General features: G+C 43.9%; 3 protein-coding genes across 3 annotated transcripts; 1 reads left to right on the top strand and 2 right to left on the bottom strand.

Annotated features, from left to right (window-relative positions):
• The first annotated feature begins 25883 nt into the window (after positions 1-25883).
• LOC147526414 (E3 ubiquitin-protein ligase Topors-like) lies at positions 25884-26963 on the top strand. Its single transcript, XM_086629946.1, has one exon. It carries the CDS (start codon positions 25884-25886, stop codon positions 26961-26963), a length of 1080 nt encoding a protein of 359 aa, XP_086486072.1.
• A 10290-nt stretch (positions 26964-37253) lies between these two features.
• On the bottom strand, positions 37254-64299 carry FBN2 (fibrillin 2). Its single transcript, XM_086629873.1, is given in 20 exon segments — positions 37254-37328; positions 37467-37626; positions 38319-38550; positions 39315-39434; positions 40926-41054; positions 41563-41649; positions 41652-41672; positions 41823-41919; positions 41922-41947; positions 42503-42628; positions 43325-43531; positions 45826-45951; positions 46275-46397; positions 53582-53707; positions 54847-54995; positions 55633-55681; positions 56188-56370; positions 61410-61532; positions 61915-62037; positions 64254-64299. Coding segments are annotated over 20 exon segments (2328 nt in total).
• Positions 64300-64348: 49 nt separating this feature from the next.
• LOC147526412 (uncharacterized) lies at positions 64349-65197 on the bottom strand. Its single transcript, XM_086629872.1, has one exon. The coding sequence runs from the start codon at positions 65195-65197 to the stop codon at positions 64349-64351; it is 849 nt and encodes a 282-aa protein (XP_086485998.1).
• Between the last annotated feature and the right edge of the window lie 6565 nt (positions 65198-71762).

The following is a 71762-nucleotide window of genomic DNA, read 5'->3' as shown; positions in this document are numbered from 1 at the left end:
CAACAGGCACAAGTGCCAACTCCTCTCCAGAGGCTTATAGAAATATTACCTCCTGCTAAGCTTCATTGGAGTTACCGCTATGAAATTCCCACAGTAACTGAGCTTATATTCTTTTTTCGGTGGAGTCCTTTTTAAGTTCATCGGATGGTTAGCTTAGTTTCTCTTGGTTCAGATGTTATTTTCCACTTCTTCACTGGACCTTTCACTCGCAACGTGTGTGTCCATCCTTTTTCAGCAGTTCTTGCAGCTATCTCTGTAGTTAACAAAACAAGAAAAGGTCCTTCCCTGAGGGGAGATAAGGTTTCTTCCTTCCATGTTTTTATCAAAACTTTATCTCCCGGTTTTATTTGGTGAATTGCAAACCCTAAAGGTGTTTGAGCTATCATTCCAATTTCTCTTAGCTCTTTCAATCTTTTTCCAATAGTGATTATTATTTTGGATATTATGATCTTCAATTACATTATTTCCCAAGGGGACTCCTCGGGAATAAGGCATACCGTATAACATTTCATATGGTGATAATCCAGTCTCATCGTGTGGTTTTGTTCTTATATTTAAAAGTGCCAAAGGTAAGCACTTTGTCCAAGGCATTTGAGTTTCAATCATTAATTTAGCCAATTGTTGTTTTAGATTCATCCTTTCCACTTTTCCCGAACTTTGTGGATGCCACAGAGTGTGGTACTCCCATTGAATACCTAACAATTGGCATAACAGTTTTGTTATTTTAGGAGTGAAGTGTGTGCCCTGATCAGAATTGATGTACTGGATTATCCCATATCAAGTGTTCTAACAAAATTTTTTACCGCCATCTGTGCTGTAGCTCGTGCTACAGGGTGAGCTTCTACCCACCGTGTTAAATGATCTACTATTACTAACCAATATTTTGTTCTTCCCACCTTGGGCAATTCAGTGAGATCAATCTGCATTCTCTCGAAAGGTCTGTAAGCCATTTTTCTTCCTCCCGAAGCCACTTGCCAAAACACTTTCTTGTTTATCTTTTTGCAAGTTACGCAGATTTGTGTAATTTGCTTTGTTATTTCGTAAATCCCACTACAGTCGAATTGTTGAAGGCAGCAATTGCTTAATGCCTTCGCTCCCCAATGTGTTTCACAGCTTCAGGGCTCGGCGTCCCTCTGGCGCCGGCCTGGGCCGAGCCGAAAGGGCCCGGACCCGCTCCGCCCGCGCACGGGAGGCGCGGCCGCCCCAAAGCCGCCCCGCCCCGTCCCGCCGCCAGCGGCAATGGGGGCCCGGGGCGGGCCGAGCGCGGCCGCGCCAGGCAGGGCCAGCCCGCCGAGGGGCCACGGCCGCCGGCAGCCCGGCCCGGGGGTCCGTGCGCCGCGCCGGGCCCCGCCGCCACCTCCGCGAGCAGCCGCGGGCAGCCGGGCTCCCGCTCCAAGGGAAAATAATTTCTGGATCTTTCATCCCGAGAACAGGCCCCAAAGGCATCTCTCAAATTTATTACGCTATACCAAGTATGTTTGGGGAGGGTATATGACTCGGTAAAGCATAAGGATTTGTTACCACAGGGAATTTAGTGATTGTTTGCTGATTTACAGCTCTCAGGTCTTGCACCATTCTGTATGACCCATCCGGTTTCTTTACGGGGAGGATGAGTTTATTATGAGGTGACGTACAAGGCTCTAATAGCCCTTGTTCCAACAGTCTGTCTATTACAGGCTGTAATCCTTGCCGTCCTTCTAACGGGATAGGGTGTTGTTTTACCGTTATCGGCTCTTCAGGATTTTTAATAGTTATTCTAATTGGTAATATATCCAATTTTCCCACTGAGTCAGGGGTATACCATACTTTGGGGTTAATCCGTTCTTCATCATCTGCCGTTAGAGCGTATATTTCACTTTTAATTCCTTATCTTGCACTCTTAGTTCAATTCCTAAGTCTACCATTAAGTCCCTTCCCAATAAATTATATTCTGCCTCTGGGACTAGTAGGAATGATCCCAGTCCGTATTTAGAGGGAGCTTCTATGGGTACATCTTTGATAACAGGAACTGTAAAAGGCTCCCCTTTAACTCCAATAACCGATACTTTTTCCGAGGAAGTTTAACATCCCCAGGGTACTGTTTGGACGGTAGATCTTTCTGCCCCAAGAGTCCACTAAGAACTCCAGCTCTTGTTGCTCGGGACCCAATTTTAGTTTTATCAAAGGCTCGATTTGTTTCAGAGTCCCCAGCAGATAGAGCCCCTGACCCGCCTAATCCTCCTTAAAAACTTTCTCATCATTCTGCCTCTTATGACAGTTCTTCTTCGAGTGTCTTTTCTTGTGACAATAATAACACTCTATTTCTTCCCTATTCTCCTGCCCCTTCAGAGTCTGCTGTGGCCTGCCAACCCGAGGGGGTCGTGGCTTATCTGGCTCCCAAGCTCTTCGAGTGCCTTCACGTACTGCTGCTACCAAAATTTTGGTTTGCTTCCGTTGACCTTCCTCCTCTCTTCTTACATACACCTTCTGCACCTTTCACTAATTCATCCAACCCTCTTCCTTGCCAATCCTCAAATCTTTTCGAGTTTCTTTCTTATGTCCACCCATGATTTTGCTACAAATTGAGTTTTCAATAAGGCTTGTCCCAAAGGAGTCCCGGGATCTACTCCGGAACATAACTGTAAGCTTTTTCTCAATCTTTCTAACCATTCCATGGGAGTTTCATCTTTTCTTTGTTCTTCGTTAAAAGCCTTATTAATATTTTGTCCTCTAGGGACCGATTCCCTAATGCCTTGAACAACAATATCTCTCAAATCGGCCATGTGTCCTCTATCCATGGCATTTTGATTGTCCCAATTTGGTTTCTGTAATGGCCATTTTACGTCTGCGGCCGGTCCCTGTTGGTGTCGTAAATCCCAATTTCTCATTCCTGTCCGCCGAATCATTTCTCTTTCTTCTACTGTGAATAACATTCTCAAAATCGCTTGCAATTCATCCCAAGTATAAACATTTTGGCCCTAAGAAATTATCCAATATTTCAGCAACCCCCAAGGGGTCATCTAGTAGATTGCCCATTTCTTTTTTGAATTCTCTCACATCTCCGGGGTTTAATGGCATAGATACAAACCCCACAGCAGGCTGGGCTCCCCCCATTGCTATTTCCCTTAAAGGAAACAGAAGTGCATCTGCTGTTTCCCTTTTAGCTTGACTCCTAGTGATCCTCCTCATTTCCTGAGGGGAATCAGGGCGTGAAGGAGTTGGAGAAGAATCTGGGTGTGGAGCAGTGGGTGCAGGGGCAGGAGGAGGGGGAACATAGGGAGGGGAGATAAAAGGACCTCCTCATTCCTCCTATCTTTTTCTATTATTCTTTTCCTTCAGAGTGAAAATATGTGTACGGGTATCTGATCTAATCCATAAACTAGCATATTCACTCTCCTCCTGACTGAAAGGCTCTTTACTGTTTACATAAAGATTCAGAGCCTGGCATATCCAGTCCTCGAAGGATCCAAAAACAGGCCAGTACAAATGGTCTCCTCTTATCTGTTGTCCCCAAACTTTCATACAATAATGTACCGTTTTCTCTCTACTCTTCCCCTGCATAGATGGCCAGTTGTCCCAATGAGCTATCATTAGGCCCAGAGGGCTATTTGGGGGAATATCTGGTAATCTAGCATTATAATTCCCTAAGGGACTGGCAGCCTTAGTTTTTTTCTGTCCCATATTCCAAAGGTGCCTTCTTGCACAGAATAACCTTTTGCTTCCCTCCGTTTGTGGCCCAGTCCCTTGCGGGCGATGGGAACCGCACTACTAGGAGGTCCACACTCGCTTCGTCCGGTGGACTTCTAAGTCCGGTGAACGTCTCAGACACACACTCATTCGCACCTTGGTTCTGAATGAATCCGAGCAGAAACGCCTTTACTTATCCTATTCCGTTTTTCCGGTCCTGTGATTCATTACCCGAAGTCACCTTTCCTCACTTACTGAAAAACCTTTTCCTGACAATTTCTCGCGATCGTCCCGAGTCCAATCGGTGTCAGGCCCTTTGCCTGGAGCCTCGGAGTTTCTTCCTGAACTCCTAATATCAAATGGTACTCCAACCGAATATTTTATCTGTATTCTCTTCCTGGAATACTGACGATTTATCGCAATCGTCCCGCGTCCAGTTGGTATCAGGCCCTCTTCCTGGAGCCTCGGAATTTCTGCCTGAACTCCTAATACCGAATGGTACCCCAACCGAATATTTTACCAGTATTCTCTTCCTGGAATACCTGTATTCTCTTCCTGGAATACTCGCTATCCGGTCTTTGTGCACAAATATTACGGGGTATATTGCCGGCTTTTCTCCTTTGCTTGCTTACCCTATATCGAGTTCGAATGTACGGGATTTGGCATTGAGGGACCCACCCTGGCCCGTCTAGAGACGGGGGCGCCCTCCCAGAGAGGGGATCTCAAACCAAATTAACCCGCATCCGAGTCACGGCACCAAATTGTTATAGGTTAATTTCAATAGTTTGGCGAGAAAATGATTCTCAACAGCCAATAACTGTAAAATCAATAGTTAAAATTTATTTAGGGCAAGCAAGCAAAACAGCTCTCTCCACCAAGACCACACCGCCGTGGCAGTTTTTCTTGTATTTATACAAACACACTCAGAGCCCCCCCCCAACGTCAGTCTCTCCCAGTTCTTTTTTTTAAAAGAACTCTCCCGGTTCTTTTTTAAATTTTTTTTCTTTAGGTTTTAATTTTCACAGCTTTAATTCACATAACTGAATACTGGCCTGAACTTTAATTAAAGCCTTTTGAAATTCTAAGCTGCAGGGGGTTGTTTTGGCTAAAACTGCTGCCTTCCACTTCAAAAGTCACTGAATTTTCTCTAATATAGCAGGTACAAAGTGTTTTACTGTCCTTTGGGTTGAAAATCACAAAATAAAGATATTTTTGAACTCAAATGTTTCTGTTCAGTGAAAGAAAATCATTGGACCCGCAATGGGATTAATTCCCCTTGGGTGAAATGAAAAGGAAAATCAGTGCCTCACAGTCGATTTTATTGCTTGAATATTATACCCAAGTCACTCAACGTAAGGTAATACTTGCAGGATTTTTTCCTTAGAATCCTGCTAAAAGCAACATAATCAGCAACAGCCACAAAAGCCAAGAAGCCACAAGTTGTTTACAGCTCTCTATATGGACTTGGGGTTTTTGTTTGTGGCTTGTTTTTTAAATGGCATGCAAAACTTGCTCACCTCCACTACCCAAAATTGTGCAAACTTAGGTCCATGCACATGTGCCTGATTTAGCTTCCCATTCCAGCCACGTCCCTCTGCTTCTGTGCTACCAAATCTGGGACCAGAAGTAGCCAAGTTGGGGCCAGTGGGGAAAAAAAGTAAAAAAGGCTGAGTTGTTTCTTTTGGTAGGAGGCTGGACTGGAGAAAGTGCTGTAGAAAAGCACCTCACGGGGCTGAATGCCAGCCAAGGCCTTGGTGACGGGCATGGAACAGCGAAGGTGAGCAGAAGACACAGGTGAGGAAGGGAGCAGAGAGGGTGCTGCAGTAGCCCCAGATGTGTGTGCAGAGGTGGGAGTGCTGCGGAGGCAGATGGCCCTTTGTGACGTCACTTGGTGTCCCTCACTGCTCACCCTGGGGCACCGGCAGAGTGTGGCTCAGTCTGGCTCGTGCTGGCCTCCTGGCAGACGTGTCTGCAAGGTCTGGAGCGTGGAGCGAGGCTTCTCCTGGTGCTGGGTAGTGCTGTGGGAGCTGCTGTCTGCAGCTCTCGGTGCCCATCCCGGAGCCATCCCCTGTCTTTCCCCGGCCCTGCCTGGTTCAGGCAGCCGGGCACCGCAGTGCGTGCTTGCAACAGAGCAGGTGAGATGTGCAGGGAAACATGCCCCTGGGATGGCCATGGGGCAGGCAGTGGGGCTCGGGGACCCAGCAGAGTGTCCTTCCTGAGGGACCTTGGCATTTCTTCCTCCCCTCCCCAGGACAGCGAGTGACCGTGGCCTCTCTTCCATTTGTCAGTGCATCACACCCTTTGGCGGTGCCAGAGCCAGCGAGGGAGGGTCACTCCTCATCCTCAGCTCTTCCCAACCCTTTGCCGAGCACGAACATGGCGACTGAGTCAGAGTGGATCTGCCCCGTTTGTCTTGACGCTCGATGATGTCGCTTATGTGATACCCTGTGGCCACCAGTTCTGCCTGGGCTGCATCTTGCGTTGGGTGAAGATAAAATCAGAGTGCATTCTCTGCAGAAGACAGATGGACTTAATCAAATTCTCTGTGAGGGAAGAAGATGACTATCTACAGCTGGATGTCAGTCTCCTTGAAGAGACACCTTCTGAGCAGGGGCCTTCAGGGACAGATGCTGGGGCTACCGTGGGTGGCCTCCTGCCTGAGGTCTGGGCAGAACTCTTCCGAAGTGAATGGCACCTCGTCAATCCCATATTGTCTTGGCTATGCCAGGAGCTGGCGGCATTATGTGGGCCACGGTGGTGGGAGGCAAATGCTGTAGCGAGCATCATCCTACATCTGTGTGTCTATGGTCCGGACGAGGACGTCATGATCCAAGAGACGCAGGACTACCTTCAGGAATACACAGCGCCATTGGTCCATGGTGTCATGGACATCATTGTGCGCAGTGCAGCGAGGAGGCCCAGAGGCTGCTACTCCCACGCTGCCAGGGAGGAGGATGACAGCCGTGCGGGCTCCAGCTCCAGCAGCTCCCGGGTGGAGACTCCCACCCCAACTCAGCCTCCTCCAGAAGCCCTTCAGGAGCTGTGGCGGTCCAGACCAGCCCTGAACGCCCCAGTCTGTGCCCATCCCTGCAGAGCAGGAGCAGCTCCAGGAGCCGGGGGAGGCGGCGGCAGGACCCTCTGCCCAGGGCTGCAGCCGCAGACCCTCCGCTCGGGGCCAGGACAGGGACCACTCACACAGGAGGCCCGGGTGCCCCACAAAGCGGAGGGCCCCCAGCCCCCGGGACTCTCCCCGCCTGCAAGAGACCATGACTCCAACACGACTAGCAGGGCTGCAACTTCCATTAATTGAAAAAAAAAGAAATAAATTCTGATTTCCCTGACGCAGTCTCCCAGTGCTGCTTTCTCTCCCTTCTCCTGCTGCCTTTCCCTGCCCCCCACGCCCCATCGTTGACCAAAGGCCCCCGGAGCCCCAGGGCCATGTGGGCAGCACCTTCTCATGCAGGAAATCCTGCAGCAGCCACAGCTGTGGAAGAGCTTCTGAAGAGCAAGAAGAAGTTACTAAAGGCTGTGGAAGGAAGGAATGACGGAAGGAAGGAAGGAAGCAAGCAAGGAAGGAACGAACGAACAAACGAAGGAAGGAAAGAGTACCAACGTCTTGTCCATCATCTTTTTGTCCTGATGTTTCTCCAAAATCCACAACACAGGGCATTCCAAACACCGAGCAGGTTAGTGTATGGGAATCACAGCAGTGGCTGTGGGGCAGGGAGTGGGGTTCGGGGACCCAGGAGGGTTTTCTGTTTGAGGGACCTGGGTATTTCTTCCTCCCCTCCTTGGACAGCGAGCGACTATGGCACGTTTCCCTCTTACAGTGCACGACACTCTTTGGCAGCACGACACCAGTGAGGGAGGGTGGCTTCTCATCCTCAGCTCTTCCCAACCCGCTGTAGAGTACAAACATGGCGACTGAGACAGAGAGAAGCGCCTCATCTGCCATGATGCTCGAAATGATGTCACTTATGTGATGCCCTGTGGCCACCAGTTCTGCCTGGGCTGCATCCCGCGTTGGGCAAAGATGAGACCAGAATGCCCTTTCTGCAGAAGACCAATTGAGAGTGTCACCTTGGGGCACCGGCAGGGGTGACTCAGCAGACTTCTCTAAGTAGATAAGGTTGGCACACTGGATCTCGTTTCCCTCAGAAGAGAGTTTCCTATGACAACAACCCATCTTTTTTTCTTGATGGAAGCCATTTTGACACAGGGCACAGGCCTGACTTAATCTTGGTGACATTTTCAAGCTAGATGAATTGTTGTCCTCGTCATTGTTTGGTTTCACTTGCAGAGCCTCGTACTGTTCACAAAAGGGCACCCGGAAGCTTTGGTGGTCACAGAGGAGACACCTGCTGCGCTGAGCAGGAAGTTCTCGCCATTGCCCTCTACCCCTTAAGTCACAGCATTTTGCCTGGTGAGGAGACCATAGGGAACCCTCTGTGCCATGTGTCCCACCTGACTGAAGTGGTGTCCTGGTTTTAGTTGGGACAGAGTTAGCTCTTCTTTTTAGCAGCTAGAAGAGCTCCATGTTTTGGTTTCACTCAGAGGCTCGCTCTGAGAAGCATGTTGATAGCAAGCTGATGCTTGTGGCTCAAGTGAAACTCCAAGGACTTTTCAGTGTGCGTGTTCTGGCCAGAGTGCAGAGGCACGGCGGGATGAGGGGGAGCATAGCCAGGACAAGGGGGCCAAGAATCCCCTTGTGATTTGTGGTGGAACTTAAGATTGAGGGCCAAACTGGCCGATTAGTATTCCATATCATGCAGCGTCATGCCCAGTATAAAAGCGAGGGTCAGCCGGACAGAAGGGCTTTTGCGCTTTGGCTCTTCCGCCGCTTTTGCTCCTTTGCTCTTCTGCGCTTTTGCTCTATTGCCTTTTTTCCCCTCTCTCTCCCAGTACTCCCACTCTCGGAGTACTCTCTCTCTCTCTCTCTGCCTCTCTATTTCGGGGCCTCACGATTGTTCAGGATTGCAGCTTCGGGACGAGACGGGCTTCGCATACGAGGGGGTGGTGAGCATCTACCGTGTATTAAATCATCTGTATTAAATTGTTCTTATCTCAACCCACGGGTTTCCTGTTTCTCCTTTAATTCTCTCCCTCATCCCTGGGGCTGAGGGAGGGTGAGTGAGCGACTGTGTAGGGTTTGGTTGCCGCAGCGGCCTAACCCACGACAGTCTTAATTGGCGCCCAACGTGGGGCTCGAAGGGGTTGAGATAACGAAAGTTAAGTGCTGTGATTTGCCATTGTGTTTTTTCTGGATGTTGTTGGCAGGAATGTTGTTTGTAATGCTCTCATACATGTTACCGGACATTATAATTTAGCGCCTTATCTACCTTATATGGTATTAGGCGGAATGTTTACGCGGTTTTCTAGCTCTGGGTGTTGTACCGGTATGAAAAGTATGCTCTCGTTAATTAAGGATTTCACTTAGTTTTAGGCATACGGAATCCAAAGGCTTCAAATACTGTGCATTATGTGTCCAAGAATTCAATGGATGATTCAGAAAAGTGCTTTTCTACAAAGGTCAGAAGCCTGTTAAGAAACACATCACACTTTCCAGAGACGGGGCTACCGTTGTCAAAACTGTCTGGTGATTTTAGCCGTACTGATCAGGAGTGAGAGACATAGAGCTGAGGTATCTCAGTAGTGAGTTTGTCCTTAAAATACTATAGTTGGTTTTTTTTTTGTTTTTCATTTGTCTTCTCTAAGCTCTTCACACCAATCAATAAATTTAGCGACAGGCGTTTTAAAGCTGAATCTTGATTCTTAACTATCAATTTTCAGTCTCTCAGCTAACAACATCAGATCTTCTCAGGTTTTTGTATTTCATTTTTGGTTTATGACTTAAAAGTCCTGGAAGAGAAGAAAACCCTTGTTTTGCATCTAATCAAATTCAATTCCTTTAGATAAATCTCTTAGCGGTGTCATATGTTATTAGTTTTGTACGTGGCTGGGAGATAATTTGGAAAAATGTTCGTTGATCCAGAAACAGACAACTCGTGACCATTTAAAAAGTATTTTTCTATGTCTTTTAAGAAAGAAGTTTGATCGACTGTGTTATCCAGGTTGGTTTCTTTTAAACTGATCTGTGTCCAAGTGCATTGTTCCCAAGTAAACTGTTTACTTTTGTTCATAAACAATAGACATTTGATGAAATAATATGCCTGTGGGAGTAACAAAGAGAAGAAGCACACACTTCCACATTAGCCTTACACGCTCTGGAGCATTATTACAACTGTGTAACAAGACTGAATATAGGATTTTACTCGGGAAATGCTGACAGGGTCTTTAATTATTATGGTAGCAATAGCACCGTTATGACCTGTCCTTGTCAACACTTGTATAAAGATATGAAGGCAATTAAAGTGGATGGCAGGAGTGATGCGTATGAGCTGGTAAATTCTAAAGTAATACCTTTCTTAACCCTCTCCTCCTAAGTGGGAATGACTGCATGAGTTTATGTAAGCATTGATGATAGAAATTCTAAGTTTTCACTGTAAAGAAAACAGAGAGAAAAAGAGACAGGGACATGCATGGAAATTATAGAGGGTACCAATTCAAAATAGATACCAGGAAGTGTGATTCTACAGAAAAAATAAATGTTGAGCAATTCAGCACACAAGGCTGATGGTATCAACATACCTAAGTTTCTAGTAGAAACAATTAGATGAAACACCTGCTATGCTGGGACATGTGACTGTCTACTAAAATGCAGGTTCTGAGGGAAGGCATTTTATTCTGTTTGTTTCGTTTATAACTTCTGCTTTCGTTTCGTTGTTGGGGACTTCATAAAAGGTTTTTAGACTAGATGGAAATGTGGGCTATAGAATAGATTGTTTTGTTCAGTTAATGTTGCAAAGCAGAAAAAAATATGGTTTCAGTGTAAGGTGTTCAAATCATAGTGTTTAAAGTTATTTGCAATATTTTAGGTTCACCTTTCCATGAACTGTTAAGAATTCTTCCTTTGAGTTGAACATACTAAGCCCAACACTGAAACAGGACACATAGTGCTTGTCATATTGCAAGTTCTATTGCTATCCTAGTCTGACTCTCCAGATGAATAAATTTTGATTTAGAAAAAGTCTTCCTTCGAAGAAGTAATCTTTATATGTGCAGTGCCCTAATGATCTAGTCTATTGGAGGCCTTATCTGAAACTTAGAAAGGGATTTGAGAAGTCATACTGAGGAAAAATAAAGATGGCAGCAAACTCATGAATGAATATGTTAGGTCCTTCAGCTGTGTGTTTGAATCAATGCCGTTGAAAATAAGACATCCAGCAACACTGTGCCAAATAATAGCAGTCATTTTATAGTGTAATGGCTTTCAAAAATGCGACACAGAAATTGTTAAGAGAGTTTGCACGATTTATGAGTAATTTAGATGGAAAAAAAAGGAACTCTGTGACTGCCAGATGGTGTGGGACTGCGTACTTTGCTCCAGTACTGAAGCTGAAGACTGTGGTTGCCCATAAAACTGGGGCTTGGAAACAAGTGCAGCTTGGATGCTGAGGACGCAAGAGCAGGCTGGGGCTATGCATTAGGCAGTGCTGAGTCAGTAAGGTTGAGAGGGAGACTGGTGCTGGCAGTTTAATCTTAGTTTGGAGAGCTTAAGCCTATAATGTGAAGGTTATATGATATTAAAAGCCGGTTTGGAAGAGGTAGGAGTTGTTGGGTTTTGCCACATTTCATCTCAGATTCCCCAAGTCTGATCACTTCGTCACGGGTTAACTGTGCATATACCCAGGTAAAAATGTGTGCACAAAATGGTGATCTAAACTTCCTACAGTGTACCAGCCGTATTATATTTGTACTACACAACTTTTCCTCATTGGCGTTAAAAAACATTTACAGGTTGACTCAGGCCGTAGCACATTTGTGCCTGTCCGTGTTGTGTGGGAGCCATGTTTTCCTTGTTTCCTATCTCAGATGCTCATAATTGCCTTTATTTCTGAGTTTTAAGAATTTATGTAACAGAAATGTTATATGAGTGGGGGAGAACCGTGCAATTATCTTTTAAGCTTGGAGGTGAACTACTTTGCAGGCTTTCTGTTGAAATGGTAACTTCTAATCTGTTATTTTTACTACTTTCAGCCTTCTGCTAGATTGATTTTCTGGAACAGACAAAACAGCAATGAAACTTGTGCCTTTTGGTGATATGGTGGATCTGTGTGTTGATTTTTGTCTTAAAACTAATGTTTTTCAGAAAAATTGAATGTACACTTGAAGGCTATGGCGTGGGTGGTTATTTGATTCCGCCCTCACATCCCACCCCACCCCACCCCATTTTTTTAATTTCTCAGTGATGAATACAGGTCTGAAAGCATACAGTAGAGAGAAAACAAAAAACTGCCTTAAGCTATCTCCACGTTGAAGCACAGTAAGATTTAGAGATATGGCAATTACTTTACAGACTTCAGAGATCCAGGTTTAGGCCCTTGTATTTACGTCATTTAGGTATATAATGTGTTATTTTTGCTAAATAAAAATACTAGGATTGGAGTCCTCTCTTCTTGAATGCATTATGTATTCTTTGGCTTCAATCACAAGCCAGGCCTTGGGAACACATCTGGTATTCAGCTATCAGATTTGTGATGTGGCTTAAAATTCAAAATCTTTCCAAAATTCTGGTGTAGCAGAGACAGTAATTCATCAGTTCTCTTCATTGCAGCGAAGAGGAAGTGTCTGTACAGCTATGTGCATGTGAATGTTCTTTGTTTTGTTTTGTTTTGTTTTGTTTTTTTTGTCAGTTTCTTAGTTGTCTTGCCCTAAGGCAAATCTTAGTGGCAAATAACAGGATTTGGTGAGTCTCCATGGGCAAGAATGCTATTGGATGAAGTATAGAAATATGAGATATTTCTGTAAGTAGTACAGAAATACCAGAATTGGATAAAACTGGAGTAATGTAATACTGCCAGCAGTAAAATACAGATTACGTGTTACTGTTAACAGAAACTTAATAAAAGTATTTCAGATTTACTTTATGTAAGAACGTCTTTAACGGGATTTTAAAATGTACTGTGCACCAAAGAACTGCTACAGTGCAGTTTTGTTGGGGTTTTTGCGGTTCGATTCAGTAGGAACCCAGTGCTCCAATCTAGCAGTTTTCTTGTCTGGACTTTGACAGTCTGAGCTTTCCCTGTGCTTTAATCCTCCTGCTGGTTAAACAGTGAGAATGGTGAGAATGGTTTCACAGCTGTGTTTGTGGCGTCAGCTTGAAGCAGGCACTGGGAATATGTGCTCCTTGGCAGGACTAGCTCTCTGGATGCAGCAGGCGTTTGGATCGTTGTGAGATGACTGCAAAGTGTTCTCTTGGTGTTGCATGTTTAACTCCCCCTGCTGCAAATCCTCAGCTAGAGACCAATGAAAACCTAGTACCAGGATCTAAAGCACTGTAAGATCCTAATGTGCATCAAGTACCCCCAGCCTAAAGCCCCACTGGTAAATAGCTGGAGCTCCCTTGCCAGTGCCCTGTTTGTTTGTATATTCACTGAGGTACCCTTCACACACACCACAGTAGGACAACAGTGCTCACAAGTCTTCAGCCACCCTTAACGTTGTTAACTCTTTAGAAGCCTTTGAGAGGTACATAAAGCACTTTATCTAGCTGAGAGTTGTTGTAAAAGGTAAGAAAATGATACTTAATTGTCTGCAAATGGAAAAACTTTGTCTGTTATAGGACCTTAGAAATTATCAGTATACTTGGCGCACCATAGACAACCTGTTTGTTCACGTGGAAATGGGTAGAAGCTGTATTGAAATACCCTTAAGGAAGTATAATGAGGTGAGTAAAACCATCGAGATTAGATTAGATTAGCTTTTGAATCCAAACTGCTGTACTCTTTTATTTTTCATGTAATACCAGTCATATCTTTAACATGAGCTCTTAACAACCACCTCTCCCCTCTCCCTCCTCCCCTATTCCCTCTCCCTCTCCCTCTCCCTCTCCCTCTCCCTCTCCCTCTCCCTCTCCCTCTCCCTCTCCCTCTCCCTCTCCCTCTCCCTCTCCCTCTCCCTCTCCCTCTCCCCTTTGTTATAGGTGATTCCAATAGTTTGGGGAGAAAATGATTCTCAACAGCCAATAACTGTAAATCAATAGTTAAAGTTTATTTAGGGCAAGCAAGCGAAACAGCACTGGGTGCGCCGAGAGTCTCTGCTCCACCAAGACGCACACCCGCCGTGGCAGTTTTTCTTGTATTTATACAAACACACTCATAGCCCCCCCGCAACGTCAGTCTCTCCCAGGAAATCATTTCCATAGTCCCCGCCTCAGGATCTGCCTCAGGCTCCTCCTTGACACGCCTTCTGGTGGTCGTGGGCAGGGGTCTTCAGGATGAAGGCCGGAGGTTTTCCTCACATGGGCAGGGGTCTTCAGGATGAAGGCCGGGAGGTCTTCCTCACTGTGCACTTTTCACCTCTTCCCTAAAATCCCTGATTTTTGCTGAGCTTGCAGAGCCAAAACTGGTTCCAGCCTGGTCTGTCTTGAGTGGACATCTGGTCACCTTACCTGTCACTATCTGAAGACAAATGTTAGTTTTTATTAGTCCTTATTTTTCCTACATGGGCGAGTTTCTGTGTATCCCTTCCTCCCTGTAGATGTGTGAGACGTGAGTCACAGCCTTGCTGGAGTCCGGTCTGATCTGTCTTGTCTTTTCTCACCAGCCTCCTCCTGGGCAGCTTGTATTTTACAGCAGGGACTAGCACTTTACAACTTCTAACATTTTTACAGCAATAATCCATACAACAGTTAGTGTAACAGTTAGTATTTAAACGATAATTAGTTAGTATTTAATATTTAAACAATAACTAATATATATCTTAGCTAGTTCCTGAGAGATGGCGGTTTCTATTTGATTGGCAAATTCTAATATATACTTATCACAATCCCCCCTTTTTCTTTTTATCCTTCTTAATTTGCTCATCAAATCGGGACAGAACCTCCATTTCCATTCCATTATCCACATCCAATTTGTTTCATCTAAAGGCTCATAATATTTTTTTTTTTAGCATCATCAAATTGGCAGCCTCGAGTCTTCTTCTAACTAATCCAATGACTCTATTCCATATGCAAGGTCCAAAAGTCAATATTATCATAAAAATAATTAGAACAAATAGTCCAAGGCTAGGCGATTTTAATACAAAGCCGTTCTTATTTTGGTCTCTGTTTAGCAATTAATCCAAGCGCATCCCCAGTTTATTTACTACTATTTCCAGCACTGCTTGTAATCTTATTATCCTATTCAGCATATATATTGGGGTTCTGTAACCCCAGATCCATCCTCTGCCCACGTAGCTGGTCCATATTGGGAAATAATTCTATCAGGTGGCCGTTCATTATCTTTCCAATTTCCAATTTGTAAATCCCGTCTTTGGCGCCTTTCTCTTAACTCAGTAGCTTCTGCATATACCTGCACTCCCAAACCGCTCTCCCGACTCATGGGTAACAGAAAGAAACTGGGTCTTACAGTTCCCAATATACAGGATCCTGTCCAATTTTTGGCAAATATGCATAGGCTAGTTTGCCACAAATCCAATAATGTCCTTCAGGGGTTAGCCACCCATTTGGTATGTTCGTCCCATCGGTCCAATTTTAAATTTCTTATTCATCTTTAGTGGATTTCCCCCCTTGTCCCACTTATTCCTTGTTTTCATTTCATAAGTAACCCCCTTCACATTCCAGGTTACCTACTTGCCTTCCACCGTCTTTTAGATTTTGCCAACAACTCCTTCCAATTATACTTGTTTGGAGTATCCATTGTTGCTTTCGGTTACTCTTTGTTGTAATATTTCATTCTTCCATATTCAGGGACCACTTATATTACTTTTCATAGCCTCCCATGGCCACGGATCACTTTGATTTCTTCCACCACAAACATAACAGTTAGTTACATGTAATGACTTAGCAATGTTTTTACCAAGATTCACAAATAAATTCTTAGTCATTGTGGGAATTTTCATATTTCATTCTTGTTTCTATTTCACGATCCTCACTTGTTGCAATCAGTCTGCATTCTTTTGAATTTGTTCTGATTTCCATCCAATATTGATAGGGAGTTCTTTCGGATCATAACATACAGTTTTGTATCCTTCTTTGCATAAATCATATTGAGTTAGGTTATAAATGCAGCTTTTTATTTTCTGAGCTTACTATCATAAATAGTATGATATACCAAGGTTTGGGAGCATACCCGTCCACTTCTAGTAATGACCACACATCGGCTGCAATTGTTTGCTGCAGCCAGAGTCAAGAAACTCACCCCATATAGGCCTAGAAGAGGTCCGGTAAGGGCCTAGTGGTCGGCGGGTCACAGCCCGAGGGGGTTGCAGCCCTTGGCAGACCTTTTAAGCCGCACCATGTTTCCCTATCCAGTCTTGCCAGTCTGGGGCTGCTAACAAGATATCAAGAGTCTAGAAAGAAGTCAAAAACTCTGGGATCTGCCTTTGAGGAGTATCAGGTGGATCCCTACAGCAGAGAGCTTCCCCTAAAGCTGAAAAATCTTGTTTGGTAGCTTCCCTGGAGGAGTCTGGGGCTGCTAACTAGGATACCACAACTCTAAAAAGAAGTCAAAACTCTGGGATCTGCCTGGTAGGAGGCTCAGGTTGATACTGGAGAAAACAGCTTTGTCTAAAGCTGAAAAATCTGTTTTGTAACCTTCCCTTGAGGAGTCTGGGCTGCTACACAGGATAGTAAGAGTCTAAAGAAGAGGTCAAAAACTCTGGGGTCTGCCTGGAGGGAGGCTCAGGTGGATGCTGGAGAAAACAGCTTCGTCTAAAGCTGAAAAGTCTTGTTTGGTAGCTTCCCTGGAGGAGTCTGGGGCTGCTACACAGGATACCAAGAGTCTAAAGAAGAGGTCAAAAGCACTGGGATCTGCCTGGGGTGAGTCTCGGATGGATCCTAGTTCAGAGCGCTTCCACTTAAGCTGAAAAATCCTATCGGGTAGCTTCCCTGGAGAAGTCTGGGGCTGCTACCCAGCATACCAAAAGTCTTAAGAAGAAGTGAAAAACACTGGGATTTGCCTGTGAGGAGTCTCTGGTGGATCCCAGAGCAGACAGCTTCGTCTAAAGCTGAAAAATCTTGTTTGGTCACTTACCCTGGAGGAGTCTGGGGCTGCTACACAGGATATCATGACTCTAAAGAAGAAGTCAAAAACTCTGGGATCTGCCTGGGTGGAATCTCAGTTGGATACTGGAGCAGACATCTTCCCCTAAGGCTGAAAAATCTTACCAGGTAGCTTCCCTGGAGGAGTCTGAGGCTGCTACACAGGATACCAAGTGTCTAAGAAGAGGTCAACAAATCCGGGATCTGCCCTGGGAGGAGTCTCTGGTGGATCCTGGAGCAGAGAGCTTCCCCTAAATCTGAAAAATCTCATCAGGTAGCTTCACTGGTGGATTCTGGGGCTGGTAACCGGGATGCTAAGAGTCTAAGCAAGTGTTCAACAACTCTCGGGTCTGTCTGGGAGGAGTCTCAACTGGATACTGGAGCAGACACCTTCCTCTAAAGGTGGAAAATCTTGTTTAGTCGCTTCCCTGGAGGAGTCTGGGGCTGCTACCCAGGATACCAATAATCTAAAGAAGAGGTCAAAATCTCTGAAATCTGCCTCATAGGAGACCTGGTCGGATCCTGGAGCAGACAGCTTCCTCTAAAGCTGAAAAATCATATCAAGTAGCTTCCCTGAGGAATCTTTTTCTGCTACCTGGGATACCAAGAGTCTAAAGAAGAGGTCAAAAACTGTGGGATCTGTCTGGCAGGAGTCTCAGGTGGATTCTGGAGCAGACAGCTTCCCCTTAAGCTGAAAAATCTATTAGGTATCTTCCCTGGAGGAATCTGGGTATCTCTTTGTCTTGGAGAAGAGGAGACTGAGGGGAGACCTCATTAATGTTTATAAATATGTAAAGGGTGACTGTCATGACTATGGAGCCAGGCTCTTCTCAGTGGCATCCAATGACAGGAGGAGGGGACATGGATATAAGCTGGAACATAGAAGGTTCCTCTTAAACATGAGGAAGAACTTCTTCACAGTAAGGGTAGCAGAACACTGCAACAGGCTGCCCAGAGAGGTTGTGGAGTCTCCTATGCAGATGTTCCAAACCCACCTGGACGTGTTCCTGTGTGATCTGATCTAGGTGGTCCTGCTCCAGCAGGGGGATTGGAGCAGATGATCCTTTGAGGTCCCTTCCATCCCTAACATTCTGTGATTCTGTGATACCTGGGATACTAAGAGCCTAAAGAAGTGGTCGAAAACTCTGGGATCTGCCTGGGAGGAGTCTTGGGTGGATCCTGGAGCAGACAGTTTCCTAAAAACGGAAAAAACTTGTTAGGTAACTTCCCTGGAGGAGTCTGGGCCCTGCACCCAGTTCGGAGGCATGGCCGGCTCAGCCTGGGGATGCCTGAGGGCTGCGCCTCTGCCCGCTCCCGCAGGGACCCGCTCCCGGACCTGGTGGCCAGGCGTTTGTGCTCTCGGTTCCTGCCGCTGCCTCCACAGCCTCCCATGGAGAGAGTCCTCCATGCTCCCTGCCCCCAGGCAGCCAGGAGCTCCCTGCTTCTGCTGGGACCCGCTCTCCTCCTGCTGCCCCACGGGAGCACGATTCTGGCTGTGGGACTTGGCCCACACAAGCTCTATCAGTGTATTGTGTGCGGCTGAGATGGAGTTAATTTTCCCCACAGCAGCCCTCCCAGTGCTGTGCTGTGTATCGGGAGCTGAAAAGGTGTGGATAACGCAGCAGTGCTTTGCCTGCTGCCGAGCAGTGCTCACACAGCATCAAGGCTCTCTCTCCAGCATTGCCCCCACCTCCCAGTAGGCTGAGGGTGGGAAAGATGTGTGGAGGGGACATAGCTAGCACAGCTGACCCCAACTGACAAAAGGGATATTCCATACCACATGACGTCTGCTCAACTAGCAATAAAAGCTAAGAGAAAGGAGGAGGAAGGGGGACATACGTTATTTACAACATTTTGTCTTCAGAGCAACTGCTACATGTACTGAAGTCCTGCTTTCCAGAAAGTGGCCTGATATCACCTGCTGATGGGAAGCAGGGAATAAATATTTTTGATTTGCTTTGCCTCCACGTGTAGCCTTTGCTTTTGCTTTATTAACTGTCTTTATCTTAGTCCATGAGTTTTGTTTCCATTTTATTTTCTCCCCCTTAGTCCTGTAGAGGAGAGGAGCAATAAAGTGGCTTGGTGGGCACCTGGTGTCCAGCCAAGGTCAACCCCCTACAATCAGGCAAAGCAAGAGATGCCTGGAAGAGGAAATAGGCTTTTATGATTTTTCCTTCTCAAGAGATGAACTCATTGTTTTCTCTGTTTCCATCTTTTCCTTTCCAGCATCCATTTTAATTTTTAAGCTGTATGCACCCCTGGGATCATCACTCTGTCCACCCATTTGCCATCAGATATCCTCCTACTCATGGATAGGTCATACTCTGCAGAGAATAGAAACATGCCGTGGCCTCTGGCTTGGTTACCAGCTCCTAGGAGAGTTCACTTTAAAGGAACTGCAAAATATGAAGTCTCTGGAAGCTTCATTCACAAAATATTTGGTTTTACAAGGCAACGATCACATTGTTTTCAATAAGGACCAATTATACCCATTTCCTTCACCCTTCTGTTTCCATCTACAGTCCCAGGGGGATCCAGGTTTAGCCCTCTGGCTGTGAGTAAGACTCCTGAGAAAGTCCCTCTGACATCTGCTCCCCTTCCCTTCCCTTGACACAGCAAGTCAACCACACACTAATGCTACATCGCTTCATAAACCGCCTGAGCAGATGTTGGGAGCACCATCGTGTGTCTCTGTCCTTTCCAGCTTGCTTGCTTTCCACCAGCTCACAGCAGAGGTAGACCGGTGACAGGATCCCATCTCATAGAATTGTTTCCAGCAATTGAAATTCAGATCAACAACCGAAGCTTCTGGTGCATATAGAAACTGAGTGCTGCTTCCCTGTTCTCTGTCACTGGCAACCTGCCAGTGAGCTGCTGCAGACGGCTTTTTCTCCGTCACCTGTGCAGCAAGTGGTCTCCAGTCATGAGCAAAAGGATTTAGTCACACAAAGATACTGTGTGTTTTAAAATGAAAACTCTTTAACTCCTTTTTTTAAAGGTCCACTTGAAGCAAGTACAGTCAAACCATTAAGCACTTCTGATGTGAAAAATGCCACTGGGAGTATTTGCCAGCGTTATCTTCATTATTTCACATAAACTACTGATACCCATAAAAGTAGTGACTGGGATGACGCATACTCTTCCTGCAAAGCTGTCGTCCCACTTTAAAGAGGATGGCTTTGTCTTAATGCTACATGAATTTAAAGTTAATATCCTTAAAAGATTCACTATGCTTCACATCCCATTGCTGTCAACCTGGGATAAAAGGAGGAAAGATCCATGGCCTGAGTCAGAGCCTTTATCACACTGCTTTGGAATATATACCCTTGGTGAACGGCCTGAGTAAAACACTGACACTGGCTAATATATAACATCAGTCTTAGTTTAAAACTTACATATGGCTCTTTACATTGAAACATTAGCCAGGGAAAGTACTTCTTCGCTTTGTTCTTCTGAAAGCCACTAAATGAAACACCTGAACAAAGTGATTCATTTTTTCCATCACTAATACTGTAAGTGACTTCATTGCAGGTCTCATGCAAACTGAACTAGGCAATAATACAAGCTACATCTCCCCCATATCTCCCAACAGACACCTTGGGTTTTAAGGCATATCGCTGGTTCTATACAGAAAAAAATCCCGTGGCTCTTTCTAGAGATGATGCTACTTCAGCAGCAATAAGGGCAAGCAGGCCACGGTGAACGCTGAGCCTGTGCGACACAGCAAGCGCTCTGTTTTCTGGCTGAAAATGGTTTTTTCTGGCTGAAAAAACACTGTCACTGGTTCTAGAAGATGTGTGTCCATACAGACACTGCCACAAAGTACAGTAGGTTCTTATCCTTGGCAGAGGTTACTAGTTGCTTCCAGGTGCAGCTGCAATAAAAAGATTCATAAGGAATCCTGCGTTTGTAACAACAGCCAGAGAGTATCTGTTTTCAGAGAGCAACAAGTGGCAAGATAGCTTGCAAGTTTCAGAAGAAGAATGGGCCTTTAATTAAAACATTTAGTAGATACTTAAGAAATAATAGAATAGCCTGCTAGAAGAACAGCTTTAAATGCTAATGAGTAGAAGACAGCAGCCTTTATCAGTTAGAGAAAATGAGAAGGCTGTGTGCCCAGAAGTGAAAGATTACGTAATTGGTTGACAGCAAAAGAACACTTAACCAGCTAAAACCAGCAAAGAACTAGGGAATTAGTGAAGAATTCAAGAAAATTGTCTTCTGGGGTTTTATCTTTAAACTTAATTCCCTTTCATATTTTTGTTTTTTTTCCCCAAAGCAGTGAACTCCTGTTCCTGTATAAAGACGTTGGGGTTAAGAGCCTGAAATATTTGATCTTCCTGCTTGATGAAGAAGGGACGAATTCCAGGCAAACAGAATTTTTTATTCATAGAAAATTGGGGAAAAATGCGTAACTGCAGAAGGGAAAGAGCTATTGAAGCCTCTGTGAGTGTTCAGCCTCAGGAAGGAAACGGACGTCACATTGTTATGGGTGAAATTCTCACCTCCTGAAATCTCACAGTTTTGCTGAGAAAAAACTACTCTGGAAAATTCCCCAGTGACCTTTATGCCAGGGATAAGAGATCTCTTGTGTACATTTTTGGAAAAGTGTTGTCACTCAAAAGTGAGGGGCAGACTGAACTTCCTCCTGCTTCACTTTCTCTCCTTTCTTCTGGTGACTTCCAAGTGGCCATCCCGAGCGCCCACCTTAGCAGGCAAAGAGCCTTTCTCTTTCTCCAGGCAAAGTTTCTTTTCGACGTGGAGTCTGGTACACAGAGCACTGTAAGAGCTTCATCAGCCTCCGACCACCAGGCTACTGATAAAATCCAAGTCATGTTACACGTGAACGATCCAGTAAAACAACCCGATGCTGTTTGAAACGCTCCAAACTTTCTTTAGAAACAGACATCTTAGTAGCTAACAATCAACTAAATGTGTGCCGTACTGGGTACCTTTCTTCTATTTCTCTTTTCCAGCTGAACCCTAATTTCAAAAAAACCCAAAGGAGCTGTGCTTCCCTTGGCATATTTTTCTTCACATGAATAATAGTAGGAATTTTCCACCATGGTAGAAAAAAGTTAAGTTATGAAAAGCCTTCAAAATAGAAAAACAATTTTCAAGATGCATTTTCGTTAAAAAAGTAAAGAGTTTGTTTTGCTGTTTTGGTTTGTTTTGGTTTTTTTTTTTTTTTAGATTGAATTTTCAAAGCTTTAATTCACATAATTGAATTCTGGCCTGAACTTTAATTAAAGTCTTTTGAAATCCTAAGCTGTTAGGTGGTTGTTTTGGCTACAACTGCTGCCTTCCACTTCAAAAGTCCCTGAATTTTCTCCAATACAGCAGGTACAAAGTGTTTTGCTGTCCTTTGGGTCGAAAATCACAAAATAAAGATATTTTTGAACTCGAACATTTCTATTCAGTGAAAGAAATCTGTTGGACTCGCAATGGGATTAATTCCCCTTGGGTGAAATGAAAAGGAAAATCAATGCCTCACAGTCAGATTTTATTGCTTGAATATTATACCCAAGTCACTCAACGTAAGGTAATACTTGCAGGATTTTTTTCCTTAGAATCCTGCTAAAAGCAACAAAACCAGCAACACCCACAAAAGCCGAAAAGCCACAAGAGAACAAAGGGGTTTCAGTTAATCCAGTTTTCTGTATTGGTTGCGCAACATCAGAATATGCTTCATGTAGAAGCAAGATTTAAAAATCCTAACCTTAAATCATAATTTTTTAGATGACATTTGTTGGAAAAAATATAACCATGCTAAGATCATAATATCCTCAGAACAGCAGGTAGCGCCACACACCTGTCCGTCTGCACATGTAGCTGCAAACTCCGAAATCCAAATAAACTTACACATCTTACCCCTCGTACCGTCAAAACTATGACATGCTTTCTTCAGCTGTATAACGCATTTTCCCTTGCCTCATACTGACATTTCCTGATTCTTCAGAAAACATGCTGCCACCTAATGCACACTTAGAGTATTCGACCTTTCACCATTAGCAAGAGATTGAAGCTCCCCATAGGCAACAAAGAGGGACTGGAATTTGTGCCGAGGTTACACGTCGGTCAAAATACATTCCAAAACTGGAGCCCACAGAGCCACGTTTAGGTGTATCGCAACAGTTGTTAACAGCTCTCTGCATGGACTCGTGGGTTTTGTTTGTGGCTTGTTTTTTTAAATGGCATGCAGATATTGCTCACCTCCATTAGCCAAAATCGTGTAAACTTAGGTCCACGCACATGTGCCTGATTTAGCTCCTCATTCTAGCCACGTCCCTCTGCTTCTGTGCTATCAAATCTCGGATCAAGAAGTAGCCAAGTTGGGACCAGTGGGGAAAAAAGTAAAAAGGGCTGAGTTGTTTCTTTTGGTAGAAGGTGTCACGTTTTGAGGTCAAAAGACCAGCCTATTAGCTCCCAAGTCAGGCGAGACCCTTGGGTCTGACTCCCCCTGCCTTCCCTTGGCAGCTCAGTGAATTGGAGGGTGATTCGCCCACTTATTAAGGGATCGTCACTAGTAGTACTATGGGTCAACTCCTTATAATAATTCAAAAGTTTCCGGAAACATACATATATATTTTATTTGTGACAGAATACAGGTTCGAGGATAGCCGGTGATAGTGACTGACTACAAAACAACTCTAATTGAAATACTGCAGTGATAATATAAAACAATTACTGTCAGTGATTATACTAAATAGCTAGCAAGATGTTAGTAAGTAAATAAGTAAGTGCACATAACCCAGAGTTCTTACCAATAGGCGTCCCTATGGGGGGGAGAAGAGAGGTTCAGCCCGTCGACTGATCCCAGACGTTCCAATGGGGGGGGCTTCTCCCTAACGTCCCCTTTGTTTGCTGCCATTTTATACTTTTTTCATATCTTTTAGGTGGAGCTCGAGTGACTCTAGTCATACATAACTTTATTAGGATTGGTGTAAATTGCTCATTTGAGGGGTGGTCGCAGCTCGGAGGCGGGTGGAGGTGTGACTTCGTAGCTGAAGGACACAATTTTGCCATCACTGCTGAGGCAGCGGTTGTGATTCACTTCCCTTGATGGCATTTTTATGGTTATCTTTACCAGGCGCCTCCCATCCCTGATAACAGGGATGAGCCATGATACCTTCGTATCACTCTACTCCCCATTTCAAGGATATTGAGGCCTTGTTTGTTCCTGGGAGCAGCAGCTGTGCTTCACGTCAGAGCTGCTCTAATATTAGCTGAATTCCAGGGAACAATATTCTCCCATTCCCCTCCAATTTCAGTCATTTTCCCACAGAAGGCTGGACTGGAGAAAGGGAAGTCAAAGGGCACCTGACGGGGCTGAATGGCAGACACAGCCAAGGCCTTGGTGACTGGCATGAAACAGTGAAGGTGAGCAGAAGATGCAGGTGAAGTGAGGGAGCGGAGAGTGTTGCTGCAGTAGCCCCAGATGTGTGTGCAGACGTGGGAGTGCGCGGAGGCAGACGGCCCGTTGTGATCATAGAATCATAGAATGGTTAGGGTTGGAAGGGACCTCAAAGATCATCTAGTTCCAACTCCCCTGCCACGGGCAGGGACACCCTCCACTACACCAGGTTGCCCAAAGCCTCATCCAACCTGGCCTTAAACACTTCCAGGGATGGGGCATCTACAGCTTCTCTGGGCAACCTGTTCCTGTGCCTCATGCTCCATCCCTGGAGACGTTCAAGGCCCGGTTGGATGAGGCCCTGAGCAACCTGATCTAGTTGGAGATATCCCTGTTCCTTGCAGAGGGGTTGGACTAGATGACCTTTGAAGGTCCCTTCCAGCCCTAATGATTCTATGATTCTATGATTCTCACAGGCCCACCTCTCAAGCCTGTTGAGGTCCCTCTGGATGGCATCCCTTCCCTCCAGCGTGTCCACAACACCATGCAACTTGGTGTCATCTGCAAACATGCTAAGGGTGCACTTGATCCCACTGTCCATGTCACCAACAAAGATGTTAAATAGCACTGGTCCCAGTACCAACCCCTGAGCAACACCACTCGTCACTGGCCTTCACTTGGACATTGGACCATTGACCACAACTCTTGGAGTGCGACCATTCAGCCAATTCCTTATCCACCGAGTGGTCCATCCATCAAAACCATGTCTTTCCAGGTTAGAGACAAGGATGTTGTGTGGGACAGTATCAAATGCTTTGGATAAGTCCAGGTAGATGATGTCAGTTGCTCTTCCCCTATCCACCAATGCTGTAACCTCATCATAGAAGGCCACCAAATTAGTCAGGCAGGATTTGCCCTCCGTGAAGCCATGTTGGCTGTCCCCAATCACCTCCTTATTTTCCATGTGCCTTAGCATAATCGCCAGGAGGATCTGCTCCATGATCTTGCCAGGCATAGAGGTGAGACTGACTGGCCTGTAGTTCCCTGGGTCTTCTTTTTTTCCCTTTTTAAAACGGGGGCTATGTTTCCCCTTTTCCAGTCATTGGGAACTTCACCAGATTGACATGACTTCTGAAATATGTGATGTCACCATGAGGTGGAGGGTGATGTCAACCAGCAACAGACTGTGACATGGCGTTCCTCGCTGCTCACCCTGGGGCACTGGCAGAGCGTAGCCCAGTCTGGCTCGTGCCTGCACTCCAGCTGAGTGTGCCTGCAAGGTCTGGAGGGTGGAGTGAGGCTTCTCCTGGTGCTGGGTGGTGGTCTGGGGGCTGCTGTCTGCAGCTCTCAGTGCCTGTCCCAGAGCCATCCCCTGTGTTTCCCCAGCCCTGCCTGGTTCAGGCAGCTGGGCACCGCAGGGGGTGCTGGCAGCAGTACAGGTGAGCTGTGTGGGAAAACGTCCCCCTGGGGTGGCCATGGGGCAGGCGGTGGGGCTCAGGGAGATGGGAGGGTGTAATTTTCAAGGGACCTTGGCGCTTCTTCCTCTTCTCCCCTCCCCTCCCCTCTCCTTCCCTCCCTTCCCCTCCCCTCCCTTCCCTTCCCCTCCCTTCCTACTCTCTTCCTTTCCCCAGGACAGTGAGTGACCATGGCCTCTCTTCATTTTGTAGTGCATCACACCCTTTGGCAGCGCCAGTGCCAGTGCCAGTGAGGGAGAGCAGCTCCTCATCCTCAGCTCTTCCCAGTCCTCTGTGGAGCACAAACATGGCGACCAAGACAGAGTGGATCTGCCCCATTTGCCATGACGCTCGAGATCACATTGCTGATGCGATGCCCTGTGGCCACCAGTTCTGCCTGGGCTGCATCCTCCATTGGGCAAAGATGAAACCAGAGTGCCCTCTGTGCAGAAGACAGATGGAGACTGTCAGGTTTCCTATGTCGGGAGACGATGACTGCAGAGACTATGTCGTCATCAGAGTCCTTGAAGAGTTGCCACATGACAGAAGCCAGGAAGGCAGAGCTTCCAACCGCCCAGCTGAAAACAGCCCCCGCCCCCCAGTGGCATCCCCTCCATCCTCTCCACATGGGATGCCGTCCCCAGCTGAGCGGAGGGCTGTGGGGACAGATGCCAGGGCTACTGTGGGTGGCCTCCTGCCCGAGGTCTGGGCAGAACTGTTCCAAAGCGAACAGCGTCTCTGCAATCCCGTGCGGCCTTGGCTGCGCCAAGTGCTGGAGGCAATATATGGGGCACGGTGGTGGGTGGCGAATAGTGTAGAGAACATCATCCTGCACTGCCTGTGCCTCTACGGTCCGGATGAGGAACTCATGGTCCAGAGGCTGCAGGCCTACCTCAAGGAACACGCAGCACCACTGGTGCGTGGTGTCATCGACTTCATTGCGCGCCAGTGCAGCGAGGAGGCCCAGAGGCTGCTGCGCTCCCGCGCTGATCGGGAGGAGGATGAGAGCCGTGCGGCCGGCTCCAGCTCCAGCAGCTCCAGCTGCAGCAGCTCCCAGGTGGGGACTCCCACCCCCAACTTGGCCTCCGCCAGAAGCCCTTCAAGTGCTGACATTGAGGAGGACGTTGGCATGTTGGAGGCTGCCCTCTGTGGGGGTCCCAGACACCTCCCATCTGTGCCCGTCCCTGCAGAGCAGGAGCAGCTCCAAGAGGAGACGGGGGAGGCGGCGGCAGGACCCTCTGCCCAGGGCTGCAGCCGCAGACCCTCTGCTCCCGGCCAGGACAGGGACCACTCATGCAGCAGGCACCGGTGCCCCCCAAAGCGGAGGGACCCCGGCCCCCGAGACTCTCCTCCGCCCTGCAAGAGGCCACCCCACCAGCACCACTAGCAGGTCTCCAACTTCCATTAATTGAAAAAAAAAAGAAATAAATTCTGATTTCCCTGACACAGTCTCCTGGTGCTGCTTTCTCTCCCCTCTCCTGCTGCCTTTCCACGCTCCCCACGCCTCACTGTCAACCAAGGGCCCCTGGAGCCCCAGAGCCATGTGGGCAGCACTTCCTCATGCAGGAAATCCTGCTGCAGCCACAACTGTGGAAGAGGTTCCAAAAAAGCACCAGGGTGATGCTTACAGAGGAGTTAGGAGTGACAGATTGACCAGGCCTTCCTCAAGCCAGGGAGAAAAACTCCAATAATGCCCAACACAACTTCTGCGTAACTCAGGAGTGAAAAATGTACAGTGGGCTGATGTAGAATCAGAGGAATCAGACAACCTGAAGACCAATCTGAGTTCATATAAGCACGGGGGGAAATAGACGTAGGCAATAATTTATAAATCAGTATTGTAAACTAATGCTTCCGCAAAGCCTTGTGATGGGTCTGACAGATGGAGCCACTCATGTCTTCCAAACTTGACTATTGCCATATTTTTCAAAGAAATTCAATTAGAAGTTTTCATTTTGAGATGAATGTGCAGAATCGATGCGAAGGAGACATTGAAATCCCACAGAAATCCTGCAGAAATGATGTATAAACCGCTCCAAATGTCTTCTGATCATGAAGTTAAACGTAACCTATCTTTTCCACCTTTTTTTAAACTTAGCCTCTATTATTCAGTTTGTGATGTAAAGCAGCTTTAAAAAGCCTCAAAGCCAACAGAAAAGCCCTTTTAAAAGAATCATTAAATCTGCTCAGATTCTGTGCTCAGATACACACTGAGCTGAAGGTATCCTCAAACAATATAGGTGTCTGCCCGTGTTTTTGTTGTTTGTTTTTTTTTTTTTGAGGGGGGTGTATGTGTTGAATCCCTTTTGAACTAACGTAAATGCCATCTTTGGCATTCACAGCAGCCTGTGACAAAGAATGACAGTGCAGCTGTCACCACCGCCTCCTTTTCTTGAGGTGAACCTGCCATACACTAGCCCCGTATTCCTTCTGTAAGGTAAGAAGTGAAAAAATATCCTCAAGTCACCTTTTCCATTCTAGTCACAGGCCTCTGCCATACACTTCCAAAGTCAACTTTCATTCATTTCTTTTTACTACAGGCTTAAGACCATCGTCGCTATTTAATTTGTCTTCTTCTACATTTTGAGAGGAGAGGAACCAAAGCAGAACCCAGTACTCAAACTGCAAATATGTCATGATTCTCCGTGCCGCATTCTTGTCCTAGTGGTTCCTAATATGTCGTTTATTTTTTAACTCCATGGGAGCAATGAACTGTGTTTTCATGGGACTAGTTATTAGAACAATCAGCTCAGTGCCATGCCCAAGTATGCAAAGCTGTGTGTGTTTCTCCTTTCCCACATGCATCCCTCTTCTTTTATCTACATTGAATTGCCTTAACTGATCCTTCAAAAGTGACTCTTGGGAGGCCCTTTCACAGTTACTCACAACTGCTCCTTAGTCTTTACTATTCTGACTGGTTTAGAATCATCTGCAAACTTTGTCACCTCTTCCCCATGACTAAGAGAAGGCTGAATGCTGCATCCAACATGGGCACTGAGTCTGCCACGATTCATCTCGTTTCCCAAAGATCTTTGTGCAGAACTTGAAGCTGGGACTCTGAGCTAACCACCTGAGCTGCTTTACGTATTCCTACCTATCTCTGAAGCAGAAGATAAATCCACGGTACCGGCATGAATCAAGGACACACAGGTTGGGACACTGCAAAGCATCTCACCGGTCCGTCGTGCCGATTTTCACAAGTAAATCTTCCAATTGCCTGAGTATCGCAGGGAATCGTGCTGAGACCATGACTTTGTGGCGACACCCGTGGCCTGATCCAGTTGCATGGTGCTGAGCACAAGGTAGCTGAGCCTTCTGCTCATCTCGAAGATGTCCAGCTCCGTACTCTGAAAAATGTTACATTCCTGGAGCCAAAGAAAGTTACATGTTGACAGGTGGAACGTAGAATATTCCTGACACACTACAAAATACATGCAAATGATGATGTACATTTCTGCATCTCTTCCATTTATTATCTCTAGACTTTCCCTAAAGGACTCAAACACTGTTCTGCTGAGAAATAGTGGCCCTTTATGGAAAAGTAATGAAGCCATGGACATGGATTTGAAAGGATACCTCATTTGCTGTATGTAGCTAACAAGCAAGGGAAGAAATTCACATTTTTCCCCTCTTAAATGTTCCTGTCTTTCAGTTGAAAGCGTTGTCTGCTAACTAATCCTTATTCAGGCTGTCCCCTATAGTCTTCAAAGAATTTTTTCTTTGTTGTTTAAGAGTTCATGCAAATCAAACATGCAACTTGCCTTTCTTATTGAATCAACATTATATTGATTCTGAATAAATAGGCCATGTTTAGTATTTCTACTTATAGGGACTTCCTGAATTTCTGCCAAATCAGTTATTTGAAACAAAGTCCTTCAAAAGGGGTTTACCCCTTCAGTGAAATATTTCTGTTCCACCTCCTAAAAATCCAGGGTTTGCGTAGGGCTCTTCTCTACTGCACCACTTCCAGTCTCGGGGATTTAGGCGTTAATGCCTGGGAGGTGGGCTCGGGCTCCAGACGCCAGCGTATCTCAGGGCATGGCCCAGCTGTACTGACTATAGTCCAACAGTGGCAAGTTTTGCAGATGCTGCTCTGAGACCCAGCAGTTAATGTCTGGAACTGGGTGAAAACAACCTTCAACCAGGCCAGTATTTTCAAGTGTGCCTTTGCTTTCCTTTAACACATTACACAGAAACTCATTCAGAAATGACCGGCAACCTGGCATTTGCAGCTCTCAGCTGGGATGTAGTTCATATCCAGGATATAAACCTGACTTGGTTTGTTCAGCGTAACGGTCCTGAGCGCTTGCCACTTTGGAATGATGAGTTTATCGTGTGCTTGAGGAAGATGCCTCAGCTCATCAGGATAAGTGAATTGCAAAATCGGAGATGACACTCAAATCTGTGACCTCTATTAGACAGAGATACAGAAAAAATAATTTAAAGTAAAACTAACAAAAGTGACTGTCGTCGTGCAAGCTACATCGTGCTGACAGTTTAGCTGGCGACACACCGATCCATAGGGGGAGAGCAGCAGTGTGGGTTTGTGTACGAGTAAAGCAGCAGTAATTAAATAAATTCACGTAGGTATTCTCTTTTTCCCATTAGGCTTTTATTTTTCTTCTCTAAAAAGAGCTGCGATATGGTAATGAGAGTGGTCTCTGACCACTGGTTTGGGTCGATTCCCAAACTTTTAGGTCTGCAGTTTTTGTTGGGAATCTTTCTGGGTTTTCTTTCTTACTTCTTATCCCCCCATGGACTCATGTCCTTCAACAGTAAGAGAGTGCGAGTGTAAGATTTGCACTTGCACAGCAGATTTTCTTTGAGATTGACCAGATTAGCCCAAGGTGCAGGCAAGGAACCTCAGCCACGTGACAATTAAGTGACTCCTAGATTTTTTGTCTTCCCAGCACACTGTGGAAAGTCTGCAGGACAGGAAGTAGACTGCTTTACTCCTCTTCTCACCTAGGAACAGCTTCGCATCATGAAAGCTCCACTGAGCTTAAAAGAACTTTAAAGATAACTTTAACTGTTCTACAATACCAGAGCGTGGTCCCGCAGAATCTTACTCCTATGTTCACAGGAGCGTACTGCGTACTAATCCATTTAGTCCTTTTTTGGTTCCCTTTGCAAGAGCTGAAAACCGTTTTCTCCTGCAGCAGAAGTACACCAACATCCCCTGCTTCTGGGAAAGAAGACCTTCCAGCTGCCTAAAGATCTCTTGTCCCTTCCATCACAGCAAGCCTCGCTCTATAATGGACTTTTTTTGCCACCTAGTAACAGTGAGTAAAAATACGTTCTTAACAATTTGTTCGTTAGAGTACGTAAACCCACGAAAACATCCTTCCAGCAACAACAACTGGAATAAAAGAAAATGCCCATGTTTCATCTTACTGCTTTTAACCTGGGAAACATATCCAATTGCAGTATTTTTAACAGGATGCTGAGAATCCCGATTGCATCTCTAGTTGCAAAGTGGTCACCTTGAAGCATGCAAACAGACTCACCAGTATTCGTCATTTTTCTTTTCAGTCAGTTGCATTTATTTCCTGGCTCTCAGAAAATGCCGTCCCAGTACCAAATAGTTTTGCTGCAAACATCAGGGGTAGATACACATTCCTAAGGAAAAGAACATCTGTTCTGATTTTCTCCTCATTAAGTGTAAATTATTTTCAAGAACTTCCTGTTCTTTCTCAAAATCTACATTTTGTACTTAGTAAAGAGAGTTCGGAATCGAAAGTTTTGATAGAAAAAAAAACATCTACGAACTAAAAATGGGTATTCCTGTGCTTAACACTGCTAAATTCTTCACAACGGGGAAGTGATACAGGCCTGCCTATTATCCAGCATGCTTAAAGTATTTTTCCAGGTCGGGTACTTAAAGCCATTTACTCACTTCAGCCCAGGTGTTAATGAACCACATGTTTCCCTATGTTGTCAAGGCCTTAAAAGGAATTGGAAGAAAGAAGGTTACGGACTCAAACTAATCTATCCCATGGCTGGAAGAGATATACAGCCTTTTTTAGATGGCATAGAATGATCAAAACGTTCCTCTTTTCAAAAGGCTTTACTCAGCAGTGCCTCATTTGTCCGTTCCGAGGAGTCAGTACCTGTGTTTTTCCACATGTTCCGTAATTGGAAGATCCTCTTGTGCTAATCTCTGCAGAAGATTTTGCCCAAAAGGCACAATCTCTCTATTTAACGATTCCTTCCATAGAACAATGATTTCAAAACTACACCTGCTGGTCTGAAGCTGGATTTGACAATCTAGTTCCCTCCCAGGAAACTAAATGTAAGGTTTTTTTCTGCAGATGCCTCATTGCAAAAGGCGGTCCAAGGAGGGAGTCTGCACCCGTACCATCACCCAAAATCTCTCCAGTATCCAGAAAATATTATACTACCTGTCCACCCTCCAGTCATTATAAACCTTAACAATGAAGAGGATGAGGAGGAGGATGAAGACAAAGAGAACTGTACATATTTTCTTTCTTTCTTTTACAAGGAAGCAGAGTGGGCATTTTCGTCTCTTGCAAGGTACTTCAAACCCATGGATTGTAATAACCATGCCATTTTTAGAGAAGGGTCATTGACAAGTTTTTGAAATAGTTTCCAGCTAATCTGCAAAACGTGAGATGTGGTAGTCACCAGATTTGAGCGAGGCAGCATTTTCCAGCTCCTGTGAAATGCCTAGCTGTATGTTTCAATAGTGGTAGAATTCGCATCTCTCTCTTACACTGAATAGTCTAAAATGTGATCCATGGTTCAGAGGGCCATCAAATACTCTTCAAAATGTCTCAAAATTTGGGGATGAAATTTCAGGCTGAGGCGGTACTTCTTTTCTGGGAAACAAACTGTGGCACAGGGGCTTTACACGCTCCTCACTGAAGGTGAAGTCACAGGTTTGTTCACAAAAGAGAGTTGCGGGACTTTAGTTAAGCTGTCCAAGGGATTTCCTAAACCCTGCAGGCAGTCTCATTTTATTACAGCAAGTTATTTTTAAATCTCGTGAAGGGAATCCACACAAAACACTACTTCAAAGGAAAGTGTAGCTGTGTATATTTTGAAATATATATATAGAGAGAGAGATTCGAGAATTGCTGTGAAACCATTGACTGTATCTCACTCAGAGATGAGGGATTCCCAGGGAAGGAATGAATCTCACATTCCCAGAGAGTCAAAGTGAGAGATCGACCTACTCGCATGCGTGCACCCCGCAAACTGCTGTGCCAGCTCTCAGGCAGCCCCAAGCTGCTTTTCACTTTGCCCCTACCCTTCAGGCTGGCAGGCAGGGTGGCCTCTTGGCGCTTCCTCACTCAGCTGCAGTCTGAGCAAGGCACATTAACTTAAAGAATATAAAAAGCAGGGCTTTGCTCATCTCAGTAGCCTTAACTGAGACACAGAAGGAGCAGTCCCTTCACCAGCTCTGCCGGCAGACATTACAGGAGAGTCCCTCTGGGCAGAGGTTTTGTGACAAGCACTCCCTGGTGACATGTTCACTCAGAAGATTTCCTTTTGGGTGTAAAGAAGGATTATTTTGAAAACGAGTACTGAAGATTTTTGGACTATTTTGAATCATTTCTAATCTATAAACAGTAGCTTTTTCACAGGTGTTGTAACTGCAATTCCATTGCACTTGGAAATACCTAGTACTACGGAATCATTTTTCTGTACAGAACCAGAGGTTGCAGTCAGAAAAAAAAAACACTTGTGACCAAAATGAAATTCATTATTTGACTCTTAACAATTGCCGAAGGTCTTTGTATACATACCTTGTCATCTTTGAAAAATATTTCCTCCATCTCTTTCTAACGGCATGCATAAGACTCCTGAGGATCTGGAAGAGGAAAGAGCGATAAAGGAAATATGCTACAAATCTGGTAAATATTAATTCAGTCACTCTTTCCTAAACAGCAGTGCTGCCTCTATAGTAAAATTTGTGGTTTTTTTTCCCCTCTGGGACTATACTTAGGAGAGTATTACAGGATTCGGCACCCTCCCAAACACCAACAACAAAACCTGTGTCTTCACCTCAAGAAAAGGAGCTGCTGCCCTTGGAAGGCACCGAGCGAGGTTTGCAGGGAGGTAAGTACTTGTCATCATCTAGGACCATGTTTGCCACTATCACAATTACTGTTACAGAGAGAAACTCTTATGTAGGTTGCCCCTCCTCTCCTCTTGTTTAATCTACTGACAAGAAAAGCCAGAATGTTTCAAAGAGCAGAAAAACACTTCATTCATTTTATCCCCATTTATGCAGGTATGTGGTGTCACACACTGCGCTTACCGACAAGCGGCTAAAACATTCTTTCTGTTGCCCTTCCAGGTGATGGGAATACAATTCCTACAAAAAGAGAAGGAGAGGGTTCAGGAAGGAGACAACCAAGAGAGACTATTCCAAGAAAAGATGGCAGACAGCTTCCCGTAAAGCTGAAAAATCTTATCAGGTAGCTTCCCTGGAGGAGTCTGGGGCTCCTACCCAGGATACCAAGGCTCTAAAGAAGAGGTCAAAAACTCTGGAATCTGCCTGGCAGGAGTCTTGCGTGGATCCTAGAGCAGAGAGCTTCCTAAAACCAGAAAAATCTTTTTGGATAGCTTCCCTGGAGAAGTCTGGGGCTTATACCCAGGACACCAATAGTCTAAAGAAGAGGTCAAAACCTCTGGGATCAGCCTAGGAGGAGTCTCTGGGTGATACTGGAGCAGACAGCTTCCGCTAAAGATGAAAAACCTTGTTTGGTAGCTTCCCTGGAGGAGTCTGGGGTGGCTACACAGGACACCAAGTGTCAAAAGAAGAGGTCAAAAACTCTGGAATCTGCCTGGGAGGAGTCTCAGGTAGATACTGGATCAGACAGCTTCCCCTAAAGCAGAAAAATCTCTTTTGGTAGCTTCCCTGGAGGAGTCTGGGGCTACTACACAGGATACCAAGAGTCTAAAGAAGAAAACAAAACCTCTGGAATCTGCCTTGTAGGAAACTCGGTTGGATTCTGGAGAAGACAGATCCCTCTAAAGCTGAAAATTGCTATCAGGTAGCTTCCCTGGAGAAATCTGGGGCTGCTACCTGGGATACCAAGAGTGTAAAGAAGTGGTCAAAAACTCTGGGATCTGCCTGGGAGGAGTCTCAGGTAGATACTGGATCAGACAGCTTCCCCTAAAGCTGAAAAATCTCTTTTGGTACCTTCCCTGGAGCAGTCTGGGGCTGCTACCCAAGATATAAAGAGCTTAAAGAAGTGGTCAAAACCACCGGGATCTGCCTGGGAGGAGTCTCAGGTGGATACTGGAGCAGACAGCTTCCTGGAACGCTGACAAATTTTCTTGGGTAGCTTCCCTGGAGGAGTCTGGGGCTGCAACCCAGGATATGAAGAGTCTAAGGAAGAGGTCAAAACGTCTGGGATGTGCCTGGAACGAGTCTCGGGTGGATCCTGGAGCAGACAGCTTACACTAAAGCTGAAAAATCCTATTGGGTAGCTTCCCTGGAGGAGTCTGGGGCTGCTACACAGGATATCAAGAGTCTAAGGAAGAGGTCAGAAACTCTGGGATCTGCCTGGGAGGAGTCTCAGGTGGATCCTGGAGCAGACAGCTTCCCCTAAAGCTGAAAAACCTCTTTTGGTAGCTTCCCTGGAGCAGTCTGGGGCTGCTACCCAGGATATAAAGAGCTTAAAGAAGTGGTCAAAGCCACCGGGATCTGCCTGGGAGGAGTCTCAGGTGGATACTGGAGCAGACAGCTTCCTGGAACGCTGACAAATTTTCTTGGGTAGCTTCCCTGGAGGAGTCTGGGGCTGCAACCCAGGATATCAAGAGTCCAAGGAAGCGGTCAGAAACTCTGGGATCTGTCTGGGAGGAGTCTCAGCTGGATCCAGGAGCAGAGAGCTCCCCCTAAAAGTGAAAAATCTTATCTGGTAGCTTCCCTGGAGGAATCTGCGGCTGATACGCAGGACACCAAGAGTCTAAAGAAGAGGTCAAAAATTCTGGGATCTGCCTGGGAGGAGTCTGAGGTGGATCCTGGAGCAGACAGCTTCCCCTAAAAGTGACAAATCTTATCAGGGAGCTTCCCTGAAGGAATCTGCGGCTGATATCTGGGATAGCAAGAGCCTAAAGAAGTGGTCAAAAACTCTGGGATCTGTCTGGGATGAGTCTGAGGTGGATCCTGGAGCAGACAGCTTCCGCTAAAGATGAAAAATCTCGTTTGGTATCTTCCCTGGAGGAGTCTGGGGCTGCTACACAGGACAACAAGATTCTAAAGAGGAGGCCAAAAACTCTGGGATCTGCCTGGGAGGAATCTCGGGTGGATCCTGGAGCAGAGAGCTTCCCCTAAAGATGAAATATCTTGTTTGGTATCTTCCCTGGAGGAGTCTGGGGCTGCCACAGAGGACACCAAGAGTCTAAAGAAGAGGTCAACAACTCTGGGATCTACCTGGGAGGAGTCTTGAGTGAATACTGGAGCAGACAACTTCCTAAAACATGTGGTGGTGAAAACATGGAAAATCTGTGGACTGGAGCAAGAATTGCAGTGTTTTAAATACACACCCCATAGATGTCATTAGTGATGAGATGATTATTTCTTTTTTCACACAGTTTTATGGATGTGAAACCTTTCACTTTTACTGCTCAGGTAGTTCTACTACTAGAAACTGAAAAGGTTAATGCTGTTAAGAAAAGGTAATAACAAGATATAACAGTTATGAACTAGATATGAAAGTAACTGTGCAATAGACAAAATGCTTTTCAAAACTTCCAAGTATTTCTGTGGTGGGTTGACAGGAGTGACAGTGGGGAGGGAAAAGGGAGAGTTGTGGGAAATGTGAATGTGTGTGTGGAAACCAAACATTTAGATTTCAAGTGTCAACACTTAACACCACTTCCTTTAGAGCAGAAATTATAGAATTACTGGCTTTTTTAGAAACTTTGCCAATACAAGAACTGGCTTTGATGGCATCATGCAAAGTAGTATGTACTAAGGCTGCAGCTTCTGGATTGTTTGATGTCCTTGCTCTTTTACAAAGGAGACTTGTCTCCCCGTTCTTTCAGGGTAACTCACGCAGCTAGGACACCTTACCATTTTAGTTGAGGGTTTGCATTTTGCCTGTTGGCACTAGACAGTTCTTGTACTACTGAAGATAAATATGTGTGTGTCCCCACCTCTAAATGGAATCAGTTTCCCATTACTGCAGATTTCAAGACCAGTGCCAAAGCTACAAGGCAACACCCTATCAGACAGATAAGGCAGATAACAGATACACAGGGATATTCTTCTAACTTTTGAAAAAAAGCATCAAAATATGGAAATTAGTAGGGCTGTCCTTTTATGAGAATCCCATAACTTATTTTTATAAGCCTACAAAATGCAGCAAGAAAAAAAATAAGTCTAAAGTGTAGTTCTCTAATACACTCAGCAATTCTGCAAATATTGGACTGAAGTGCATCAGCTACGTCACGGATTTTAGTTCCTCACGACTGTGAGCAATCACGGAGTAGACATGTAGACTGAATGCTCTGCAAGAAGATCTATTTAGCTGTCCCAGACTATAAAATGGTGTCCAGTCTCCTCCTGACAGCAAAACAGATGCAGACACTACCAGTTTCCTAGCTCCCTGTAATTACAGGAAAAGTATTTCCCTGATATATTTTGAGGAACAAGACCACATCTTGCACTACAAAGGATTCTTCAAAAGATTTAAAAACTTCACCCGTTCGTAATTGTTGCTGTCTTTCTGATTGTCACATTGTTCTTGCCAATAGCACCCAAGTGTGAAAACCCCTGAGGCAGGGGAAAAAAGATTTTTGCCATTGAATGTGGCCTGTTAAAATATTCCCTCCGTTTACTGATAGTGTTGAGTATGGTATCCCTGAAAATACGTCAAAGTACATTACAGTGCTTATTTATCGTGGTACGTACAGTGTCATTAGCACTTCTCTTCTTCCTGTTGTCTTTTTTGGAACAGCCATTGATTTTGCATTCGTAACATGCTGCAGGTGACAAAGCATTCTCTTCTTCAGCATCTCCATCCAGGGGCAGGTACTGGCCTTTGTTCAACCCCGTCCCTGAGACACAGTGGCTGCTGAATGAAAACATATGGTTTAGTTACTTCTTGCAGTTTTATGAACTGTACTGTTAAATGGAAAGTGAGTGCACGTAATCTGTACCACAGTGTCTGTATCCCCTTCCTTTCCCTTTCCTCATCAGGAGGTCGTCGGTGCATTCATTTTCATCACACTAGTGTGGCATACTGAATGAAATACAACCACTGGCTGAAGGCCTGTAGGCTTTTCTCATTTTCATTTTCAAGTTTTACCAAGAAACAGGACAAATCAGTCTGCCCTGAACTTTGGAATGGAAGAATTTAGCCATTGCTCTGTACCAGCACAATGTTAATTTGTGTTTAATGTTCTGGGTTGATCACGGTGGCTTAAAACCCTTAATTATCTCAGTACAGACGGCACCCATCCTTATGCAGTAACAGTCCTCACTGAGCAAGGTGGTGAAGGAAATCTCGTGCTGATACTGGGGGAGAAAGTAGAACTAATTGTTTAATGCTGCTTATATACTAGATTTAAAATGAGTGTCATGCTGCATGTACAGACCTGTCTTTTTTTCTAGCTTATGGATATTGTGCGCAAAGGGAGTAGAAAGGACGACTTAGAAGGCTGTCCCTCATTTACACCTTTGCTCTGCAGTCTGGCTAGAGTCCAGCCTTTTTACAGCCTTCTGAATATGCCTTGGAATGACTGACTGCGTGGTGATACTCACCCTTGTCCAACTCTGTAATAGCCAGGTGCACAGCCACAAAGGTAACCACCTCCAGTGTTGGGACAACCGTAATTGCAGGGCTTCTTGGAAGAAGAACACTCCTTCACATCATGGCATGCACTGGAGAATTGGTCAGATGAAAATCCAGATGGGCAGGCACACTCGTAACTTCCAAGTGTGTTGTAGCAAGAAGCAGAACCACACACGTGAGGGCTGGAGCATTCATTTTCATCTAGTAAGCAAACAAAAGTATACTGGTATCTTCTAATCTAATAGACATCAGCCAAGCATGACGTAGCTAACAAATCAGCGTATCTGTAAGTCTCAGGGCTCTGCTACATCCTTGACCTCATTATCCCGTAGAGACTTGGTTTCTGATGAAAAATCCCATTGGCAAAGGTCCCAAACACACATCGCTAGGTTGTAAAGGTACTTTAGGATACTGTTTCTGTTAACCTTATTTTGACTTAATGCTCCCCCTTCCTTCAAAGCATGTCTCCTGTTTTGCTTAGGGTTCCTCTTTCCCCTGGCAGGGTGCACTCCTACCATATAAGGTCCACAGCAGAGAAATGAGCTGGGAACTCCAGTCATACTCCAACCATGACAGTGTTCCTGGGCATCTAGCAATGGGGAAAACTTAGTACATGCTTGTAGTGGAAACCTGCAGGCTCTGGGAGAGGAAAGAATCTGATCAGCCAACCACAATGAAAGAGAAAAGGAAGTATCATCTTCACCTACTTGTTGAATAAGATACAGAGAAAATGACTTCTCCAGTCAGTACGAGTGATTTGGTTTGAGGTTGTTTTCTTGTTACCTTTTGTCACTGATTTATGTTCAGAGTAATAAGTGTATGGAAGGAGGGGCAGAGAGGAAAAAAAGATTTGTGTCTGCATACCCACCCTTTGTCCTGCCCGTTCTTGTCCTGGCCTGGCACTTGTCACTATAAACACTGTGACACCTCTGTTGTTTAAATGGATTCTCTGCTGTCCGCCTTACCAACACATTGATTCCACTGGTAATGCTGAATACATCCTTGTGGGCATCCACATCTGTATCCACCCAGGATGTTTTGACAGCCATGCTGGCACCTGTGGTTTCCATCACATTCATCCACATCTTTGCAATTGGGAGAGAAGTAGAACATGAAAGAACACACGATTACACGTGTTGCCAAACACGTTACTCACTTTGATCATAATCATTGAAACACCAGTATTTATGACAGAGGAATACTGCTGCAAGATGGAAGCACCATTCGGGTTGGACTTTTGGAAAGACTGAAAGTCAATTAAGGTAGTGTTCTATCTATCAATAATCCAGTTGGAGCTTTTGAGCCTTTACATTGCTGAGATTTGGAGTAAGAAACACTAGTCCTGGCAATCCCACATGATGTTGCTTTGATGTAATGTTTAGAATCTGAATGTTTTCTTAATTTGGTTTTCAAACCTATGTAGGACTAAGCTTTCAGTTTCCTAGAGCATATTGAAGTGTTTCAATATGAGGAATAAATACAAAATTTGGATGTAAGTGCTTACTTAAGAAGTGGATTGCAGGCAGCCTAATGTGTCAGGTACAGCATACGGCTCTAGTAGAAAATAAAAATCATGCACAGCATCACAGACTCTACTGTTACAGTAGTGTTACACTTTACTTGTTCACAGACTGAAACAAATTTAAAGGAACTGTGACGTCCCAAAGCCTGAGGTACAGAACACCATCGTGCCGGGAACGCAAAGCTGTCGTTTCATCAGTCATGACATACAGAGCAGTTCTGATGTGCTACTTGCGTACGTATCTCGTGAATGCTTTGCTATATACGCTTGAGTGTTTTGTTTCATAGGTGGTGTGTAAAGTACACAATAAGGACGCATCTCATTTTTGAGAACACAATAATCTGACAGAAAAGAATGCTTTCTAAAACTTCTGGCTGTGTATATTCTGCACTGTTACTCTAGAAACAGGCTCTGGATATCCATTCCTGTTTTAAATGCTGCATCAAGACAGCTGACATTTTGAGATGTCATAAATTTGTGCACGTATACCTCTGCATTTCTAATGCTCAGCAGCCAGATGGCTGCAGTACTGCCTTTTAAATTCTTCATTGCCCAATAACTCAGGCCCACTGAATAATCTGGAGTTCTTAAATAGAGATTTCCTGACTGGAGCTCCCTTTTGGGCCAACCGAGAGAGATGAAGCTCAACAGTATAATTTGTATTTGTAAAAATAGTAGATTCTGTTTAGACTGCATAATTTGTATTTGTAAAAATTGTAGAGAGATTCTCTTTAGACTGCATGAAAATGAAAAAGAAGAAACAACCAGACTTTTAGATGCATATACCTATGTCAAGTCGAAATGGCAGCCTGGAAACTGTTGCCAAGCGTTCAGCTAAAAAGTAACTTTTTTCTCTAATTTATGTGCCAATTGCTTAGGCAGTATATTCTTACATACAATTATGCTTAAAATTATGCAAATACATTCCTATTTCTTTTTGGTATTTACTTTTACTATGGCTGCTGCTCTGTTTTATCTGTCTTTGACATCGTAGGATTCACTAGACACAGAAGTAAGGACTTGCACCATAACAACTTTGACCTCCTCTAGTTACCGTCACAGTTTAACCCAGTTGAATCCAGAGAAAATCCCCTTTGACATTCACAGGTAAAACTTCCAGGAGTGTTCTGGCAAATTCCTTTTGATCCACAAAGCGATGGCTGAGAACCACATTCATTGTTATCTTAAAAATGCAGAGGAAAGAGAAGGTGCTTGATACACCTTCTGGCACGATTTTAGACACGTTCAGATAACGTTTCTTAAAAGACTGAAATCCACAGAGGTTTATGTTGAAAACGTAGCTTTTCAAATTTAAACGTCAGATAAGCTGACGACTCATGCAGAGCTATGAGAAATTAATAAATTGCAAGTGCGAGTTGTAATTCAGTTGAGTGCAAAAGACCAGGTATGTAATTTGCTGAGGGTGGAAAAATGCTGCACTTCCGTATTAGCTGAACTAAAACAGTTTCAGTGGGCAAGATTCATACACGTGCTTAAGATCTAAAGACATCTGTATCTATTACAAAAGAAAATGCAATCTGGTTTTGTTTAACTACATTTTAAATCAGATCTTAATACTTCACCCCTTTGTCTCCATGTGGTTATACTTAGAATATAATAACACGTATTATACATGTACAACTGTTGTTCTTATAGAAAAACTGATGCAAGACAACAAATGTTTTTCTTACCAATACAAGCTGCATGATGTTGCATAAAACTGGGTGGACATTTGCATGTGAAGCCTCCAAGGGTGTTGACACAGAGAAACTGTGTCATTTGGTTTGACGTTCATCAAGCTCTGAAAGTAAGAGATGTTGCTGTCTTAAGAAAAGTCAACAAAACAGAGGGATGTTTAGTCTAACTTGGTCAAAATAACACCCTTCAAAACTATTTCCTTTTATGTCAAGATGCAACAAAATTAACAGTTACTGTGTATAACTTTCTTTACCTTTACATGTCTTTCCATCTTCTTGAAGGATGTAGCCCCGAGGACGTGAGCACTGGTAGTTCCCTTCTGAGTTCTTGCAGACAAAATTGCACTTGTCCCAGGAGACTGGGAGCACTCATCAAGATCTAAAGAGAGAAACTGTTAAGTATTTCTTGTACTGATTTCTTTCTCTGGCTTTGAAGGGTGTTTTCCAAACAGCACTATGTTTAAGAGATAAAGGTCTGTAGAAAAAGTCCCCAATTCACATTTGTTCAGAGTTCCTATTTCTTTCTCTATGGATGTGTTGCTGTGGAGTTTCGATGGCGTTGCCACTACAGTAACAAAGAGAGTGTCTTGAAAGAGTAGAGAGTACGATAGTAAGAGTGGCATTTTTATTTTCACCTAAGGACTAAGCATTTATTTTTGGGCATACTATGGTATACTTCCATGTGTCAACCAACAGGAAAGTGGGAAAATGTAGACCACGAAGTAATGATCTGGTTTGTCAATCAAAAAGGTTACACAACTGCAACCGAAACGCTTCTACTTTAGCAATACAAAAATAGAAGCGTGTATCAGGAAAAGAAAGAGATAAAAGAGAGAAAGGGAAAAAACTGCTTTGATACAAAGGTTTACAGAGGTTGATACGTCATCATGTACCAATTAAAAAAACAACTGAGGATTAAGAGGCTGAATCTTACCAACACAAGATGTGCTGCTTATGGCAGTGGTACAGCCAACTTTGCAAAAGCTTCGGAAGGAGCCCACGGTGTTACTGCACTGTCCATTTCTACACAGGTTTGGCATGACCTTACATTCATCAATGTCTGTACAGAAAATATTAACTATGTCACCTTTCAGTTTTAAATTCGACTTTTTTCTTCTCTTCCATTTTTGCAGTTCCTCATCATCATGCTTCTGATAGGAACTTTATCCTTTCTTTCTCTTCAAAAATGGATCTGAGCTCCACGTCAAACATCCTTCAAACTTTCATTATTGTTTTCTGTGTCAAAACCTTCCTGCTATTTCACTGGGTGATCCGGTTCCAGTTCTGCTCACTCAGAACACAAAACTCATAGAAGTGAATTTTCTTACAAGCAGTTAGACAACGTCAAAAAATTTTCACCACAATTTAAAAACATCTGTTAGCTCCTGCCTCCTGTGTGGCAATAGTAACTGCAGAGCATTCAGTGAGGCTGTTAGAACAACTCTTGTTGCCTTTGCCATGTATGCAACTACTCAGCATGTAAGAGCTTTGGAATCATTTCTAGCTTTCGGTTACTGGTTGGTACCTCCTGTTTTAGATCCCAACCCTGAAAATTCTGGACAGCTGTGAGTATTCTGGTTGCAGCTACTGTTCAAAAGTGTTTTTAATTTCTAATCTCTCAGTAGCATTTGAAAAATCAAGCCCGGTTGTTTCGCAGGAAATTCTTCGAAGGAACGTCAAAGAGAATTCTGCATTTTCTTAAATGTGTGGGCATATTCTTTTCCCTTTTTCTGCCTCTTTTCAGCCCTGCAAATACCTCTTCCATCTGTAGTATAGCCTGGTCCACGTGGGCAGAGTTTCTCATGCTGAGTGGTTCCAGGGAGCGGACAGAGCTCACGCTGGTTACCTCAGCCCCGGCCTCCATCACAGCAGCACTCAGATTTAGTGACAAGATTCCGGCTGCTTGAAGCCATCTGACACATGGTCTGCAAAACTTCAGCCAAGCAAAACCCTTGGCAATTATCTGTAAGGAAGAACTGGAGAGATCGAGAAGGAGTAGGAGATAAATGTGATCCATCGAGCATTGGATATATTATTCTGGCTCTCTGTCAACGCATGCAAGCACTAGAAGATTATTAGCAACCAGTCTGTGAAGTCTATTTTGACTTAGCCTTTCCGATTTGTTGTGTCTTCTGATAATCCGTTGGCATTCTGAGTGGATTCCAGACATCCCTAACGTTCAGTACCTGCATGAGTTGGATACCAGCTTTACTTCTAGGAAAGTTGTGCCCTGGGGCATACCTGCTGAGCTTGATTGAGAGTAAAACAGGCTTCGGGCCAAACCGAGCTTCCACGTAGGCTGCCTGTGTTTGGCTTGCATTTGGAGTGGAGTTGGAAGTGGTTTACTTGGAGTGGAGTTGGAAGTTTGTTTTACCGGCCAAAAGAGCATGTCTGATCCTCTGTAATTATCCTGATGTGGTTTAAATGACAAAATCCTTAGCACTTAAAAGTACCTGTGCAACTCAGTACTTTTTCAGAGGCGGTCCTGGTTTCTGTTGGAGGGAAAAAAAAAAAAGATTTTTATGGCCTTACTGACGATCTGTCCCTTTCTAATTCTATTTTCCTTAATTTTTAAACCTTTTGGTTAATACGTGTTAATCATGAAAGAGCAAAACTTCAGTTATTAAGTTCCTTTGAACAGGCAGCTGAGGAGAGCAGAGATCCCAGCTTTCAGTGCTAATAGAAATGCTAAATTTTGCAGAGATGGTACCTTCCAAATAGGCCATGTCACCTGTCTTACCTGTTAGTTAAAATGGAGACATTGTCAACTACGCTCTGACAGACGCTTATGTTTTTAAGTGAAAGATTGTATTTATTTCCTCTTCAAGCTGAAAGTGAAAATCCCTCAGATCGCTCAGAAAGAGTGTTTGTATCAACACCCAGCTGACCTTCTCTTTTGCATTACGAGGAGCAGAATCTGCTTACTTACTTTAAGTGCCCAGTAACTTCCTGTTTACATCAAACAAGCTGTCCTCACCGAAAGTGTCGGTTGTGTGAGACAGCATGTTTGCTGTAGTGATCTGCAACACTCAGCAGATTTCTGTTCTCCTAGATAGGTATATTGTGCAGGTCTTTCTGCACACTGTGATTTGAAGAACATATAATGCTTTGTCCCCGGTCTGAGATGTGGAATAACTTTCAGTGTGAACGGAATATAAAGGTTTGCACAATGTATTTAAAATAATGTAATTCAAGACTTAATGTTTGTGCTTTAATTCTGAAGAAATGCTTTGTTTCTGCCAGACTCGTCTTTCATTGTAATATCTGACCCAGGAAGCCCTAAAGGAAAAGCAGCACTGAGCAAACTAACCCAAAGCGTAATTTTCAGAAAATAATAAGAAAATTGTACATTAAATATAAGAAAGCAACAAGGAGCTCCAAGCAGGGTATTTCCTTGGCATTAATGACTGGCTGGGGTTAACAGTCTACAGCATCCTCTGCCCATCTGGTCTTAATCCTTAGGAAATATCCTGCACTTCCAATGTTATTGCTCTGCCATGAAGTCAGCGCACTACTGATGACAATTTACAGGGAGCTGGTTTTATGCTACTTACAAAAGATATTACACAAGTGTTTTTGATACAAGAAGACTAATAAATACACAGTTTCAGTATTGTAAAACACTGTGAAGTATCTGCACGTGAACACTGATCATGAAAAAGTAAGGCTTTTCAGTTCTATTCCATTTCTAAAACCAGAACAATTAATTTTATAGAGCAAATGACAAGTTTGAACACACCAAAAAGAAAATATAGGTTGACGAATATAAAACCCTTCATCAGCATTTAATGTGAAGGTCTGCCTCAAAACTTTTTAATATATCTTGCAATTTTTTGAATTGAAGGTACAGAAAATTCAGATACCTAGCTGCAGTACTGTGGTGCTTAAGATCCTATTCTGAATATGCAAACACTTTTTTGCGCTGCATCTCAGTTTTGGATCTACCTGAGCTAACTAAATTCTGTTTCTTCTTTAAAAATACCTCTTTTTGTCTGGATAGTGTTGCTCAGTACCATATTTATGTCCTGTGGAATTTAGACACTTCTGTGTGAGGCCCCTGATTGCTAGACTCAGCTGACATTCTCTAGATGCTCCTTATTCCTGTCATTATTTACTATCGTATCACTGGTGAATTAATAAGGATCATTATTTAATTTCTGTAGATACGAGAGTTGTTACATACCCAGAAGCCTAATTTACACTCTGCATCTTTTATATTTTAACGTAAGATGAAATGTATACCAAAGGGGCACTTACCAAGACACCCAATTCCTGATGGTCTTGACAGGAATCCTTCACTACATTCCTATCTGTAGCTCCCAAGAACGTTCATGCAACAACCATTTTCACAGATACCTGGCTTGGTGCGGCATTCATTTTCATCTTTACAAAAGTATAATAAAAATAATCAAGCAAATTGTGATAAGAAAATATATCAGACTCATCGAATGCATTAATTATTCAGTGTAATATTTGCAAAATTGGAAAATCTACAACTGATTAAGTCTGAAAAGGACTTTCCTAGGAACGCAATCCTATTCCATTCCTTATGGACTGCGCCCTAAGACGAAAGCTTCAATCTTGTGTGTTCTTTGCAACGTATAAGAAGCGGCAGAAAACACTTGCAGCAGAGCAACATTTGGATTATGCTTTGGCCAGCACAGAGTGAAGGAAGTCGCAGGAAAAGTCTAGAAGTCAGTCATTACCTTTGTCCATCTTCTGGTCTTCTCTTGGTTCACAGCCAACTGGACGTGCGCATTCACAGAAACCGCAAGTGTTGCTACAACGAACAGCACGCAGCAAGGGATACTGAGCACACTTGTTCATATCTGCACAGAACGGAACAAAGTGATCATTCTCCACTAAGTTTTAAAACAACCACCAAGAAGGTTTTCTTAGACCTGTGCTTCTCTTGTCAGCTAAAAAGTATCAGAAATGTAATCATTCAAACCAGAAACTTGTGGTTGTTTGGTTTTGAGTAGCCAGAGAAAACTGAACAAAGCTCTGCTGAAAAATAATAAAGCTTAAGTATGGAACTACTTGAGCTTAGAATGACAAGTTGGGACAGGCTTATTTCAGATTTTTATTATATGACATTTTTTTAATGTATTTTTGTGTTATGAGAGATATGAGCTTTTTTTCCAACTCTAAAAAAAAAGAATTCTTGCTTCAGAAAGCAAACTAATTATGATTCATAAACCACACAATTTGTAGGAAGCATCCTGGTCAACATCCAATGACAGTAGAATGGTTATACACAAATCCCACACTATGAAAATAAGAGGTACTTGTGTCACCCTCACAGTGGATTAGTTTAAAACAGATGAGAGAAAATACTTCTCTAAGTAGGGAGAGCAGTGACATTCTGGATCTTGCTGCCACAAGAGGCTGCAGAGGCAGTTAATATCAGCAGATTCAAGACTGTACTGGACAACAGATCCCTAAGTGGATGCTAAACCCACTCTGTAGGGATGCATCCCCTAGTTTACATCCTATTTTCCCTATATCCTCAGCTGTTGTATATGAAGAGTAAACTGTGGAAAGTTGTTAGTCATCTTCAGTTTATTACCTTCAGTATAACTCACTTGTTACTGTAACTGTGAGGAGAGGGTCAGTTCTTAACTGCTCTGTCCAAGTGACGAAAACTGCTCTGCAAATCCAGGCATTTTTGCCACGGCTAGTGTACTATTGATGAGGATATTCTGGGGGCTCAACAGTTACTTTTCCCTGCCTCCCCCTCCTCCCACCCCCTTTACAACAAACAGCTGAATAATGTAACATACCACAACATGGGAGCCTGGAAAATCCTGTGATAAACTGAAAATACTGCTTAAATCAATTCAGGACTTCTTTTTCAATGACATATTTCAAGCAGAGAAACTTTTATTCCTCCTAGTTCATTATATTCCTGCATATAATGAATAAATGCAAACGGCAGAGAACTGGGAAACGTTTCAAATTGTGTTTTAAATTCCGGTGTTAAAATTCTTAGGATTCATGAAAGATGGGCACACCGATGCAATGTACTCCAGTGTAATCTACGTTGTATCCCATGGGGCACTCACAGCGGAACGATCCGTCAGTAATGATGCTGTGACCGTCTGAGCAAATCCCTCGGCTTTCAAGGCATTCAGTGACATCTAAAAAGCAGCAAGATATTAGCAACCACTTAGCTGCTGCATTCCTGTGTCAAGCTTTAAAAAAGCATTTTGAAAAACTAAGTGACCTGTTCTGTTTGTCTCTAGCCTTGCAATTGGGAATCTTTTAACTATCATTTCATAATGGGCCCACATTTATTAAAGGTCAGCCTCCTGTCACCCGGGGCTGTGGGGACTAAGCATTCACATCCTGTATGTAATATCGAAGTCTGGTTTTAAGTATAAATATATTTTTTTTAATTATCAGGAAAAAGAATACCTACCTTCATGTGTATCATCCATTCCAGGAATAGATCCATGACCATATGGACATAGGTCCTGAAAAGCAACTGTAGAGGTATGTTTTTTAAAAAAAGAGTGAGTGAGAGAGCAAACCACGACAGACGGTTAAAGCCATCGAAAAATCTTCCGTATCACATTTTTCAAAACTGCCAACTGTTTAAATCGCGGTCATTGCGCTGTCTGGCCAGACGCACAGATAACACTGTCTCTAGGTCAGGGAAGCAGCACTAGAACTCACTGAGCTTCCGTGTGCCCATGCTTGGTGCCCTCCCCCTTCTGTACTTGGAGAAAACCAAGAACTGAAAACTGTCCATTACTTCAGGGATTCTTGGCACAGTTCCATTTTGCTCTTCTCTGTTGCCTGAAGCAGGCTAGATCTACAGATGGAGGCTACTAGTTTGTTTCTCTACAGAGCAAACCCAAGAACTCAGTCTTTCTCTGTTTCTGTGGTTTCTACTATTTAATTTTGTTCCTTTTGTTGACCTGAAAAGGCTCTAGAAAAGGCCTTTAAGAGCGAATGTCAAAAAACTCTCTCCTTCTAATGATCAAAAAAGTATAACACAGATGTGGTCTTCCTTTTCTCCCACCTAAAAAGGCTTTATTTTAAATCTTGATGTGTACCTTCTTCCTTTGGACAGAGCTCACAAGGATCACCCCATCCTTCTCCTGGCGTTTTCCTGCAGCAACACTTTGCCTTTGTGCTGTTGAAGGCCTTTGGCACTGAGCATTTCCCACTCTCACAGTGAGTGAAACAGAAGCTCTGGCGAGTGTCTACAAGAAGAAAATATCAGTGGAGCGATGGAAGAAGTCAAGGTAGGAATGTGATGTTCATTCTGAAAAATATTACATTGAGCCCCATTTTCGGAAGGTATAGCACAAGAACAAACCACTGTAGCATAAGCTGGTGTATTATCAAACTCTGCAGTAGCTTCCCATGGACAGGCTCTTACTATGTGGAGAATTTTAAGCCATCTTATTTCAGTGAAAAAAAGGAAATTAATTTCCCAGTTAGTGTGGCAGTTCCTAATATACAAAGCTCAGCAATTCAGCTGCATTAATGGGATGGAAAAACTGCTCTTCTGAAGTACCAACTATTACTCTAACGGGTGGCTTGGGACTAGTGGAAGAAACTCTTTTTGTGGCCATGAGAAACAGGTGACTAGCCAGACTGCTGAAGTAAACGAGTCCTGTCCTCTCATTACATGGGCAGGTGAATACTACGGATTTTTCTGTGGCTCCCATCTGTTTCAGTTTCTTCTGCATATGATCACCCTGAGCTCAAAAAATAATCCAGCCATCGTCAACCTTCACATTACAGACAGACGCAATGAATTCTTACAAACCTGTTTGCACATAAGACCAACAGAAAATAATGAGGACCGTATGTTGCAAGAGCTGTCACACTATTAATGAAAGTATTAGTAAAATCGCATGTGATTTTCAAAACGTGATTATCTCGGCATTTTCTAGGAACTTTAGCTGCAAATTTTCTGGACACATGGCAGAATGAAGAAAAGAATGTAAAGTCAGTCCCTTTGACTCAAGTTGGGCAAAAATCTCTTTGGCAGTCACTGATTCTGTCAAAAACATCAAGAGATTCTGTCAGGATACTCAGGTGGCCATAAACAGTGGTGTTCGGCGAGACCCTTGGGTCCGACTCCCCCTGCCTTCCCTTGGCAGCCCAGTGAATCGGAGGGTGATTCGCCCACTTATTAGCGATCGTCACTAGTAGTACTATGGGCCAACTCCTTATAATAATTCAAAAGTTTCCGGAAACATACATATATATTTAATTTGTGACAGAATACAGGTTCGAGGATAGCCGGTGATAGTGACTGACTACAAAAACAACTCTAATTGAAATACTGCAGTGATAATATAAAACAATTACTGTCAGTGATTATACTAAATAGCTAGCAAGATGTTAGTAAGTAAATAAGTAATTGCAAATAACACAGAGTTCTTACCCAATAGGCGTCCCTATGGGGGGGAGAAGAGAGGTTCAGCCCGTCAACTGATCCCAGACGTTCTGACGGGGGGGGCTTCTCCCTAACATCCCCTTTGTTTGCTGCCATTTTATACTTTTTTCATATCTTTTAGGTGGAGTTCGAGTGACTCCAGTCATACATAACTTTTATGGGAATTGGTGTAAATTTCTCTCGTGAGAACACGTTCTCATCTGTGTTTTTCTTAATGCAGTGCCCCTTTAAGTTGCATGACTAAAGTAACTCTACAAACTAATAAGCATTTCCAAACCTCATTTTCGGAACTGTTATGAAGGAGAAAATCGTCCTGCAGAAAGCAAATTACATATTCCAAAATTTGAAAATTACAAGGCAGGTTTTAGGAGGAAACTCGAGTGCGTATAAATCCAGATAAAACCCAGGACACTGCGTGTAACATTTTCTTTTCTGTGTCCGGAGTTAGTATCATGCAGTCACTCAGCAGTAACTGGATGTCTCCAGATGCAGTAGCTGAGGTAATGCTGCAAGTCTGAGAATTATAATACCCTATAAAAAAAGAGTGTTGTTTAGATAAAACATATACCTTAATGCACTCGAGTGAGAGTTACTCAAGTGGCCATAAACAGTGGTATTCCTGGAAAAACAAAAGCTTTCATTTGAAAGTCTACATGATCTTACAACTGCAGGTGATTTGAATTAGTCTCAAACATAATTTCTAACATGGGAACAGCAGCCCCAAAAGAAACCACGAAGTTGGCAGGCAAACCGAACATGGTGGCATGATACAAAAGGATGAGAGAACTGTGGGGCTTAGAAAATACATCCTAGTGTTCCAGACAAAAATTCAATAAGGTCCCTGTGAACCAGTTCTTGCACCAACCAGATTAGGTGACTACAGGCCAAATCTTTATGTCCTCACCAGTGTTTTCTTCAGTCCACACAAGGACAAGCTGCTCATTTATGATTAGGATTTACGTGGGCGAACGTGTCACACCAGCCAACCTCAGTGAGCTGAAAACCAGGTTTCTTAATATAGTCACAGTGGAGAGACAGGTGCTTACTCTGTCCTCTGACCACGCAGAAACTGAAGGCTTCGAGGTTCGCGACCTAAAGCCAGTTGAGCGCGCCTTCCTTGCCAAGGTCCCCACAGAGTTAATTTGAATGCCCGGGAAATTCGCAGTAGTCCTGTGCTTTGCTTTGCTGGAAAAGGGAGTGCTCAGTTGGATTTATTTCTCATTCTCTGCCACACCAAATCTTAATTCCTTGTGCGACATTCAGCTCCGGAATGATATTCAAGGCTTTAAACGAGACTGATGTGAACAAACAAGAACATGCAAACTGAGGAAAGGTCTGCTGGACCCTCTTCCTCCTCCTGTGAGAGCACTTGAGAGACATTACACAAAACACAAAATCAGAAAACAGTTGTTAGAAGCAACTAATTTAAGCAAGTGCTCCCACAAGCTCCACGATTTTATCAAGATTTTAAAATTTCATAGCCCCCTGAAGCCAGAAGATTAGTTCATGCATTGCTTCCCGGTAATTACCTTTCTGTGAACATTACGTAAACCCAGTACACAGGCTGGTTTGTTCTATGAATGGAATTTAAATAAAAAAAAAGGAAAAGCAAAAGAAAGATAAACCACTGCTTTTTCCGAAAAGTCAAGATTTTTGTTTGCATTAGTGAAGAAGTTAACATACAAAATATAGTACAATACAGCAGAAAATATCTCACCTTCCCCTTTTGAAACCTCTTGCTGAAGACTTTTCCTACTTACTGATTCCCTGTCACCATGATTTTAAGTCGGGCAACATTCACAAACATCAGAGTGTTCAACTACTTTTCACCAAATCAGAACCAGATACTTTTTCTAATTTTTAAATGGTTCAGAAGCAACAGTTACAACTTGCCTTACCAATGCAATTTTCACTTTTTACTTCATCTCCTAGTGGACAGATGCATCCGAATGATCCTTCCAAATTTTGACAGGTACCAGGAGAGCATGAATCAGGTAGTGTCACACACTGGTTAGTATCTTTGGAGAGCAGATGGAATCAAGAAAGGTTTAGAACCACATAATTCTTATGGCAACAAAACAGGCTTAGTCATGAAAAAGACTGAAGGATTCTTCTCTAAGTTCCTTTATCTAAGGCATTTAAATCTTCCCAATCAACAGCTATTCCAAAACCCACTTACTTCTACTGTGTTTTATACTTAGATAATCAGATTGTGGTGCTTCCCTCCAGATGGGAGCTGACAGTTGGATTATTTCAGCATGGATTATTTAACATCTCCATGTGGTGTCATGCACACCAGTGTAGTTCTTGCCATCCAGAGTAAGTTCACATCCTTCACTACACAAACACTTGAAGGAACCAATTCCATTGAAACACCGTCCGTTTCTGCACACCTGACCGAAGAAGGAACTGCACTCATCGATACCTGTAAAAAACCCCAAAGAGAGGTGAGTCCCAGCATAGTATAGACAGTGTATTATAAACACACTCAAGTTGCACTATACATTTCTGTGGAAAAGGCAAATGCAGCAGCAACAAGGGAGCAGCTGACAGCTAGTGGAAAGTAACTCTCACTCGAGTGCATTAAGGCGTATGTTTTATCTAAACAACACTCTTTTTTTATAGGGTATTATAATTCTCAGACTTGCAGCATTACCTCAGCTACTGCATCTGGAGACATCCAGTTACTGCCAAGTGACTGCATGATACTAACTCCAGACACAGAAAAGAAAATGTTACACGCAGTGTCCTGGGTTTTATCTGGATTTATACACACTCGAGTTTCCTCCTAAAACCTGCCTTGTAATTTTCAAATTTTGGAATATGTAATTTGCTTTCTGCAGGACGATTTTCTCCTTCATAACAGTTCCGAAAATGAGGTTTGGAAATGCTTATTAGTTTGTAGAGTTACTTTAATCATGCAACTTAAAGGGGCACTGCATTAAGAAAAACACAGCTGAGAACGTGTCAGAATAAATGAAAATGAGATCGGATAAGCATCATGGTATAAACGACTTACAGTTCACTGCTTTACAATAGTTGAGTTTGTATGACGCAGACTAACATCAGTTTTAGTGAAGCAGTTTTAATCTTCTTCAGAAGCATTAAGTAGCAATTCCTGAAAAAGCTGCATCTTCTGCTTCAGCCAGTACAGCCCTGCTTTGTTACTAGTTTATTCCATAGTGCATTCCTTCCGTGTTAGAGCTCTACAAGCAGAAATACCTCCAAAGGATTCTACTGGGATGGGCGAATTGCCTTTGAATTACGGGGACAGTCTGGAAGAGAGCTCTGCGGCTCTCCAAGCTGTCAAGAGGAGTGCTAACGAAAGGCCAACTCTCTGAGTCGGCTTGGGCTCCTTGGCCTCCATGAAGGCACAGCCTGGAGCAGGGGCACTGGATGCTCCTGGCAGTAGATTGGCAGCTATACTGCCAAGAGAAAGACAAGGAGAAGATTTAACATCTGTATTTCAGATGGTTTAGTTCTCTTCTGAACCAGGAAGGAACCAGTAGGACTGGCCTCATCTAAAATGACATTTTAAGCAGAGACTCTGGTCTGTTATTCAGACAGTTCTGGTAAAGATGACATGTCGCATACCCATGCACTTATGTCCTCCGTTCACCTGCAGATATTCAGGTGGGCAAAGGCAGGTGTAGCTCCCCAAGCAATTGTAGCAGGTGCCAGGACCGCAGACACCAGTTTGCGCAACACACTCGTCAATATTTAGAGACCAAGCCAAAACTCTACTATTAACAAGGGAAAAGAGAACCAAGTCCTAGCAAATGTTTCTGAGAAATATGACCATAATAAACTATGCTAAGATTACAAAAATGTTTCATTTAAGGCTAGCTTGGAAAGTAGAGCTCAGATTTGGGTTAAGAGCTACTGTAAAAGCTGCTGAAGGGTAATAATTGCTGCTAACCTCTATTAAGTCCAGCCAGTGAAGTGCAAGAGAACATTCTAAATAAATTCACTTGTTTAATTTACCACTAAAACTGGGGCACCTCGTGCCCCATCAGCTCCATGAAAGACATTCATGCACTCTTCTCACAGGAATGTTACTGTCACTTTCCAGTTCTGTTAACGGGCTCACTACTCCACTGAGAAATGACCTTTTAAATACTCTATTTAGAAATAGGCAAGCTGAAGAATCACATGGTCTTGCTGCTCTAACCCTGGATCTTCTTATTTAAGGTATCTAGAGTGTAAGACTTTTTTGCCCATCCAATTTTTATTTCAAACCTCGTTTGGTCACTTCATTCATCTGAGCTTAGCAAAGCCTCAGGATTCACAGGCTCTGTTTTGAAAGGAGACGAGTGTTTTTTTCTCACAAAGTGAATGAAGAAGGGGAAGCTGACTTACAACATTCCAAACTAGGAGAAACCATGAAAGATTCGTTACATTTTTTGGTCTACCTACAATGTTTGGTTCTAACTCTTCAGACAACTCTCAAACACAAAAGGAAGATCAATGTTAACTTTACCTCACGTTGCGTAAATGAAACTGCTACTCTGAGACACTGCCAAGAGCACACCTTTTCTCACTTAAAATACAGGGAGCCTAGTGAAGCTTGCAGGAGATACAAGGTGCAGAAGTGAGAAGCCAGGAATCATGAAAAACCACCTTAGTCTACTGAATGCACAGAGCTGAGATCTATCATGTAGAAATAAATGTTCGTGGATTCAAGTGATGCACTTCAAGTTTTGTAGTAACGATACCACTGGTGCCAAAGATGATGATTTCAGAGAAGATTTTAGGTAAGGGTGTGGGTACCATATCCACCTCTCGATTTATGCTAAAAATGATTGTGTTTTTCCTAATAACTACACTGTGATGATAGACAAGGTTTCAAGGGACTCAACCTTCACAGATTCTTGTCTCTTCACTGAGGTAGTAGCCTTTCAGACATTCACACTGGACACTGCCAAAAGTAATGATGTAATTTCCACCTTGGCAAAGACCTGGCAGTTCCTGACATTCATCAATGTCTGAAAAGAGAAAAAAAGACAATGTATTTTCATTCCAGAATGAAAAGAAACAAGAGAGTTTCAGTACTCACTTGAAATTTTGCCAACTAGTACCCATTAAATGTCACATGGATTATTTTTGTTTGTTTCTACATTGCTCTTAATGAAAGCATGGATGAGATGCTCATTCTTTGCCATTTAAATAGCTCTTCAGGAGCACGTTTCAGCTTGATCAGCCCATGGAGTTCAATTTCCATTACCATTTACAGGAATTTGGCATCTAATTCCTCATTCCTGCACACTCATTGGAACCAGGGTTCCTTTGTCCAAGGAGTATTTCCTGAAACTTACACCTTCCACTCATAAACCATAGTTTTCATCAATGACTTCTCCTTCAGCGGCCAATTTCAAAGGCCAATTCAAGTAAGGAGGCACACAAAAGGTGTGCATCAGCTTATTCTCCTGCTGAAATATTGTTGCACTTCTTCAATACTCTTTGACAGTATGCCTTTTCATCATGTTGTTTTCCAATTCCTATCAGCAAGGGGTTTTGCTTTGCACTAAATGTAATGATTTCTGAAAATACAGTTCTTGTATACCTCCCTCTGAAAATGACACTTTTTTTAATTATAAGCCATCATGGTAGTTTACGATCAACTCACCTTCTAATACAATAGGGATGGATTTGGTCGGGATCCTTCTCCTCCTGGACAGAGAGTATTGGATTCCACTAAAGTAACGTGTAACAAAGGAGAGCATGTCAGTCATATGAAGAATAAAATGATAACAACGGAAATGCAAAATTTCATTTGTGTTTTTAGTGAGTCTTCTTCCCTACGCTCGCTGGTTTTCTACTCTTCTTGACCTATTCACAGTAAACAAAGCAAGTGCATTACATTAGCAGAAAATAAAAGTAGGATTAAGAGTTCTGCTTAAAATATTACCACAACCCCAGCTAGTCTTAAGGCAGGCACAACGTGGTTTTCTCCATATTGTGCCTTTATAAAGGCACATACTTTGCGTTTTGACTAGTTCTTTATTATGAAATCTCCGTATCCCATTGGGAGATTTTCTTTTACAACTGTGCCAGAACACTGCCTCATGAAAAAAAAAAAAAAGTTTCTTAAATGATAAATGCATAGCAACACAACAAAATATTTGAAATGCTTTTCCCATCCCTTGTTAGCATCTCCTACAATAAGAGGGTGGGGGAAGAATAAAAGAACATTTCCTTACTGCTGTTTACTGGAGGACACATCTCACAGGGGTTTCCCCAAGCCTTTCCCGGAGAGCAGCAGCACGAGGAACGAATGACTCCAGCCCCAGTTTCAGTGTTGCAGGATAGGCTCCCATCCCCTCGTGGCCCATACTTCAGGTAGCAATTCCCAACACGGTTACCAACATATAAAGCACATATGACTACAGCTGCACACAGTGATCCAAACGAAGGAAGTGCAGGCATTTGTTTGAACATTTCATATCTAGAAGCAGGAATTCCAATAACATTGTGCTTTTGAAGTCATTTGCAAGCTCAAAAGTCTCACGTACGCTGACAGTTACTGATGTGGAGAGAGACAGCAGGGAAAATGGGTAGCTTCAGCTTCCTAAGTACCCAGAGAAGTTTAAAATGCCTTCCAAAGTCACACCATACTCTAATGTAACACATACACTATTCTCAGCCTTTCACTCCAAAAACTATCGGAAAACAGCTGCAATTTGCTGTTAGTATTTCTTCTTCATATTCTGATTGTGACTAAGATATGACTCCCTCTTGTGGAATTAAAAGAATGTACAGATTTTTCCATGCAATCACAGAACAAAGTCATGGCACTGGAAGAATTATTCTGCTGGCAAATAAATTCTCAAAAAATCATTACTATTAAAACAAACAATCCAAATGTGCAGTAAGTTCGAGGAAAATTAGTTCATCAGTTCACGCAAACTGGAACTTCATGACTCAGACAACTGCTGGAATCAGCAGAGGAGAAAGTATAGAATCATAGAATGGTTAGGGCTGGAAGGGACCTTCAAAGGTCATCTAGTCCAACCCCCCTGCAAGGAACAGGGATATCTCCAACTAGATCAGGTTGCTCAGGGCTTCGTCCAACCTGGCCTTGAACGTCTCCAGGGATGGAGCATCCACCACCTCTCTGGGCAACCTGTTCCAGTGTTCTACAACTCTCATGGTAAAAAATTTTTTCCTAATATCCAATCTAAATCTACCTCCCTCTATTTTAAAACCATTACCCCTTGTCCTATCACAACAGGCCCTCCTGAACAGCCTCTCCCCATCTTTCTTGTAGGCCCCCTTGAGGTACTGGAGACCGCTATAAGGTCACCCCGGAGCCTCCTCTTCTCCAGGCTGAACAGCCCCAACTCTTTCAGCCTGTCCTCATAGGAAAGGTGCTCCAGCCCTCTTATCATCTTCGTGGCCCTCCTCTGGACCCTCTCCAACTGGTCCATGTCCTTCTTATGTTGGGGGCTCCAGAACTGGACGCAGTACTCCAGGTGAGGTCTCACGAGGGCAGAGTACAGGGGCAGAGTCACCTCTCTCGACCGGCTGGCCACGCTCCTCTTGATGCAGCCCAGGATGCGGTTGGCCTTCTGGGCCACAAGAGCACATTGCCAGCTCATATTGAGCTTCTCGACACTGTAATCTAAGAGAAGTCAAGCGAAGAGTTTTCCTACTGCTGCACATATTGTCTCCTTCTTCTTTATACATGGAAAGTAACTAGAAGGGAGTCAGAACTATACGAAAGGAGAGGACAGTCAATTGTTAGAATATTTCTTATCACAGCCAAATAAGATGAGCATTGATTTCCTCAAGAGTAGCACTATCATTCTAAACACCATTTCTAGGAATTAACTTCCTATCACGAGTTGCCTCGAAAGAAGCACAGAAACCCACTCAACATTTTTGCAATAAATTCATTGTATAAAGGCCACAGTACCTTTTTGCATTTTCACTATTTCTGTTCATGGTATGACTAAGAAACTTATAAATGAATTTTTGAGTGATTTCTCAAATGCGTTTCACCCACAAGTACCACATTTTTAATTTACTGCTTGCAGCACGTGCCTGATGCTACAGCCTTAGCAATTTACACGGAGTTAAATGAACACAGTATGAAAAAAGTGGGTAGTTCACACTTTCAAAATTTCTAGAGTTTAACAAATGTCTTGATATGACACTGTTTTTAAATTATCCTGAGATTTGGGACATATCTATGGAAAAAACTTGATAGCAACTTTCTGAATTCTTAGGAACTTCTTGTTGTCAAGATCCTCAGGTTAGTTAAGTGTGTATCATATTAAAACACAACTTCGCATTAGTTTTCAGACTAAAGGAGAATTAAAGGAGAAACGGGAAACCCGTGGGTTGAGATAAGAACAATTTAATACAGATGATTTAATACACAGAGTAGATGCTCACCACCCCCTCTTATCCGCAGCCCGTCTCGTCCCGAAGCTGCAATCCTGGACAAACGTGAGGCCCCGAAATAGAGAGGGGGAGAGAGAGAGAGAGAGAGTACTCCGAGAGTGGCAGTACTGGGAGAGAGAGAAAAAAAAAGGCAATAGAGCAAAAGCGCAGCAAGTGCCAAAGAGCAAAAGCGGTGGAAGAGCCAAAGCGCAAAAGCCCTTCTTTCCGGCTGCCCCTCACTTTTATACTGGGCATGACGCTGCATGATATGGAATAGTAATTGGCCAGTTTGGCCCTCAATCTTAAGTTCCACCACAAATCACAAGGGGAATTGTGGCCCCCTTGTCCCTTATCCCGCCGTGCTTCTGCACTCCGGCACACTGAAAAGTCCTTGGAGTCTCACTTCCAACCACAAACATCAGCCTGCTATCAACATTCTTCTCAGAGCGAGCCTCTGAGTAAAACCAAAACACGGAGCTCTTCTAGCTGCTAAAAAGAAGAGCTAACTCTGTCCCAGCTAAAACCAGGACAGAGGGTGTTTCTGGGCCCCACACATTCGACAACAAATTTCAGTATCTCACCATAAACGCACACTGTTCTAAAGCTAAAATATTCAGTTCAGAACTGAGTGGCAGAGGCAGATGTATTCTGTACCTCTAGGCTTCTGAGGGAAGAAGAAGAATCTTCAAGCAGGACACCTTTATCTCCCTAGGGGCAAGATTTACCTGAGACCACTGATCAGCATATGGTAGAGTGGAAGTCCTTTTCTTTTTTTTGAGACAATGTTAGAAGAGAGTAAAACGAGCTGCCTTTTTAAAAGGGCACATCCTGTTGTTCTCAATGTGGACCTGACATGAAACAAGCCACATGTGGTTATTCTGAGAATACCTGTCTTTTCTGGTTCTCAGAGGAACTGGATGCTTCTCTCCGCTCGTGATAGCACCAGACATCTGCCTTTGGAAGAGAAGTCAAGAAGAGATCTGGCTTCATTCTTCCTGGGATAAGTGAAAACAATGACCATTTTGGAAGTCAGCTTCAGCCCAAGACCTCAGGCCCATTGAGAATAACAGCAGACAACAGACTTTGGAATGAAGGCAGAGCCTGGAATTCTCTAGCAGAGTATCCATATCGAGCCCATCAACGGTTTTTGATTTTGGTTTACTCTTCACATGAACTGTCTTGACACAGCACCACGTTCCTCTTTAGCAAGGGTAATGTTTCTCTTTCTTCTGAAAGGAACTGGAATTAGAATTCCTCTGCCTTTATTTCTTCAGTGTGCACGAGATACTGCTATTTGAGAGAACCAGAAGCGGCTGTCCTTTGACAAGAAGTTTCTGGAACATTTTTCAGCACAACTTGTGCATTCCAGAAGGAAGAAATTTTCCTTTTTATTGGCAAGGTCTACTAGCCTCTGTGGCTATGTTTGCTCAGGGGGCTAAATCTTGCAAGTCTCTTTTCTGTACAATCAGTCATGAAAAAATTAAAATTGCTTCTTACACCAGGGAAAGGAAAAGAGTCTTTGTACCAGAGAGATGGACAGCCCTAGCAGTATTTCCTCAGGACAGAAGCAATGAAGGGTCAAATAGTTTTTCTATCGCTTTCTTCTTCAACACCTTTTCTTCAGAGAGGGAGGGCTTGATCTCTTATTTGGGACTCTAGAGTTGCTACATCTGCCCTCCAGTAGGTTCCCTTCCACTGTGAAGGCTTCTTTGAGGAAACATGGGACCCCTGCCAAAAACGTCACTTGGACAACCGGCCCCAACGTAGAGTGCCAAGTCAAGCTTCCATTTTTCAGCAAAACATGTCAGGTAGCAGCATTTGTTCTCCTAAGCTTCTTCGGAGATCACTGACATTCTTTGGTCACAAATCAGGGCTTGCAGGGCTGATCACGTACAGCATCTGGTTGTAGGAAACAATGAGCATCTTGGTAGTTACGTGCTGCAGAAGGGGAGACAAAAAGGCAGGATTTCATTGCCTCAGCTGAATCTCCAGATGAGGCAAAGCTGAAAGCTTAAGTCAGACTGGAACTGCAGAAGAAAAGTATTAAGGCAGGAATTGTCAGAAGAGTCTGTGGGAGACAGAAACACAGGTTTCCAATGCAATGGGAATAGATGACATAAATTCACTTCATCTTTACAAATCTCAGCTTGAAGTTTTAGAATAAATTGGCCAAGACTGTGGACATTTAAAGGTCTCAAACAGGACTTTTTTTCTAGCACCCAGAGAAGCAACAGAGAATACTCCTAGGCTGAAAGTGGAGAAACATGGAAAAGATAGCTATAAAATTTGTTCTGAAAGAAATCTGCATTTCTTTAGAAACCATCTGCTTAGAATATATTTATCTGTCACCACCCTGTAGTATTACTGTAAATATTTAGAAAACGGATAGAGTTCTAACTACCAATTCAGGAGAATCTGAGTCCTCCCAAGGTAATAGAAGAAAAAGGCTGTTTTCCAAATAAAAAGTGAGAAGGCTTTCCCAGGATCACACACAAATCCCTACGGCTGAACCTTGGCCCCTCTCTCAACACCACCCTTCCCCAAAACTTCCCTAGACTGCTAGTATACACTTTAGTCAAATGACAGTCCTGTATGCTGTAGCAAGGGGGAAAAGTAAAGAAAATGACTGGCTGTGTAAGCCAGAGGGAATTTCATCAACTCCAGTGAAACAAGTCTTTTACTTTGTTTCCAGCCAAATGGGTATCACAATCAGTTTTAATGCCAGTTTAGACTTAAGCTAATCAGTTCCAAGACACATCTGGAATTAAAAAATTCTGGTTTTGAAAAGAGAATTGTTGACTGTCAAGAGAATGGAAATGCAGAAAATATGTTCTGACACATTTTAAAAAGGTGTATTTTTAAGAAACCATGATCACCACTAATCAATTAAAATAATTAACTCCACCTCTAGAAAAGTACACAAGAGAATATGCAGCATGTGGAAGTATCATTTTTCTATCTTGCTACCCTCATTTGCATTAAAACAGTCACCTTAGGTGTGATTTCTAAAGTAATACTTCAGGTAGCTTTTACTTACCCACACAACCCACTCCAGCAGGATTCAGCTGGAAGTCTGGAGGGCAATTAGACTCCTATCTTCCAGGAGCACTCACACAAAGACCATTAACACAATTAATGGGATTGGCACAGTCATCCATACCTAGAAGAGGAAGGTTACATTTATAAATCTGCTCACTAGACAGAAAAGAAGAGTGATTTTGCTTTTAAAGAAAAAATGGGCAAGAAAATCTCAAATGCAAGTGAAGTTCAGCTGAAATTGAACAAAGAACTACTAATAATTCACTGAACATTTAGGAAAAACGCTTGTACAGCTGCCTATTGAAGAAGTCATTCTTTTTGGTCCATTCTCAAACCAATTCCAAAGCATGCCATTCTACACATTGCTTGTTTAGTGAGGAAAAATACACTCTCATTGTTGCAAGAGAATCAAACGCATGTTTTGTGAACTCATCTTTAAATGGACTTGTGTGATCACAAAAAGAAGGTGAGTCTTGACCTGCTTCTGAACAGAAGAGACGTACCTGTACAGTTTCCCCCAGTTCGACCTAGTTCATAGCCATCGTCACAGGTACAATGAAACACTCCTGGGAGATCATTACAGGTACCAAACACACGTATGTTCTGGAAGGAGCATTCATCGATATCTGAAGGAATATATTAAGAAAAGAAAGTTCCATATCGTTTCCATAGTAATATTACAATAGTATGTTGCACTTCTCAAACCAAATGAAGACATATGGAACTTAAAAAAAAAATTTACAAAGTAACACTGAGTAATCACTTTCAGTTTTGTGTAGAATGCTATAGCTAGGAATTTGTGAGGCATTCTCCATTAAGCTGCTTCCTACTTATTCCTGTTTTACCTACTGGGAAGTGAAAATAGCAAAACTGACTTCCCAAGACTCAAAAGGAAACCTATGTCAAAAATCCAGTGCTCCTTTCAACATGGGCAGCAAGGAGAATGAAGCATAACACCACACAAAGGGATCAGTCATTTCCTAGCTCATAGTTAATGGCAAGTAAGATGTTCAAAATACCACTCTCAGGGAAAAAAGTATACCAAGAAAGAGAGGGAGTAGTCATCACAGTTACTTATATCTCCTCGGAGAAAGAGTACAGAGAAAAGGAATATAGGAAGTAAGAATTAGCTATGATTTTCTCAAGCCCACATTAAATCAGCTCTATAGTAACTACATATAGGTGAGCTAAAATGTGCGTACAGGACTGCCTGCGTGCTCATGTAAATTGAAGAAGAAAAAAAATCAAAAGACACTGACAGAAAATTAGATGACTTTGTCAACTCCAGTGCTAGAAAAGGAGTTAAATATCAACAGGGTTTAAGTAGAAAGTAGAAAGGAGTTAAATATCAACAGGGTTTAAGTAGAAAGTAGAAAGGACTTCTGAATTGAAGGTAATGAGATAAGAAGGAAAAAAACCTGCCTGTAATTTCTGGTGGTAGGACTTTTAAGTTTCCAGAATAAAGCGGCTGTGCAAAAGGCTAATGCTACTCTAGCACGTACTAGTGAGCTACTTTTAGCAGAGACAGGAAAGTGGACAACATTAACACTGTTTCACAAGGCACAGCTAAATCTTCATTTGAAATTCTGTGCACAGGGCTTTGTTCAAGAGCAATGAACTAAAATTGGACAAGGTGGAAAAAAGGGACTGTGACACGATTAGAGTAAGGAAACGGCTCTTTCCAACTGGGCTTCCTTGCCTTCACCAAAGCTTGGCAAGTGACATGATGCCTCTTTCTACGAACGGATGGGAAGGGGTAACTTTGGAGGGGGAGAGAGAGACAAATTTTTAAGGGCAAATGACATGTAAGATAAATGCCTAATATCCAACAGTCCTGAGTAAATTTAAACTGGAAATTAAAGGAAGGTTCCTAAGTACCTTGGAGTACAGCTAGAGAATGATGTCCAAATCAGGACATGAACATAACCTGTCTTCAGGTTAAGCTTTATAGGGTTATGGAAAAGAGTCTATCATCGAGAAGCTAATGTACTGACATCTCGAGAGACTTTGAAGAAAATGGATGAATTACTTGTATGACAATTATTGTCCTAAATCCAGGCTTCGGATTTTGTCCTTTGATTGCTGGAATCAGCCAAGCAGTCACCGTATTATAGGACAAATTAATATGTCAACTTTAAAAAAAAAAAAAATAATCTCTTTTAAGTATTCAGCAGCCCGATTTTTTAGTGCTCCAACAGCACAACTTAATCTATGGAATGTTTTCAGACCTCTGTCGGAACCACAGTAATATACCAATACGCTAAGTGTTTTTCCAAAATTCTTCCATTTATTTTCAGAGCACTGTTGTGGACCCATTGAAAAACCAAATGTTGGTGACCCACTGTGTCAAGAATTAGAATAATTTTTGATTTGATTTTGATCGGAATTGATCTGAGCAGATGTTCTCTTGGAGCTCCACACCTGTAGTGTTTCCCTGCTGACTGCATATCCAGACACACAGCTGAAGACTCCATTCTGTCTCCTGGATGTCCCAGGTCTGCTTCCCAGCTCCAGAACGTCGGCTCCAGTTCTTTGGCTCCCCAGCTGCAGAACTTGGTGCTCCCCTGCTTGAAGCTCTTGCGGCTCCTGCCTTGGTGGGATGTGGCTCCTGCCTTGGTGGGATACGGCCCCAGGTGGATGCAGAGCACAGCACCGAGTGGTGACTCCGCGCAGGAGGAGGGATTTGTGCGCTGGCAGTGCAGGATGGTAGGAAAGCAGAGCCCCGGGACGGGGGCAGAGGGTGCAGTGAGGAGGAGGCCAGGCCTGGGGTGATGAGCAGTGGGGCACAGGCTGGGCCTGGAGACCCTCTGGCTGGAAACATGTGCCCCAGGAGCAGCTGCACTTGATGTCGGGCGCTGTAGTTGAGATGGATCTGTGGGCCAGCACATGCCCCCGCTGCTGGCCCGGCCCTGGTTGTGGCAGCTCCTGGCGCTGGTTTTAGCGTGGCCGGCGAGGTGGTCTCTTGGGGGGCTGGGAGGAGTCTTGGGAGCTGCCGGCTCTCCTCTTCGGGGCTCGCCGGCGTGCCCCAGCAGAGCGGTCTCTGCCCGGGCTGGGAGCAGAGGGACCTGCCACAGCCTCCACTGGATCCTCCTGGGGCTCTTCCTGCTCCCTGTGGGTGGGAACGGGGGCATCGGGAGGGCTGCTGGGATCCCCACGAAGAGCAGCGGTGCTGGTGCTGCGGCGCTCCTCCTCACCCGCTGAGGCCATGCTGCTGGAGGGGGCTAGGTCGGGGGCAGAAGATGCTCTTCGGGAGGCAGTGGGACTAGGGGCAGCCACGGGGATGGCATCCTGCTCCCGGGCAGCAGAGGTGTCCTCCAGGCCCAGCAGGCGGTGGGCCACCACACTGTAGCGCTGCACAATGAAATCAATGAGATGGTGCACGAATGTCGCTGTGCGATTGTGGCGGTCCCCCTGCAGTGCCAGCACCAGGACATTTCCATCCAGCCCTAACACACGCAGCACAGCCAGGACGAGCTGGGCTGCTGCAGGGCGAGGGGGACTGCCAGGGGCTGGGTGCCGTGGTGCTCCTGCTGCCTGGTGGCTGTCAGCTGCCACTGCTGCCAACCCAGGTGATGGTGTGATGACGACCTCTTTGAAGTCGTCATCTGCCCTCACCGAGTGCAAGATGGACTCCACTCTCCTCTTGCAGAGGGGGCACTCGGGCTTAGTCTGAGCCCACCGCAGGATGCAGGTGTAACAGAAGCGGTGGAGGCAAGGCACCACAGAGGCAGCATCCTCAAAGCTGTCCAGGCACACTGCACAGCGGTCCTCCTCCTCTGCAGCCATGCTCTCCACACTCCCTGCAGTGGGCTGGAGGGAGCTGGGCTGGTGAACTGCACCCTCTCACCAGCGCTGCAGCAGCGGGTGTCGCTCTGGAAGAAGAAAAGAGGCCACAATCGTTGGCTGGCCCGGGGAGGGGTGGAAGAAACGCCCAGGTCTCTCGAGCAGAAAACCCTTCCAGCTCCCTCCCCAGGGCCAGATGTCCTTGCACAGCTCACCTCTGCTGCTGCGAACGCGCCTCCTGCGTGCCCCGGCTGCCTGCAGCTGGCAGGGCCGGGGAAAAGCCTTTGATCGTGTTTGCAATGGAGAGTTGCGAGAAGCAACTCCCCAATCAGGACAGCACTACCAATCGTCGCTCAGCACTCCAGCCTCGTGACCTGCTCAGCTGGAATGCTAGGACAAACTAGCTGGGTGGGACTGGGTGACAGGTGACAGGTGCCTGGTTCTAGTCGCTAGGTGACAGCGGAACCCATTGTTCCGGAGTCAGTGACAAAGGAACCCATTGTTCCAGAGTTGGTGACAAAAACCGACTTGGGGAAGTCACAGCAGGACACCCTTGTCCACGGGGCAATTATTACTCTGGTCCTAGTGGATGAGCAGGATGAGCTGTGCAAATGTTGGTGCAGGCAAGAGAGAAGTAAGGAGGCAGATCTGCCAAACCTTTTCAGCAGCAGTTTAAATCTAGGTTGGTTTAAATTGTGTAAGCTTGACCTGATCCGGACTATTGCACGTCGTGTTCAGGCTGCAGATGAGATTTCTGTGCTCAGATTTCAGACTTCTGGATGGGATTCAGTGGATGTCCATGGCCAGGGTTCAGGCTGAACAAAGGGACCAGGATTGCTGTGGGCTCAAGCCCTGGCTTTCTGATTTATGCAATGTAGAAATTCCTCTTACCGTCACCCTCAGCAGATGTTTCTCTTTTGATTTTGCTGGCACTTTAGCAACTGCGTAGGCATTTTTTGGAGGAAAACTTGGTTTTTAAGGCAGCTATTGCACCAGAAAACCTGCAGTTATATGCTAACAGGGCATTGTAATGCTTTGTAGTAGGAACTTTCGATGGAATCATAAAACACTTTTAGGCTTTAGGTCATTCACCCAGTCCAGCTCCCTGACCAAAGCAGGGCAAACCCCAAAGAGAGGTCCCATAGTCACATCATTTTGGTTTTGATTCTTTACCATTAATTTCTTATAAACCAGACTATTTTCTGACAAGTCTATCCCTACTTCAAAGAAGTGGAGTTAAAGCTGAGGTTTCAATTCCCGTGTTGCTCTAGTAACGTGGCACGCTTCTGTTCCAAGAACCAGACATAACAGGCAAATCACAACAAACAGGCACTGTGGACGTATCCCGTCAGCTGAGTGACAGAGATGCTGTGAACATCATCACCAGGCAGAGAATCCCTGGGAAATGACCCCTGTGGTGCAAATGAACGGTCTCCAAAAAGCGTTGAGATCGTCTTGGGGGGTTCTCTCTGCATCGTTTCTTTAGCTGTTCTGCTTTGCTTTCTGCCGCCGTACTGCACGCTCCATGGCTACTTCTTGCAGGACCCTCACAGACCTGACTACAAAAGAGGAATAGAGGTTAAAACTGACTAGGATTTCTTAGGAACATTTTGGTGAAAAATATTGATTCACGTAAATCAACTCCTTTTTTAAGAAACACAGCAGGATCAATGACGTTTTCTTTGGAAGGGGTTTCTTTGCAGCCTCAGGCTCATCCAAAGCTGAGACCTCTGGTAACACCAGTCACCACAAACTCCCACAAGGCCAGTTCCCCGCCTCGCAGTCTGCAGAGCTGTCCAATTCTGAGAGAAGAAGGACTGAAAACTGAGTCCTTCCTGCCCTGATGGGTCATTGCCTTTGATAGGAAGAAATCCCCAAGCCTGGGTTATTTTGAAAGAGCTTTGACTTTCTTTTCTATTTGGGATACAAAAGCAAGAAGGCAGTCATTTTTCCAGACTGCACTATTTTTACTAGAGAAATATTGCTTTCAGTTTGAAATGGACAACTTTGAAAGCTCACATAGTTTTTTCTCATGTCATCTCATGCAGGATGACAACTTTGTTACTTCTCAGTTCCATGGGAAAACATCAGGGTTTCCCCTCATCTTAGCATGCAGGCTCTGGACATAAACTTTGCAGTGCTGGTAAGACTTTCTTCCCTTCAGTCTTTTCTAATGCATGTAGCGCACGTTCAGATTCATATTACAGTGATTTCAACAGATTCTTTCTTTGAAACTCAATTTTACACCGACTTTCTTTTGTCTCGTCATTGTACCTTCATCACCTGTCTCACAATGCAGTGAATTTTCTGAGAAATCTTGATGTCTGTTGTTACATCCCTTCAAAATACTAGCCAGTGACTAGTCGAGTCTTGTGTTACTCTGTTGAGGGCTTTGGCATTTGCATTCATGGGAAAATGTTTTTTCTGGAATAGGAACTGCGAATGTATGCAGGACTGATATGTGGCCTAGAACGTATTCTCCTGAATCCCTTCATCAATGAAACGAGTGAAGTTTTGTTTACAGTCCGACATAACAGTGTATCCAAAGACCATCAAGAGAAAACATGGTGGAAAGGTCAGCTTCTCTAAGAGGTCCTTTACTCACAGCGTCTCTCTGATAGGGAATTCTAAATACCTTCTTAGAAACAAAGACAGCCAGGAAAATATGGAAGGGTCAGACTGTTAAACTTGTCATGCAGTCGGATGGGAGTACGGCAAAGAATTCTGACAGTATTTTGACTTCTGTTCCTCTACGAGTGTAGTAAATGTGTCTGATTTATTCTCTATCAGGATAAAACTTCAAGGCTATATTAGACGCTTTGGAATTTCACAGAATGAGCTTTTTCTAAGGAGGCTTGAAAGTGCTGTCCAGGCTGGGGGTGGTTTTTGTCACTGGAATAACCTGGAGTTTCTGAACAATCAGAGAGGTAACAGTCACAGAAAAGCTTCACCTTTTGATCCTTGCCTACGTTCTCTCCCAATTTTCATTCCTCTCATCTTGAATTCAGAATTCAAAAAGAGAAGGAACAGCCTCCAGGAAACAATGCTTGACATTCATGCAAGCCAAAGCCACCTGGCTAGAATGAAACATCACTCATTCATTCGCAGAGGAGCTGCAGCTAAGTTACTAACAGACCGACAAGCAACAAGGTTCTCAAAACACACAGACAGGACGGTCGCTGCACTTGGGCACCTCTTTCCAACCAGTCACTTTCCGGAGCAGGGTAGCCCCAGGTGAAAACTGCCCTTCTTCAACGGTTGGAGAGAAAAAGGGGATCCGTTCGCTCCCCATTAGAAGGCAATTCGCAGTACTCAGTTTTACATTCTTCTCACTGACTACAGCCTTCTGTGCGTTTTCATTAACTAATGCCCCAGAAAGCAGAAATGACCAATTAAGATTACTATCGTAATGATATAATAGCTGGTGATTCTTAAGTAAAATATTTCCTCTGAGTAGTAGAACTGTGGGGCTGTTTTCATCCTGAGTTGTTAGCTATGCACCGAGAAAGAAATTCCTTTAGGAAAATTCCAACAGACTTTTCCAAGAGCTTCCATTTCGCAGCAGCTCTCACCTCCCTTTCTTTCTCACACACATACGCAGGGCGAGCTGTTAAAAAAAACCCATAAATTATGTCAACCAGCTAGTTTTCTTAGAACAGGCTGATGTTGTCAGTCCAACGTTTTTATTGCCTTAGCAGGAAAGAAAATTTCCAGCAGAAAATAAAGATATCTAATAGTCCATTCGGAGAAGCAATAAGCTACACTTACTCAGCAATGTCACTCAGATGCCTCTATAAAGCAAAATCCAGAGCAGCAAGAGTGAAGCCAGACTGCACTTTCCTCCATGAACTGAGTACAAGATTTAAACACTCCTAAGCATCTTTTGCAGGAGATCTCATCCCTGCAGGAGATAATGGCCAGTACTTCATACCTTTTTCTTTTTTGAAATTACACTGAACAGTAAGTTACAGATTAAAACTAATAAATCATTCACTTGCCAAAGCTGGATTGCTCCTTGCAGCTTATCCTGGGTTCCTTACACTATATTTACTATGTAATGGCACTTCTGTTGGAGCTGAGGAACAATACGTAATTATCTGCTTTATTTTTATAATTTGAGCCTCTGGGTATGTTTTACTGACAAGATTTTCTTTCAGCACTGTAAAAAGTATTCATTTGATTCGTGTCAATATGGGACAATGGATGTGCCAATAGGTGGAGAGGAGTAGGGTGTGCCTATTCAAGATAAGTGATTGTCTTAGTTTAAGATCTCTGTGAAATGCCAAAACGTAAACCTGCGAAATGCCTCATGATGTTGCTAACCAGGAGCCCCAATTGTGAAATGTGTTCACCTGATACGTGTCAATATAAAACAGTGCTAGGGCCGCATAGTGAAATATGACCTTCTCTCTATATGTAACTTTTAACCATTCTGTATGTTCTTGTATAACCATAGCCCTAGAGGAAGCAGAATGGTATGTGTATAGTTCTCGCTTCTTGCAAAAGCCACCTAACGTTTTTGCTTTGCTGCCAATTGCAAGGTGTTAGACAAGAGGGGCCCAGGGGCCTGTACGCCCTTAATCTCTAATCTCGCTTAACCACTTTTAAGTTAGCTTGCTCAAGCCATAGATCCGTAAGTTGCATAACCCTCGTGTAAGATAAGCAGGAGCCAAGATGGAGAACAAGGACAGTCCTGATGGCTTCGCAGAGCAGAGTCATGATGACTGCGCTAGTTTTCTGGGGAGGTGAAAAAGTCATCACGAGGAAGACATACCGCCGTCATCCCTGAGACCCCTACTCACAATCACCAGGAGACACTGCGCACGTGCAACTGGGGGGGCTTAGGGGTGGAGACTATGGAGATGACTTCTCGGAACTCATTGTAATAAGACCACCTTTTCTCGGAAATAATTAAGAATATGTATTGGTAAAAGAAGTATAAACCAGAAACAGGAACTATACGGTGTGTGTCTTGGTGGAGCAGAGACTCCCGGCGCACCCAGCGCTGTTCGCTTGCCTCTATTCACCTCTTAAATTGTAAACTTTAACTGGAGTTCTGTTTGGGACTCACGCATTTATCACAAGCACTATTCTTTTACCGTTCTTTCAAAAACAATCTCTTCCTCTGATTTCCACGGAGAATCTTAATTATTAAAGAGTACAGTCTCTAGTAAATACTGATTTAAATAACCAGAACTGAATCATTACAAAGGTTAAAGAGAGAGCATGGTCTGAGTGCATTGATACATGTTTTTTAAATTTTTTTCTCTCACACTAAATTTGCTTGTGCTCTTGGACAAGTCTTTTGAACTTTCTAGGGTATTGCAATGTATGTTTAGCAGCAGAACAGTGCTAACGGAAGAAACTTTAACTCGATTTTTCTCATTTTCAACCTCAGCCACGAACCTGACACACCTGGACTGAAACCATCCCAGACTTCATTTGTCTCTGCCGTTAATCTGCATTTGACTGGACTGTTGCATAATCGCCTTGTAAAATGAAAAGTTGCACCTTTTTGTTTCTTTTCCAGAGAGTAGCATCGACCATGCTTTTCCAAAAATAGGATCAGTCTGAAAGCGTTTCCTGGGAAAACCTTGCCAGAAACATTATGAATGCTACTTCCTTTTGTTTAGCTGGAGAAATATCTGTGGAAGTTTTCACTTCTTGCTTATTTAGAGTACCAGCTCCCCATCTATTTTTGAAACCATGATTTCAACCAGTTGCTGTATGCTACAATGTTTCCCCATCTGGACAGATACCTTGAAGACCATTTGGAAAAGGAAAAATACGGAAAGGATTCTCACCGTAAAGAAAGGAGATGACAACCCTTTTACCAAAGAAATAAAACAAAAAGAACTGGAAATGTAACTTGGAGACTTAGAGACATTCAGAAAGAATAGAAGTCTCAAAAGGGGGGAAATCAATGGATGACATCACATTACCAGATTGATGATCAAGGCAGGTCACAAGGACCTGGCTCAGCATTTTAACTTAGCAATGAGGAGCCTCATCCTGTTGGACCAGCATCTTGGCAATTTGGCCATGTACATGCTTCACTAGTTGCCAAATTCTCATCCTTTAGCTGAACTTGACTCATTTGAATAAGAAAAACACACCCCCATTGCTGAAGCTACCCCACCTCCTGAAGAAGACCCTCATCCTCTGAGGTCTTTAACCTCACAGCCAGCAGGGAGCAGGCCACAGTGTCTGCTTTTTTACACCTTGGCTTCCAGTCAACAGCACTACTCGGTTTGCCCCCACGTGGAGCCATGGAGAGCACTGGCAGGTATTCATCAAAGCTTTCTGGAACCCAGGATTTCCAGCAAACTAGGGCACACACTAAACTGACACTCTTGCGCGCCTCAAGGACTTTGTATCAAGTTTGCTCTGTGCACCAGCAAAAACACTGGGGCTTTTCAGTTTGGTTTGATTGGGTTTAGAGGGGTTTATTTGATTGATTTTTTTTTCTTTTTATCTGCTACATCATCTCTCTCCTCTTTAGAGCAAAAAAATCCAAACTAGTCCATTGCTTACTCATGTATTTTCATGTCCTTCCAGATCTCTTCTC

Source organism: Tauraco erythrolophus, chromosome Z (genome assembly GCF_009769465.1).
Source record: "Tauraco erythrolophus isolate bTauEry1 chromosome Z, bTauEry1.pri, whole genome shotgun sequence".
Lineage (NCBI taxonomy): Eukaryota > Metazoa > Chordata > Aves > Musophagiformes > Musophagidae > Tauraco > Tauraco erythrolophus.
The sequence above is the reverse complement of the archived record's forward strand: the minus strand, read 5'-3'. Positions and strand labels throughout refer to the sequence as shown.

Coding starts and splice junctions, on each gene's coding strand:
- LOC147526414 (XM_086629946.1), top strand. CDS start 25,884: ATGGCGACCAAGACAGAGTGGATCTGCCCCATTTGCCATGACGCTCGA.
- LOC147526412 (XM_086629872.1), bottom strand. CDS start 65,197: ATGGCTGCAGAGGAGGAGGACCGCTGTGCAGTGTGCCTGGACAGCTTT.